General features: G+C 34.9%; 6 protein-coding genes and 1 long non-coding RNA gene across 13 annotated transcripts; 3 read left to right on the top strand and 4 right to left on the bottom strand.

Moving 5' to 3' along the window:
* Positions 1–5,327: 5,327 nt before the first annotated feature.
* On the bottom strand, positions 5,328–9,203 carry LOC148195526 (uncharacterized). The gene is made up of 7 exons (XM_088095231.1): positions 8,966–9,203; positions 8,540–8,872; positions 8,358–8,437; positions 8,041–8,252; positions 6,447–7,242; positions 5,693–6,053; positions 5,328–5,575 (listed from the first exon to the last, which is right to left on the bottom strand). Exons 1-7 carry the CDS (start codon positions 9,201–9,203, stop codon positions 5,328–5,330), a joined length of 2,268 nt encoding a protein of 755 aa, XP_087951357.1.
* A 72-nt stretch (positions 9,204–9,275) lies between these two features.
* On the bottom strand, positions 9,276–9,734 carry LOC148195527 (uncharacterized). The gene has a single exon (XM_088095232.1). The coding sequence runs from the start codon at positions 9,732–9,734 to the stop codon at positions 9,276–9,278; it is 459 nt and encodes a 152-aa protein (XP_087951358.1).
* Positions 9,735–32,822: 23,088 nt separating this feature from the next.
* LOC124824614 (uncharacterized) lies at positions 32,823–33,366 on the bottom strand. The gene is made up of 3 exons (XR_015780582.1): positions 33,331–33,366; positions 33,087–33,236; positions 32,823–32,910 (listed from the first exon to the last, which is right to left on the bottom strand). It is a non-coding gene; the product is annotated as an uncharacterized LOC124824614 (long non-coding RNA).
* A 4,185-nt stretch (positions 33,367–37,551) lies between these two features.
* On the top strand, positions 37,552–38,311 carry LOC124824605 (ethylene-responsive transcription factor ERF003-like). The gene is made up of 2 exons (XM_047297051.2): positions 37,552–37,634; positions 37,810–38,311. Exons 1-2 carry the CDS (start codon positions 37,552–37,554, stop codon positions 38,309–38,311), a joined length of 585 nt encoding a protein of 194 aa, XP_047153007.1.
* Positions 38,312–50,492: 12,181 nt separating this feature from the next.
* On the bottom strand, positions 50,493–56,122 carry LOC124824645 (uncharacterized). Of its 2 annotated transcripts, XM_088094448.1 has the most exons (7): positions 55,787–56,122; positions 55,136–55,215; positions 54,072–54,175; positions 52,814–54,009; positions 51,556–52,708; positions 51,275–51,474; positions 50,493–51,047 (listed from the first exon to the last, which is right to left on the bottom strand). In XM_088094448.1, the coding sequence occupies exons 3-6, from the start codon at positions 54,150–54,152 to the stop codon at positions 51,307–51,309; spliced, it is 2,598 nt and encodes an 865-aa protein (XP_087950574.1). In that variant the 5' UTR covers positions 54,153–54,175; positions 55,136–55,215; positions 55,787–56,122; the 3' UTR covers positions 50,493–51,047; positions 51,275–51,306. The 2 variants fall into 2 exon arrangements, with proteins under 2 accessions (XP_087950574.1, XP_047153061.1); XM_047297105.2 differs by lacking the exon at positions 55,136–55,215.
* An 8,905-nt stretch (positions 56,123–65,027) lies between these two features.
* Positions 65,028–68,293, top strand: LOC124824611 (basic helix loop helix DNA-binding superfamily protein). Of its 3 annotated transcripts, none has more exons than XM_088094538.1 (2): positions 65,028–65,169; positions 66,513–68,293. In XM_088094538.1, the coding sequence occupies exon 2, from the start codon at positions 66,565–66,567 to the stop codon at positions 67,963–67,965; it is 1,401 nt and encodes a 466-aa protein (XP_087950664.1). In that variant the 5' UTR covers positions 65,028–65,169; positions 66,513–66,564; the 3' UTR covers positions 67,966–68,293. The 3 variants fall into 3 exon arrangements, with proteins under 3 accessions (XP_087950664.1, XP_087950665.1, XP_087950663.1); XM_088094539.1 differs by having other exon boundaries at positions 65,031–65,169; positions 66,619–68,293; XM_088094537.1 differs by lacking the exon at positions 65,028–65,169 and having other exon boundaries at positions 65,449–68,293.
* Positions 65,029–70,316, top strand: LOC124824644 (sporulation-specific protein). Of its 4 annotated transcripts, none has more exons than XM_088094540.1 (3): positions 65,029–65,169; positions 69,332–69,514; positions 69,925–70,316. In XM_088094540.1, the coding sequence occupies exons 2-3, from the start codon at positions 69,386–69,388 to the stop codon at positions 70,024–70,026; spliced, it is 231 nt and encodes a 76-aa protein (XP_087950666.1). In that variant the 5' UTR covers positions 65,029–65,169; positions 69,332–69,385; the 3' UTR covers positions 70,027–70,316. The 4 variants fall into 4 exon arrangements, with proteins under 4 accessions (XP_087950666.1, XP_047153059.1, XP_087950667.1 ...); XM_047297103.2 differs by having other exon boundaries at positions 69,376–69,514; XM_088094541.1 differs by lacking the exon at positions 65,029–65,169 and adding an exon at positions 68,481–68,621.
* Positions 70,317–72,089: the final 1,773 nt, after the last annotated feature.

Consider the following 72,089-nt stretch of genomic DNA (forward strand, 5'->3'; position numbering starts at 1 on the left):
ATAAAACAAGGTAAGACCAAGTATCGTTTTCCCAAAGGACTCACGGCCTAGTTTAGCTATATGATTTGTTGATTATTTAAGACTTAAGAACAAATTGATTGTAGGTTTAAATGCAAGAGACAATAATTAAATATGTATGCATGAATTTGATCAATGGAGAAAAACAGAATACAAACACTTCAATGAATTAGATGGATGAGTATGTTGTTGGGGTTATCAATTTCATCTTATCCACTCTCATATACTTTTAGGAATTCATCATTCTTATCATCAATGCTAATGTCACTCTCTAAATCACCTTGCAAGAAGGCCTATCCTTAATTACGAGTTCATACAATTCCTAGCATTCCTAGTAATTAGTTCTTAAAGTGCAGGAGCTTAAAGGCAACCAATATGCTATTGGGAGAAATTCCCCGGATCTAGACTTCCCCGTACGTTCCCGTATCGACAAAATCAATAATCATGGCAATGAATGAGTTAAACAAAGCAAGCAATAAGCAAAGAGGAAAAACCCTAGCTAAAGATGAAAGAAAGCATATATCTTAATATAAGACTTTAAAACACAAATTCCATATATGAGAGTTTCACAAGACTACATTGATTCCCCAACAACAATACAAGGTTTAGTTCACCACATTCATGATGAAACTAGATGAACAATAATGAATGAAAGAAAGATAGAACCCTAGAAAGAGGAGGAGGTAGCCTGAGCATCCAAGATCTTCCTTCAAGGGGTGGAAAAAAGAGTGTTTGCTTCGTCTTAGCCAAAGATACAAACCCTAGGACGTCCTAAAGCTTATATACTATTCTAAAATTACAGAAAATTAGGCCCAAGCCCAAAATAGTGCCGCTTAGCGGTAAACTACAGCTCAATAGTAAGTGCGTGAGTTGTTTTTCTCCCCTCAGCGGCCTTTTCACCCCTCAGCAGAGCCAACATGACTGCCTGAGTGCCGCTCAGCGGTAAACTGCCGCTCAGCGGCAGTTGCGGCTTCTCCTTTTTGCACTTTTTGATGTCTTTTCTGATTCCATCTCTATCCTTCTTCACTTCTTTCACCAAATTCACCTTAAAACCTGCATAAAAACACTGAAATCAAGCATAAACATGTCCAGCTCTCTTATTTCTAAAAATATAACCAAAAGCATGATTTCAAGTTAGTTTCTAAGTGTTAAAGGTTGCTTTTAGTATCAATTTTAAGCATGAAAATAACAGTTTTTCAACTGTTATCATTCGCTTTGACAGACGATCTCTGAACAAGATGCTGCATACACTTACCTTTCAGCAGTGCCCTCTAGGCACTTTTATGTCCAGTCATCCTGATCATGTTCTTATTGTTGCCACCTTGTTCTTACCTGGCTATGGATATCAATTGGGCATCAGTGGGACACCAGTACGAATCTTAAGGAAACATTTGAATTCTTTGGCAACAATATGGAGCACCTTCTCTTTCACTAACATCAGCCCCAATTCTCACACTTCAAATATCAACCTGGAATGCTCGTACATAGTATATGGTATAATCACAAGCATTGATATTGATGTTGGAGCATATATTTCTCAGGAGATGGCTCTTATTGCTGATGTTGATTCTTGCAAGCTTGGGTTTCCAGCTTTGGTGATAGCTTTGTGTAAAAGTAGTGGAGTAGTTGGGGTGTTTGATATCACCCTTAAATTACAGCCCGCCCTCAACAAAAAGTTCTTTGACCGAAATTACACTAACAGGGCGGAGTTTTCAACTATGCATGCCCCTCCTCCAGTTCCCCGTCCACGTAGAAATACTATAGCAGCCAAACCTCCTTCAGCCCTCTCAGTTACTTCAACAGACATGTTCACCGACTACATGCGTTAGAGTCTTGCTTGACAGGACGATATCCGTGACTGGTGTAACAGTATGAGGCAACGCCAAGTGTCCTTACAGGACAACATGTATAACCTTTCACTTGGCCTACCTAACTTCCTCGACGATTCACTGATAACTGGAGCCTAGTTTGCGGCCCATATTCCATGGCCTGAGGGTAGGCCATAGTCTAGGTGGGGGAGTGCTTACCTAGTAGAGCAGGAGCCAGAGCAGGAGGAGGACATGATGGCAAGTGATGGTGATGAGGAGGAAGAAGAGTTTGATCCTAGATGGACACAGCCTAGTCACCAGCACCAGGAGAGCTAGTGGAGATTGAGACCAAATGTTATACTACCTTACACCATAGAAGAGAACATGTATTATGCTTTAATTGAGGTTAAGGTTAAATTCAAGTTTGGGGGAAAAAAAATCATAAAAAAAAACGGATTGATAAAAAGGGTGCTTGAACTGAAAAAGAAGGTTGAACTGTGAAAGAAAATGGTATGGAATAAGTGATATATATTGGTATTTGACTACTGCTTTGGGAATTGAAGCATGTACTGATGTTCTCTATTTAACTGGTGACTTTGAATCCAAGAAAAACCATGATTTTTTTTCTAGCCAAGCCAAGCCATAACCTAAAAAGACCTTTTTACTTAACCAATGGTGTATGAAGTGTGTGAATTAAATGAAATGTAAAAGTTGATGAAGTTCTATGACAACTCTATTGTCATGTGAGGACAAACACTTGAGTGGTGAGTAATGCTAAATGTTGATCTGGTTGTTCATATTCTATGCATAAGTGATTTTGTGAGTGATGCACCATGTCATACTTGTTTGAAATCTTTGAGAATGCATGTGATTTTTTCAGATGTGCAAAGTCATTTTATCAAAATGTCAAATGTCTATTGTGATATTTATTTTCTTTTGTGATTTCATGAGGGCATGAAATAGTTGAAGTTTGGGGGAGTTGATAAGTTTGAAAAAGAGTTGTTTTTACACTTATAAATGAGCTCAATCTTGTAATTATTCATTTTGTTCCTCATTGAAAAGTTGTAATAGGAAGTAGAAAGTTGTGTAAACATTGTACAAGAAAGATTGCATTATTTGGACTCTTGTTAGTTAATTCTCGCTAAGCGCAAGCCATAATTCGCAATGCTAGAAGGAAGAAATTCGCATAGCGCACTATCACTATGCGCTCTGCGAATGTCATCAGTTGAAGAGCAGCAGTTAAGAAATTCGCTCAGCGCATACACACACGTGCGCTCAGCGAATTAATTAAATGATGTTGGCTTAAAAGACGTGACAGAAAGACAGAAACTATCTTCTAACATAAAAAGACCACGAAAAATACTGGAGAACTTTAGGATACGATCAGTAGACACTTCAAGGTATCAAGACTTCGCTTTCTGCAAGGAATTGCTGTAAAGATATGTTCTAGATGTCTAGAAGAGGCTAGTTTTTCTGTTCATTGGAATTGGTTGTATGACTATACATTAATGTAATTTTCGTGTGCAATATATGTTTGTGTTGTTGTGCTTTTCTTGACTTACTTATGATTATACAGAACTATAATTTTATTTAAACGTTCTTTTGTAATGGAAAGTATTTTTGGAACATAAACGTAAGAAAAGCAACTAAAAGTAATGACACTAGGAATAGCTTATGTTCTTTTGGTCATTCTTAACATCTAGAGTTAATGCAAAGTTATCTGCTAAATTAATTAAGGAATTAATAATTTAATAGATAATTTTAGAACTTGCTTTAAGGAATTAAATCAAGGTACGTTGATGTGAATGTTTGAATATAAAACGTATGTTGTTCAGGATGTTACTGTAATGGTAGTCTAAAACTAATTCCAATGATCTTTTATCCAATTTTATATTCTTAAATTTTCATGTTGTTAATTTTATGTCATTTTCTAAAGTTGAAATCAAATGTTATCATCAGTAAATTGATTTTGATAAACAAGCTTGATTAAATAACGTGACTCAAATTCCCTTAGGAGAACGACACTCAAATTCCCTTATTTCACTGTATTACTTGAACGATTTGGTATACTTGACAAAAAGTTATTAAATCACATCACCACCTCTCCCACCATTGCCACCTACGACAAATAGACATCAAAGTATCATTGTCATCAACTGCATTGCACACCATCCACATTTCTTAAATTGTGGTTTGCAACTACTATTACAGCTACACTATTGCAGTTTTGTAGAAGTTCTCTACTACCTAATTGCAACCACAACTGCACCGCAATTTCTAAAATCACAATGCAACTAAATTTGTGAATCAAAACCGTGGCTATACATCATAGTAAAGAGACATACACACCATCGGGTCTTCCCTTGCGCAAGCTGAAGCAACCACTACCTCCATCACCTACTTTTGCAAATATCTTACACTTGTCTATCATTCGTCTCTCCTACAAAACCACCCATAACCCTAAAGTAGTGGTAAAAACCTTAAAATAAATGACAGCATGTCCTTTTCATGTGCAAAAAAGAGTTGACAACCAACCTACAAAGGAGCAAGCTTAGACTTCTGGGAAGTATCAAAGTCAAAGCTTATACTTCTTCTGGGTGTAATAGACCATCTAGATATAGACCTTTGAGTCAAAGCTTCCATTTTTTAATGCTTTTTACTTGAAAGGAAAACATCATGTGCACACACTAGAAACTTGTAAGAGTGGGTCCTCTATGTGTTGAAGTTTGGCACCTTCAAAAACTATGCAAAACAAAAGAAAGTTAGCGCACATGGGATTTCTGGTTGCGGAATTTTCTCAAACATATTTCAGGCATGATAGAGTGTTACACAATCTTGTGCACTTACTAACAATTTTATTTTAGAAATGTAAAATTTGAGGGTGAGAGGGGTCACCTGTTGTAAAATGTTGACAAAGATCACGAAAAAAAAATTCTTAGGCATGTAGATGTCCTTAAGAACTTAAACGAAAGAGGGAGACTCGAAAGGTATTCTGTGAAAAGGGAGAGCTCAAGAGTCATTCCGTGAGAGTAAGAGCTCGAGATGCTGATCTGAGAGAGAAGAAGAGCTCGAGATTGTATTCTATGCGAGAGGGAGAGCTCAAGATTGTATTGTCACTTAGAGAAAGCACAACACTCTATTTATGAGAAGATATGTGACCTGTCAAAATAAATGACTCAACTAATGATCTGACGACAAAGCGTGAACCATCATTAACATAATAATAAAATTCTAACACAATCTTTTAATTACAATATCAAAACCACAAATATAACTTGGACCAGCAAAGCATTAATGTACCTAATATGCACTACAGCTGTTATGAGAAAAGAAAGGATAGGAATTGTATTTCTTATTCCATAAGAAGAGAGTACAATTTTACATATATATAATTGTTTGAAACAATATATAAACGGAATATAAATATAAAAATAGAATATAAATATATGAAGATAAATGCACAGATATGAACGGAAAATAAATTAAATCCAATATCCCCCCTCAAGCTGCAGCATATATATCCTTAATGCTCAGCTTGGACAACAAAGATTGAAATTGTGCTGGATGCAAAGCTTTAGTATGAATGTCTACAAGTTGTGCTGAAGTAGGAATGGACAGGAGCTTAATTACACCAGCTTGAACTTTATCTCTTATGAGATGACAATCAATTTCAATATGCTTTGTTCTTTCATGCATGGCTGGATTTTGTGCAATTTGTATAGCAGATTGATTGTCACAAAACAGAGAAACTGGTTGTGGTAGAGGTTGTTTCAAATCATGGAGCAAATACAGAAGCCATTGAATTTCACATGTTGTGGAAGCTAAAGCTCTATATTCTGCTTCGGTTGATGATCTAGATATAGTACCTTGCTTCTTGGATTTCCAGCTAATTAATGATGCACCATAGAACACATTAAAACCAGTCACAGACCTTCTAGTGTCAGGGCAAGCAGCCCAATCAGAATCACTAAAAGCCTTGAGAGCATGTTCTGTGTTGGAGGGAAAGAATAATCCTTGTCCTGGATTGTTCTTGATATATCTCAGGATTCTTATTGCTGCTGCATAGTGATCTTCCAAAGGATTGGAAAGAAATTGACTGAGAGTACTAACAGCGAAACATAAATCTGGTCTTGTGTTGGTTAGATATAGTAACCTGCCAAGAAGTCTTCTATAGGCCTGCACATCTGAATAGGGTTTCCCTTCTGTCTTGGAAAATTTTGTGCCTGGCTGTATAGGAGTAGAAACAGGTTGACACCCCAACAATCCTGCATCTTCTAGTAACTCTAGAGCATACTTCCTTTGTGACAAATTAATGCCCTGTTGAGATCTTGCAATTTCTAAGCCCAGAAAATACTTGAGTTGGCCTAAGTCTTTAATCTTGAACTTTGCATTCAATAGAGCCTTCACAGTTTGGATTTCCTGGATGTCATCACCTGCCAAAACTATATCATCTACATAAACAAGTAAGATGGTAATATGAGCAGAATCACTTTTGACAAAAAGTGAATAATCTGATTTTGATTGTGTGTAGCCCAAAGAAAGTAAAGTAGTTGTCAACTTGTAATTCCATTGTCTAGAGGCTTGCTTGAGTCCATATAAAGACTTCAACAACTTGCAAACTTGTCCTGGTTTTTCAGATTTATAACCAAGAGGAAGAGACATGTATACTTCTTCATCTAGATCCCCATGTAAAAAGGCATTAGTTACATCTAGTTGATGTAAATGCCAATGTTTGGAAGCTGCTAAAGCTAGAACCAATCTTACTGTTGTGAGTTTGACAACAGGTGAAAAAGTCTCAAAGTAATCTAAACCTTGTTGTTGTGTGTAGCCTTTGGCTACAAGCCTTGCCTTGTATCGTTCAATACTCCCATCAGCATGCCTCTTTATTTTGTATACCCATTTACATCCAATAGGTTGCTTTCCATTAGGTAGATCAGTCAAAACCCAAGTTTTGGTATTTTCTAAAGCTGCAATTTCTTGATCCATGGCATTTCTCCAACAATCATGTTTGATGGCTTGGTTATAGGTTTTAGGTTCACTAACTTGGGAAAGATTAAGGACATATGATTTATGAAGAGATGATAATGCATCATATGATAGATATGAAGAGATAGGATATAAGGTACCTGTGGATGACTGAGTGGCGGAAGAAGTAGATGACATGTTGCAATGATAGTCCTGCAGATAAGATGGTGTATGTTTTGGCCTAATTGATTTCCTTTGTGGAGTAGCAGTGACAGGTTCAACAGAAACAGGCTGAGAAGAGAAAATAACAGGGTCGAAAACAATAGAAGGAGGAGATGTAAGTGGTAAAGAGGGTTGATCAGTAACTTCTGAGAAAAGAGGTGATGGAGGTGAAATAATTTTGGTGACAAAATCCAAGGAATTTTGTGTATTAAGAGGTGAGTGCTTGTCACTAGTAAGAAAAGGAAATATATTTTCATAAAATACTACATTCCTTGATAGAAAAATTTCCCTAGAATTGAAATCTAACAAAAGGTAGCCTTTCACTCCTGTTTTAAAACCCAGTAAAACACATTTTCTTGCACGAGGTTGAAATTTTGTTCTATGAGTTTGAAGAGTTGAAGCATAGCAAAGTGAGCCAAAAACTCGTAAGTAAGTAATGTCAGGTTTAACATTGTGTAACAGCTGAGATGGAGAAAAATATGTCAAAACTTTGGAAGGTAAAATATTAATGAGTTGCACAGCATAACAAACAGCAAAAGACCAGAAAATTATGGGCAAATGGGATTGAAACATTAAAGATCTAGCAACATTGAGAATGTGTTGATGTTTTCTCTCAACGACTCCATTTTGTTGAGGTGTTTCAACACATGATAATTGATGTTGTATCCCTTTTTGTCTATAAAAATCTGTCATTGCAAACTCATTACCATTATCTGATCTAACAGCTTTTACATCAATGCCAAATTGTGTTTTTATATAAGAAACAAAGCCAATAAGTTGTGATCTTGTATCTGATTTACTTGTCATTAATTTAATCCATGTGTATCTAGACATATCATCCACTATAGTTAAGAAATATTTGAAACCATCAACAGAAGAAGTACTATAGGGCCCCCAAATATCAACATGAATTAAATCAAAAGGAGCTTTTGAAACAGTAGTACTTAATTGAAAAGGTAATTTTCTTTGCTTAGAATAATGACAAGCATCACAATGCGTGTATTTTGTATTGGGTAAAGTGGCATACATGTTGCGTAATTTGGTATAACAAGAAAAAGAAGGATGCCCTAGTCTATAGTGCCAAATATCTATAGAGTTATGTCTTATTGTAGAACAAGCAATAAAATTCTCAAAAGTAATAGCAGCTGGTGAACCAAGGGGTGTGGGTGCAGGAACTATCATGACATACAAGCCATCTCTTTCTTCAGCTTTGCCAATCATCTGCAGGGTTGACTTGTCCTGTATTTCACAGGAAAATTCAGAAATGTTAAGTTTACAAGATAGAGATTTAGTTAACTTTGTGACCGAAATAAGATTGACAGAAAAATTAGGAATAAACAAGACATTATGTAAAGTAAGGTGTGGGCTAAGTGAAACAGTGCCAGAAAAATGAGCAAATGAAGAGTTCTTGTTGGGTAGTGATACTGTAATTGGTGAGATTCTATGATAAGAAATAAAATGAGACAAAGAATTAGATATATGATCAGTAGCACCTGTGTCTAGAATCCATTTGGAATAGATATTACCTTGAGCCTGGGAAGAAGTGGAAGCATTATGAGAGCTCACTAGATTAGTAGAATGTGGGATTGTGGGATTAGATTGAGGAAGAAGTGCCAATAAACCATGAATTTGCTCTTGAGAAAGTCCCAAAATTGCGGAATGTGACTGTGCCGGAGAATTATTATAAGAAGGAACTACTGTAGAAGAATCTGTTGTAACATTGTGGACTCTTTTGGATTTGAGATCAGGTGGTAATCCATGTATTAGAAAGCAAGTATCAATGGTGTGGTTTGTCCTGCCACAGTGAGTGCATTGTCGAGGTGCACCAAACCTTCCCCCTGAGGAACGAGCCTGAGAACCTTGATAACGAGCCTGAGAACCTTGATAACGAGCCTAAGAACCTTGATATGAAGATCTTCCCCGGCCATAATCATTGGCAGGAGAGGGTTTACCTCTGCCATTGAAGGTAGAAAAAGAAGGTTTAGATTGAGAAACTTGTGACGCCATGACTGGAGGTTGAGAAAGAATTCCTGATTGTAATTGTCGCTCATGTTGAATTATCATCGAAAAAATTTTGGGTAAAGAAGGCAAGGGATCCATGAGAAGGATCTGAGAGCGAACAACAGAGTAATTATCATTCAAGCCTCTAAGAAAACAAAGAACACAATCATTTTCATGATATTCCTTCATTGTCTTAGAAACAACACAACAAGAAGCAGAGGATTGGCATTCAGGAATAGGGCGAAAATTGCAAAGTTCATCCTAGAGAATCTTCATTTTAGTGTAATATGCAGTAACACTTAGATCAGACTGATGCATTGAATAAAGATCTTGATGCAATTGTGAAATTCGAACAGAATCACCTTGGGAGAAACGATCTTTGAGATCCTTCCATACCGTAGCAGCAGAGTCAATCCAAATAATACTTGTAGCAATCTCATGAGAAACAGAATGATTGATCCAAGATAAAACTAGATTATTGCAACGCTTCCATGCTTGAACCATTGGATCTGTACCAGCTGGACAAGGAATGGAACCATCAACAAAGCCAAATTTATTCTTCATTTGTAGTGCCATAGACATCGAGCGAGCCCATCCATGATAATTGTGACCTTCAAGAATCGGGGAAACAAGCACCAATGAAGGATTCTCATTAGGATGAATGTAATAGTCATGTGTTGTATCTTGCAACGATGCGAGAGTAACAGAGGGAGTAGCCATAAAAGGAGAAGAAAAAGGCAGAAAAGCCAAGAACGAAAGGTAGAAAATGAAGATCTGGACAAGAAAAGAATTGGTTGCGGAAGAACGTGATAAAAAATTAATTTTCTTCTGATACCATGTTATGAGAAAAGAAAGGATAGGAATTGTATTTCTTATTCCATAAGAAGAGAGTACAATTTTACATATATATAATTGTTTGAAACAATATATAAACGGAATATAAATATAAAAATAGAATATAAATATATGAAGATAAATGCACAAATATGAATGGAAAATAAATTAAATCCAATAACAGCCCTTCAATTACCATGAGAGACAGCTCTTCAATCAATCATCGCACTAACCAACTTCTAAACTCAAAGCAACCCACATCGTAATATATATTAAACACTGCACGTCGAATACACCACACACTTTCACGTTTTAACACAGAAAATACATTTCTATTTTAACCATAAGGCACCACTGCACCAGGACATGTGTTTACCATAAATTAACACCACACTCTAATTATTTCCATGTATCATCTTCCAGCAAAAGTCTTTTACTTAACCAGTGAAAACAGCCAAATATAATTCTAGCGCTAATACATGTATTTCTCGTTCAAAATACTTAAGCATGTAGAACCAAATTATCTACATTACAAGAATTAACACCCTGCACAAATTGTTCCAAGAAAGCACCGTTGCACCTGTACTATGCCTCGAATTTTCACAAACTAACCATGATATATAAACTCATCACACCAGACTTTATGTCAGTAAAATAATAACATGATCATGCAATGACAGTCAAACAACGGTATAAATAAACAACTAAAGCACACCACATTAGCACACATAGAACCTGACGCATTATTTCCCATACCACTGAACCATTAAACTAACTCAATCAAAACAGCCAACTGATACTTAAGTCAGGGATAATATCATTCTGAAACCAATTAGTCTTCAGAAAAAACTGCACAGTGCACACAAGCCAAGCCCATCATTTTAGACGTGTGCAATTCCTTCGCTAATTAGACAATTAAAACAGCCTTTAATCACATAACATCACATATGACACTAGATAATATTTACCACACCAAATTAATTCACTACAGCAGTACAATTTCACACCAGGGCAGTCATTCGACCAAATAAGGGTTCATAATACTCATCAATCAGTGAATAAGGTAATTCCTCCAGAAAAAAAAATTAGCAGAGAAAGACACTTATCACAACATTTGAGCACGTGCATACACTAAAAAATTTCACGCAACAAGCATAGAAAAAAATAACAAGGTCAGTTCCCCTTACTGCCACTTCTGCACCAACTACACAAGCCTTAATGACTTCAGCACCCAATGAACCTTGCACCAACTATCCAGCATAATTCCAAGCACTATCACAATCAAAACAACCAAGGAACCACTTCCTTCCAGCCTTGAACCGTTTGACCAATCCTTGCACCAGCTTTTTAATTCACACAACCATGGACTTACATTTCACGATTAGCGTACTATTCACATCAAACAACCACCAAAACAATGCCTAAACAGACCATACACCTTGCACATGCATCAAGCACCGTAAACAGTTTTAAAACACCATATATACCAACCAAAAATTTTCAAAACACATCATGCACTCAGCTATCAAATTACCACTTTGGATTACCATTATTCAGCACATAAAATAAGTGCATTCAATCAATTTTATTGAGCATACCAACTGTTTCTAACTAATCACAAATTCCAAACGCAAGTTCTCTTCTTTAAACAATTTCTAGCAAGCATTCACATCATGAAACACAAGGATATCAGAGATACACATCAGAAACTACACTAACTCACTCCTAAAGCCCCAAAAGATTTTTGAAAATATGATTCTGATACCAAAATGTAACACTCCATTTCGGGATGCCATAAATAAGTATAAAGCATTCAAACTGAGTCTTTGATACTAGCACGAAAAACGGAAATAAAGAAAACTACTTATTATTCAATTGCGCAAATTAAAATTAATACGTCCAGTAATCTCAAAATAAAACTTTCAAATTGAATTACATGTTCTTTAAAACTTATTCAAAATTGAAATTAAAGAAAAACACTAAGTTCTTCCCAGTCCACTCGTCGCTCTACACCGTATCAAGAACATCTGCAATATCACTTGTTCCCGTACAACACACAAATTACATGATCAGTATACATATATCAACAAACAGGGGTGAGCTAACTAGAAAAACATTGACAATAAAGAAATTCAGACAAGTAACACTAAGCATCACACCAGTACCAACAAGTTACCCAAGCATGATCATCACAACTACAAATCCAATCATTTGTTTATCTCTCATATCCTACTGAACAAACCTGTTTACCAGAACAGGGTAGTTCGAGTCGTCGTGTCATCACAACACCGGACCTATTTCCTGTGCTGCTAAAGAACTTATGAGTAACAACTTCGGTGAATCACACTGAGCACTATATTCAAACACAAGCTGGAACCTAAGGGCAAAACATCTTTGCCTCCCCACTGCCTCACATAGGCACAGATAACCTATTTTTACTCCCTCGCACAGGCAAAAAAGTCATCCTGAATTTACTATGCACAAGAAGAAGACCTCATAAGTCATAACAGCCTATCTTTCAATATACACAAGCAGACAAAAAATGACGCCCCTAATAACCTCTCAGCCCACACAAGCTTACCAAAACCAGATGGAATAATACAGTTGCCTTATCTTGACTCGGACAGGTCCACATTACCAAACCAGCACATATAAATTAACCAAACAGGTTGATTTTCAAAAAATAAAAGACAACACTATCAAACAATAAACAAGGTACACTATGACAGCCAACCACGTCAAAACCACTTATAAATCTCACAATAGATGGGGAAAATCATTAAATTATTATCAACCAAATTCAAGCACTAACGTCATGAACCAGCTACAGCAATTCTGCTGCCCCAAGCACAAAAAATAGCACATACAACCTCATAACAATTTGAAATCAATTAATTAAGTGTAGCCAAATACAGTCATTGGAAAAATAACAGCTAGCTACAACATTTCTACTACCTAAAGCACACAACTAGCGTTAAAACTCTCATGTCAGATTGGAGTTATGCAAGAAAATATAAAATAGCCAACAAGTTAACACAACAACCTGCAAATCAGCATCAAAAGCATCTACAATAAATCAAAGTTATTTCAACAATGTTTGACAACCAAACAAGCTAAAACAACCTTATAATGCATGCAGAAAAGTGAGCATTCAGTTTGGTAATAATAGTCAACAACCACATGCTCAGAAGAAAACTAGACCTTTCAAGGTACTGCTAAAGGTGGACATAAACTTGGTATTAGACCGTATAGCTAGCCCATGGAATTCCCCTTATCCTGGACCATTTAACGGTGAATCTAAACAATTTAAAATCCATAGAATCCCCTGGAATAGACTGTATTCACTTTAGAGGATGAATTTGGAGGAGAGGGAATGAATGGATTTGAGAATAAATTAATTATTTTTTTTAAAGGATTTGAAAGTGAATAAAGAGTGAATTTAGAGTAAAGTTTATAAAAATTAGTGTAGAAATTGACCGATGTGACACATAAAAAAATATGATTTAATTGATATAAATTGAAGATTAACAAAAATACCCTTAGTAATAAAAATATGTAAAATGATAATTATTAATATCATATATAATTGTAAACATTATTACAAGGAGAGAAAAAATAAAAATTAATTTTAATATGAAAATAAATTGTATTATTATTTTATTATTATTATTTTATTATTATCATGTTTATTATTATTATTAGTATGTTTATTATTATTATTATTATTATTATTACTATTTATTATTATTATTACTATTATTTTAATAATATTATTATTATTATGTTTGCATTATTTGTCTTCAACTCTTTTTATCTTGAATTTTCATATTCACATAAATGAAAACTAGCAACACTACAAATGCAATTAAACAAGGACAACATGGACATTTCATATAAATTTTCTGAAGGCCTTGTTCACTTGAGAGAGTTTAGAGGAGATGATTTGGAGGAGAGTGATTGAATGGATTTGAGGGTAAATTTTTTGTTGTTTATTTGAGTGAATTTTGAGGTAAGTGAGAGTGGATTTGGGAGTAAAGCTTGTGGGAATTAGTGTAGGATTTAATTAATATGACACATAAATAAAAATTGTTTATTTGGTATAAATTAAAGATTACCAAAATACCCCTAGTTATAAAAGTAATATAAAATGATAATTTTAATGTTATATATAATTGTAAAAATGTTTATAAGTAGAAAAAAATAAAAATTAATTTTTAAAATGTAAAAAATGGTAATTTAGTAAATTGAAATAATAATAATAATATTATTATTAAATTATTTTTATTATTAATATTACTATAATTATTATTATTATTATTATTATTATTTGGGTTAAATATGTTTTTAGTCCCTTAAGTATCAGACGATTTTGTTTTTAGTCCCTACTCAGAACTTTGATGGTTTTTAGTCCTTATTGTTTTGAAACTCTGACTATTAGTCCTTAAAATTGGACGGTGTTAAGTTTTAATGGATGTGGCAAACGGCGATGCCACGTGATCACTGATCTGCTCTGTTCACTCTCTACCACGTTGGATGTTTAAGTGTTGAACTGAGATTAAGTCAAGAGCACTTCGTTATCTTTTATAAATGAGATTTGAAGAAGTTGGGTTCTTCTTCGTGGCTGGAGCTGGGGGCAAAGAACTTGGGTTCAGCATGTTGAACTAAGTGGACTCGATGGAGTGACTGATGCCGGGGTTCTTCCACTGCTAGAGAGTTCTGAGGCTGGTTTGGTTAAAGTGAACCTCAGTGGCTGCAGAAATGTCACAGACAAAGTAGTTTCATCCTTGGCCAACCTTCATGGTTGGACTCTTGAGAACCTAAACCTTGATGGTTGTAGAAACATCAGTGATGCTAGCTTGATGGCAATTGCTGAAAACTGTGCATTGCTATGCGATCTTGATGTCTCCAAGTGCTCAATCACAGATGCTGGGATAGCGGCCCTGGCACATGCCCAACAGATTAATCTGCAAATTCTCTCTTTGTCAGGTTGCGCTTTGGTCTCAGACAGGAGCTTGCCCGCCTTGAGAAAATTGGGCCGGACCCTTTTGGGATTGAACATCCAGCACTGCAATGCAACTAACACTTGGATTCTTCTTCATCATCTTTTACCAACGACTTTTGAATGCATCTTCTACCACCAGATTTCCATCCTCCGCAATTCGAAAAACTCCACTGGAATCGGCAACAAGATCTTCTCTGTTGGCAACCCACACCATTGTTTGTTGTTTCAAGCCGTGATACCAAATCTCCAGATATTTCCTTCCACTTTTTTCGCCAGGAGAAAAGAAGCCCAGCTCAAATGTGGCGTTTGATGAAACGAGGTTTCCTTGCGGTGGTCGTTCCGTGAAATTTTCTCCAATTGAAAAAATTTACTTTGCCCCAATTAAGAACCCTAATTAACTTTGCCCCAATTAAGAACTCTAATTGCCCAATTAAGAACTCTAATTGCCCAATTAAGAACCCTAATTGTTAATTTGATTTCAATCAAGAACGTGGCAGAAAGAGAAGAGGACAGCTGGTATTTCACGTGGCAACGCCGTTTGCCACCTCTACTAAAACTTAACACCATTCAATTTGAAGGACTAAAACTCAGAGTTTCAAAACTATAAGAATTAAAAACCATCAAAGTTTTGAGTAGGGACTAAAACCAAAAACGTGTGATACTTAAGGGACGAAAAACATATTTAACCCTTATTATTTTAGTATTAACATTAATATTATAATTATTAATTATTATAATAATAATAATAGTTATTATTATTATTATTATTGAATTTTTTTATTATTCTTATTATTATTTTTATTATTATTATAATTGTTTATTATTATTATTTTTATTTTTATTGTTATTTTCATTTTTATTTTTGTTTTTATTATTATTTGTTATTATTATTTATTATATTATTATTACTATTATTATTAGTTATTATTATTATTATTACTTATTATTATTATTATTGTTATATTATTTTATTATTATTATTATTATTACTATTATATTATATTATTATTTATATTATTATTTATTATATTATTATATTATTATTATTATATTATTAATTTATTATTATTATTATTATTATTATTATTATTATTATTAGGATTGTGATGATCGTGTTACTACTACTACATGTGGTGACCTTGTTTGTCTTCGTGATTGTGACACTATTAATCTTGTATCTGATGAGAGCATGTGGATAACTGATAGTGGTGTTATACTGCATGTTACATCCAGGAAGGAGTTCTTTACATCGTATACACCTAGTGATTTTGGAGTATTGAAGATGGGTAATGATGGGGTGTCTAAGGTTATTGGTATTGGTGATGTTCACTTGCAAACCAACATGGGGATGTAGTTGTTGCTTAGAGGAGTTAAACATGCTCCAGATGTTCGCTTTAACTTGATTTCTGTGTAGGTACTTGATGATGATGGATTTGATAACCACTTTGGTTCTGGAAAGTGGAAGCTCACCAAAGGTAACTTGATTGTGGCTAAAGGGGAGAAAAACTCTAAGCTTTACTGGACAAAAGCTTTGGTTGCTAAAGATAGTGTGAATGTCATGTATATGGAGTCATCTTTGTGGCCTAGAAGGTTTGGGCATATTAGTGAAAAGGGACTTAACTGCTTAACTAAAAAGGATGTTCTCTCAGGATTGAAGAGTGTAGAGTTGGAGAAATGTTCTCACTGCATGGCTGGTAAACAAACCAGAGTATCCTTCAAGAAGCATCCTCCTTCCAGGAAGTCAGAGTTGCTTGAATTTGTGCATTTTGATGTTTGTGGCCCATTGAAGGTAAAGTCTTTTAGTGGTGCACTTTACTTTGTTACTTTTATTGATGATTGTTCCAATAAGCTTTGGGTTTATGCACTACGGAGAAAGGACCAAGTATTGGACAAGTTTAAAGAATTTCATGCTTTGGTTGAGAGGTAGCCAGGCAAGAAGCTGATGACAATGGTGGTGAATATTGTGGACCATTTGATGCTTATTGTAGACAGTATGGTATTGCACATGAGAAGACTCCTCCCAAAACTCCTCAGTTAAATGGTTTAGTAGAGAGGATGAACAAGACATTGATTGAAAAAGTTAGGTGTATGCTTTCTGAAGCAAAATTGCCTAAGCATTTCTAGGGTGAGACATTGCTTACAGTAGTGCATGTTATTAATCTAAGTCCTACAATTGCTTTAAACTCTAAGGTGCCAAACAAGATTTGGTTTGGCAAGAATGTTACTTATGATCATTTGCGTGTCTTCAGTTGTAAAGCATTTGTTCATGTTTCAAAGGATGAAAGATCCAAGTTGGATGTGAAGACAAGGCAATGTATCTTCATTGGCTTTGGTTAGGATGAATTTGGTTACAAGTTGTATGACCTCATTGAAAAGAAAGTTGTTAGAAGTCATGATGTGCAATTCATGGAAGATCAAACCATTGAAGATATTTATAAGGTGGAGAAGTCTACACCTAAGGAAGATGGTAATGTGGCTGATTTTGATCCAATTCGGTTGTCTATTAATGATTTGGATATTGATGTTCTTGATGATGAACAACATGGTGATACTGATAATCAGCAGATTGGAGATGACTTGGATGTTCATATTGATAATGTTGATGAAGAGGAACATGATGTGTCACAAGATGAGAGTCTTGGTGATGTACCTGAGCTACCTGAAGCTCAACCTAGAAGATTTGACAGGCTAAAACAACCTTCTAAGAAGTACTCTATCAATGAGTATGTGATGTTAACTGATGAGGGAGAACCTGAATGTTATGAGGAGTCCATTGAAAGTGAAGAAAAGCAAAAGTGGTTGGATGCAATGTAGGATGAGATGAAATCACTACTACAAAATTAGCTATAGATAGCGCTTAATAGATAGCGCTTTTTTAAATAAGCGCTATCTATTAATGTGTGGAACAATAGATAGCGCTTATTTAAAAAAGCGCTATCTATAACTATGACAATAGATAGCGTTTTTTTAAATAAGCGCTATCTATAACTATTTAATATTTATTTTTTAATTTATGTAATAGATAGCATTTTTCTTAAAAAGCGCTATATATTATGTTAGAATAAATAACATTTTTAAAAATATACTATTAAAACTGATTTGAAAAGAGGTTTTCAATCCCTCTTCGTCGGAGTGTTTTTACGTTTTCGAGCTTCTTTTTATTTCAGCATCTTTTTACTCTTATATTTTTCAAAATTTCCTCCTTTTTCCTATTTACTCTCGTATTTTCCAAAATTTTCTCCCCCTCCTAAATTTTCAGTTTCACTTAAGGTACAAATTCATCCCCAAATTTCAATTTCGATTTGCCTCTAAATTTTACTTCGTGCTTGCTCTCAAATTTCACTTTGCATTGATCCCAAACCTGCATTACATTTATCAAACCTAATAGTTCTTAGTGGAGCAAGTCATTATTGCGTTGTCTTCTCCATCATTGCTCATCGGCCGGCCAAAGTTCAGCAATTGCGGTCACCTATAAGGGTTTAGGAAACCAGCCTCCTTCAAGAAATTAGCACGGTCGTGGCTAGGTTTAATGCTTCGCCAGAAGTTCTGGAGAGAGAAGTGATGGTGTTGTTGAAGGCATCACCAACAAACCACACATCGAGTCAACGCTCTCCTTTGCAACATCTTCATTCTGCTCGCGTCAGCGGTCTCCTTTGCCACATCTTCATTGTGCTTGTGTCAGTGCTTACACCTCATTTTCAGTTTCGCGTTGCTTCTCTCATTCTCGCGAAGCATCGCTATCAAACCATACCTCGAGTTCTCTCTCCTGCAACAGCCACAATTCTTCACATATCCACCTTTTCTCCTCACATTTCTACTTTATTTCAGCTATTTCAGCCTTAGAAACACCATCTTCACCGATGAGTTCTTCGATCTATGGCCTCCGCTAGGGTTTCCCTCATCTTTCATCTTTTTCTTTGATTTTAACCGTTTAAATCCTGTTTTGCTCCGATTAAACACTTTCCACCGTTTAATCGGTTAACCAAGTGTTTTAAGGTTCTTTCACCGTTCGATTTAGGGTTTCCTTGCTTCATTCACAGTTTTGGTTCATTTGCTCTTGGATTCGTATCATTCCGCTGCGTTTCACTCTTTGAGGGAGCTTCGAAGGAGTCCATAGCGTGTTCGTTTGGGGTTCTTCTCGGAGCTTATTCCATCACCTCCCTTCGCAAGCGTGAGGTGATATATTTATCTATTCTCTCCTAATTTGGGATTTCAATGTTAACCATCAGAATTCATTTTCACTTCTTTTTATCCCAACTTCTCTAATTTGTACCTTTTTATTATTCTTTGTTGATTCCAATGACATATTATAACTTCATTTCCTCGCACCACCGATGTAGGTTGAGGCCAAAAAAGCTCACTGGAAAGAATCACATTTGGACATCCATTGATGGTTACGAGGTGGGTGGAGGATAACCAGAACTGGAGAAGGATGAAAAAAGGAATTTTGTTTTTGGTGAACATTGATGTCAATATTCTTCTATATAAAATTACTTTTTTGGTTTCACGGTAGATAATAATATCCTTCAGAATTTCGTTTTTAACTTAGTGTGTGATCCATATAGTTGATTTCACTTACTAAGATAAGGTTACTGTTGATGTTATTATTGTGTTAGTTGTTGATTATTGCAGCCACAGATGATTGTAATTGATTTCATTAATACTGCAGATAAAAGGGTTGGCTTTCTCAACAATACACCCGAACTGCATCTATATTCAAGGGGTTGATTATGAGGTAAATTTTCTCATTTTCTAAGAAATGTATTACTACTTTTGTCAACCAAAATATAAAGAAAATGAAAGGTGTAATATGAGTTTTGTTTTCTCCCATACATTACAAAACATAGATTATGGTGTGTGGGTACTAACTCATGAAGTATATTTTAAATGTGATTCGAAGTTAAAGTCCAATTATTGTTTCTTTAATTCATTTGTATATATTGTACTATAGTGACAGTGGCTCTAGATCTCATTATAAAGTGAAGGTTATCTTCAAGGGTTGATAAAATCTACTTTTCATTTGTTTGAAATAAAGCATATATTTGCTCTCTTATTCCTTTCCTCTAACAAAATCCAGATCTCAACGTAACTTGTTTTTATTTCATCAATCTTGACCTTTTATCTACATGAAGATAATTATATTATAGGTTTTATAAAATTATTGTGCTTTAAACTAAATTCCTTTAAAATATATAATCAAGTTATCTGTTAGAGAAACTTTTGGTAACATGCCAATATTTTATATGCATCTCTATGGTATAAATAGTCTAATTAAGATAAATGACTTTGTCCATGGGTGTATTGGCAATGTTATACTCAATGGTATGTTAAGACCGTGTTCATTGATTCAAAGCTTCTTTCTTCATTATCCAATAAGAAATTTTTATAATCTCATTAAGCAATTTGTTGGCTTTTCAGGTTTTCATGATTTAAAGTTTTAAGCCATGGAAAATCAAGCTCCTTTAATTATACCAATGCTGGTATGCATACATTCTTTAATAGTCTTCACAAATGAACTTTGTTTCTTTGAACTATTGTTGTTCGATAATGTAAATCCTATATTATTCTATTTAATGAATATTTATTCAAGATAAGTTTATGTTATTCTTATTGTTATAAAAGATAACTTGGACTCTCAAATTCTTAACTTCCAGGCACCTAGTTGTTTTCTTTGCATCTTGTGTAGAAGCTGATTCCAAGGATTAAATAGGTTGAGCTTTCCTTCTCATACATTGGAGGCTATAATATACTTGTGAAAAAATGTTTGTGGTATACTTTCTTATTCTTTTGTATGGAATTTACTATGTCCAATAGCCCAATAGATCATGATCATTTAGTCCAGAAACTAATCATATGTTATCAGATAAAGAAACAATTTTAGATATGTTGTCTTTTAATTTATCGTTTCAACTTTGATAAGTTGATCCTTACTAATGACGTCAAGATAATGAAGTTTGAACTTTAATAACTTTGAAATATATGTTTCAATCATTATAGATTCAACTATATACCCCGACATGTAGTTGAAAAAGTGTTTCCGAGGCAAGTTATCTCCTCCAATGTTTTAGAGTACATATAGGCGTGAGTATAAAATTTCCCCCCTTAAATGATTACTGATTTCTATTCTTCTTATGTAGACTGCTTTGCTCACATAGGCCTCAATACTCCAAGGAAAAGTGTGTTAAAATCAATGCTTTTTTGCTTTTATGATTATGTGCTTTTATGCTTCTATAATTATGTATTCATCTTGTTCTTTAGTGTATTCATGGTAAATTCATTTCATAATACCTTTATGCTAGTGGAGATTACATCATTGTGAACCACATACATTCATTTTGTTCATGTTTCAGTTAACACTTTGGTTATTCCAAGATATGGAGCAAGTGGAGACTAATCCTTCTTGTACTGACTTAGCATATGAGAAGGCTATTTCAGATGGTGTGGATGTTCTTGATTGTCCTGTTCAAATGTCCAAGGATGGAATACGTTTTTGCTTAAGCTATATTGATCTTATTGGGCTGTAAAGTATTTATTATTATCTGTGCAATTTTTTGTTGTTGCTTTCATCTCTAAATTGTACTAATGTATCGTGTTGTGCATGGCAGAGGCAGAACTCCTTACAGCTCCACCAAGGTTAGTATATAACAACTTGATAATTGATAAATATTGTAGCTTTTGTACTCAATATATTATCTTGCAGTGCATCACTAATCGTGGGCCTAATTTTTTCTTACTATTGGATGACTTCTATGTTACTAATGCTGCCAATCTTGATCAATCAAGCATTAATTTCACATTAGAAGTTCACCACAGCTTCACTTCGTCAATTTTACTTTTACTTTTTTAGTATCTATTTTTGATAGAATGAGTTAGTTTAGATACCATATTTTATTTCTTCTAGATAATAGGTAGATTGGTTTATGTACAGTTTTATATTGATTAAATCAATTTGTTTAGTCTAGCTTGATTGTAGTTTTGTTTCTTTAATTGAATTTTGCTAGTTCAATCAATTTTCTTTTAGTTAGAATATGGTACTATAGTTAAATTATACATTTTTAGTCTTAATAACTAGTTAGCTTTAGTTCTAGTCTTAGTTGGTTGTTCAAAACTTTAGGAATTACTTTGGTTAGTTTTTAATCGTTGATTCTAGGATTTGTTAGTTGTTTTCCTGTTTTGACTAAGTTTTAGCTTGTTTTCTAGGTACGTATAGTGATATTTTGCATTTTTAGTTTTCTAGAATAGATAATTGTTATAACAGTGCTCTTTTATCATTTATAACTTGCTTACTGTTTTAAAGTTGAAGGAACTTGTTTAATGTTTTGGTGCTTTGAAGGTAGCATTGGATCTTGTCTTATTTTGCTTTTTTTTGGTTTTCATAGGTAAATTTTTATTTCTTTATTATTTTTAGTAGTTAGCATAGTTTTCAATAGTCTTGTAGCATTTAAAACATGTTTAGAGAGTTACATTACAAATTCTGGTTTGACAAATATTTCTTTAGTCGATTTAAACTTGCCTGAATATATTTTGCTTATGTTTTTACGCATTTCTTTCATATTTTGCTTCATTGTCATAATAATTTTTTTTAGTAAAAATTTAATTGACTAATTTTATATTATTATTTTTTTGCAGTATTTTTTTAGTTACAGATATCAACAATATCGTGACAGTCAAATCATTGAAGTTAGGGAAGATTAATGTTTACGTAATTAGTACATATTTATAGGTTATACTTATAGGTTATACTTATAGGTTATGTTATGGTATGTAATGTTTAAAGGTACGGATAGAATATATGTTTATATTTGAAATATTATTGTACAAATAGTTATTTTTTATATTAATAAACATTCTTTGAGACATTTGTCTTTCTCATATTTTTTATAATATTTTATATATTTTTTATAATAGAACCAATAAATATCACAGGTTAAAACATAATAAAACTAATATTTTATATTTTCTTTTGATTTGTTTTTGAGATATTTTATTAAATTTTCTTTTTTTAAAATTAATTTTTTTTAAAAAAAATTAGACCAATAGATAGCGTTTTTTTAAATAAGCGTTATCTATTGTTGTCTGACAATAAATAACGCTTATTTAAACAAGCGCAGTCTATTTTCAGACAGTAACCGATAGCGCTTTCTTAAAAAAGTAGTATCTATTGTCAGACACTAATAGATAGCTTTTTTTTAGAAGCGCTATCTATTAATAGATAGCGCTGCCATAAATAGCGCTTAAAAAGCGCTATCTATGATAAAAAAAAAGCACTATCTATGCACTTTTTGGTAGTAGTGGCCTAAACCCTAAACCCGAAATCTCAAACCCGAAAACATAAACCCGGAACCATAAACCCGAAACCAGAAACCCGAAACCAGAAACCCGAAACCTGAACCCCGAAACCCCAAAAACCTGAAACCCTAAAAACCCGAAACCCTAAAAACCCAAAACCCTAAAAACCAAAAACCCTAAACCAAAAACCCCAAACCCCAAACCCAAAACCCCAAACCCAAAACCCCAAACCCAAAACCCCAAATCCCAAATCCCAAACCCCAAACCCCAAACACCAAACCCAGAACCCAAAACCCAAAACCCAGAACCCTGAACCCCGAACCCCGAACCCCGAACCCCGAACCCCGGCACCTCCGGAGCCCCAAGACCCCCGAATCCCGGACCCCAGATCCCGTATCCCGAACCCCCGACCCCGGACCCCGAAACCCGAAACCAGGAACCCGGAACCCGAATACCGGAACACGGAATACGGAAGCCCAAACCAAGACCCCCGAACCCCGAACACCAAACCCCAAACACCAAACCGAAACCCTATAAACCCTAAACCCAAAACCAAAACTCCAAACCCCAAACCCCAAACCCCAAACCAAACACAACCCCAAACCCCAAACTCCAAACCCCAAACCCCAAACCCCAAACCCCAAACCCACAACCCATAACCCATAACCCATAACCCTGAACCCAGAACCCCGACCCCGGAGCCCCGGGACCCCCGGACCCCGAACCCCGGACCCGGGACCCCGGAACCCCAAACCCCGAACCCCGAACCCCACCCCCGAACCCGAAACCCTCAACCCTCAACCCTAAACCTAAACCCAAACCCAAAACCCAAAACCCTAAACCCAAAACCCAAAACCCCAAACCCCATACTCAAAACCCCAAACCCAAAACCCCAAACCCCAAACCCCAAATCCCAAACCCCAAACCCCAAACACCTAAACACTAAACCGTAAACCCGAAACCGGGAAACCGAAACCCGAAACCCGGAACCCGGAACTCGGAACCCGGAATCCAGAACCCCGAACCCGGAACCCCGAACCCGAAACCGAAACCGAAACAGTCAACCCTAAAAACCCTAAACCATAAACCCAAACCCAAAACATTAAACCCCAAACCCCAAACCCCAAAGCCCAAACCCCATACCCCAAAGCCCAAATCCCAAAAGCCCAAACCCTTAAACCCGAAACCCTAAACCCAAAACCCAAAACCCAAAACCCGAAACCCCAAATTCGAAACCCTAAACCCGAACCCCAAACCCCAAACCGAAACCCTCAACCCTAAACCCTAAAAACCTTAAAACCCTAACCCCTAAACCCAAAACCCTAAACCCAAACCCCAAACCCTAAACTCTAAACCCAAAACCCGAAACCCCAAACCTTAAACCCGAAACCCCAAAAACCCGAAACCCTAAATACTCGAAACCCTAAGCTCTAAACCCCCAAAAACCCTAAAAACCAAAAACCCTAAACCAAAAACCCCAAACCCAATCTCCAACACCAAACCCCAAACCCAAAACCCCAAACCCCAAACCCAAAACCCCTAACTCAAAACCCCAAACCCCAATCCCCAATCCCCAAACCCCAAAGCCCAAACCCCAAACCCCAAACCCCAAACCTCAAACCCCAAACCCCAAACCCCAAACCCAGAACCCAGAACCCCGAACCCCGAACCCCGAACCCATAACCCCGAACCCCGAACCCCGGCAGTCCTGGACCCCCGGACCCTGGACCCCAGACCCCGGACCCTGGACCCCGGACCCCAGACCTCGGAACTCGGAACCTGGAACCCGGAACCCGAAACTCGGAACTTGGAACCCGGAACCCGGACCCCGGAAGCCGGAATCCGGAACCCCAACCTCAAACCCCGAACCCGAACCCCGAAACCAAAACCGAAACCCTAAACCCTAAACTCAAAACCCCAAACCCCAAACCCCAAACGCCAAACCCCAAACCAAAAACCCCAAACCCCAAACACCAAACTCCAAACCCTAAACCCTGAACACCAAACCCAGAACCCAAAACCCTGAACCCAGAACCCCGAACCCCGAACCCAGAACCCCTAACACCGAACCCTGAACGCCGAACCCCCGGACCCTCGGGACCCCCCGGATCCCGTACCATAAACCCCGGACCCCCAACCCCAGACCTCGAAACCCTAAATCCGAAACCCGGAACCATAAACCCCAAAACCCAAACCCCTTACCCCTAAACCCTAAACCCGGAACCCGGAACTGGGAACCCGGAACCCGAAACCCAGAACCCTAAACCCCAAACCCCATACCCCATACCCCAAACCCCAAACCGCAAACCGCAAACCCCAAACCCCAAATGATGGACGAGCGCCCAAGGAGAGGTCGATTGAAGCTGTGCGAGCACGATTCGAACTCCTCGAGCCTTCCTCGACGAGATAAGACGCAGCGGATATGTAAACGAAGCTCTAGATTGAGAGCTGACTCGAAGGAAACTTAGAGAAACGAAATCAATTGCAGAAAACCCTAAAATCATGAACGAACCCTAGAAAAGAGGGAAAACTCAAAATGAACCAATTAATCGGTTCGAACTCAAGATTGAACGGTGGAAAAGGGTTTGATCGGAGCAAAGAAGGGTTTAGCCGGTGGAAATCGAAAACAAATGGTGAGAATGGCAGGAAAAGACAAAATGATGAAGAAACCCTAGGTTTAGATGTGGTCAGGAGATGCGGAGAGTGAAAATGCAAATCTGAGAAGAAAATGTAAGTGTAGAAGCTTACTGTGATGAAAGCAGAAGGCTCGCGAGGATGAGCTCTCGAGAGAGAAATGGACGCGTTCTGCGAGAGAGAATTGGTGAGAAATGAAGATGTGGTGATGTTGTATGCGAGACAAAAGAGGACGCGTGGTTGCTGAAGGTGTAGGCAGTTTGGAAGCTGATGTGAGGTGGCAGCGAAGAATGGTAACGTGAGAGAGAAGCACGGTGAAAATTGGAAAATGAAAGTGAGAGAGGTGCTTGGAAGGTGGCCAGAGGGAGTCTTTGGACTCTCTAGCCTATGACTTTCAAGAGAGAATAATTTCTGATTTCAGAAAATTCAATTCTCATTAATCTCAAAAGTCCCATTACAATAGAGAAGCTAGGTATTTATAGTCACCCATGCTCCTTATAAGCTAACCTATGAAAGGTAAAAATACAAAGAAGGACTACGTCGGGAAGGATTACACCAAAACCACAAACCCCAAACCCCAAACCGCAAACCCCAAAGCCCAAACCCAAAGCCCCAAACCCCAAGACCCAAACAATAAACCCCAAACCCCAAACCCCAAAACCCAAAACCCTAAACCCCAAACCCCAAAACCCAAACCCCAAACCCAAAACCCCAAACCCCAAACCCAAAATCCAAAACCCCAAACCCCAAACCCCAAACCCCAAACACAAAACCCCAAACTCCAAAACCAGAACCGCGAACCCCGAACCGCGAACCCCGACTCTCGGACCCCCGACCCCCAGACCCCCGGAACCCTGACCACGGACCCCGAAAATCGAACCCTGGAACCCCGAACCCGGAACCCGGAATCCGGAACCCCGAACCAGAACCCCAAACCCCAAACACGAAACCGAAACCATCAACCCTAAACCCTAAAAACCCTAAACCCTCAACCCAAACCCCACACCCTAAACCCCAAACCCCAAACCCAAAATCCAAAACCCCAAACCCCAAACCCTAAATCCCAAACTCCAAAACCATAACCCCGAACCCCGAACCCCGAACCCCGACTCTCGGACCCCCGACCCCTAGACCCCCGGAACTCTGACCACGGACCCCCGACCCCGAAAACCAGACCCTGGAACCCCGAACCCAGAACCCGGAATCCGGAACCCCTAAACCCTAAACCCTAAACCCTAAACCCTAAACCCTAAACCCCAAACACCAAACCGAAACCATCAACCCTAAACCCTAAAAACCCTAAACCCTCAACCCAAACCCCATACCCCAAACCCCATACCCCAAATCCCAAACCCCAAACCCAAAACCCCAAACCCCAAACCCCAAAACCCTAAACCCTAAACCCCAAAACCCTCAACCCATAACCTGAAACCTCAAACCCGAAACCCCAAACCCGAAACCCGAAACCAGAAACCCGAAACCCCAAAAACCCGAAACCCTAAAAACCCGAAACCCTAAAAACCAAAAACCCTAAACCAAAATCTCCAAACCCAAACCCCAAACCCAAAACCCCAAACCCCAAAACCCAAAACCCCAATCCCCAAACCCCAAACTCCAAACCCTAAACCCAAAACCCGGAACCCGGAACCCGGAACCATGAACCCCGAAACCCGGCACCCCGGGACCCTCGGACCCTCGGACCCCGGACCTCTGACCCCGGACCCTGGACCCCCGACCCCAGAACCCAGAACCCGGAACCCGAAACCCGAAACCCAGAACCCGAAATCCTGAATCCGGAACCCCGAACTCCAACCCCGAAACCCTCAACCCTCAACCTTAAACCCCAAAAACCCTAAAACCCTAAACCCTAAACCCAAACCCATACCCAAACCCAAAACCCCAAACCCCAAACGCCAAACCCCAAACCAAAAAACCCAAACCCCAAACCCCAAACACCAAACACCAAACCCCAAACTCCAAACCCCAAACCCCAAACCACAAACCCAAAAAACCAAACCCCAAACCCCAAACCCCAAACCCCAAACCCCAAGCCCCATACCGCAAGCCCCAAACCGCAAGCCCCAAACCCCCTAAAATCCTAAACCCCCTAAAATCCCTGAACCCCCTAAAAACCCTGAACCCCCTAAAAACCCTGAACCCCCTAAAAACCCTGAACCCCCTAAAAATCCTAAACCCCCTAAAAACTCGAAACCCTAAACCCGATACCCTAAACCTGAAACCTGAAACCCTAAACCCGAAATCCTAAACCCGAAACCCTAAACCCGAATCCATAAACCCGAATCCCTAAACCCTAACCCCTAACCCCTAAACCCTAATCCCTAAACCTAAACCCTAAACACTAACCCCTACACCATAAATCCTAAACCCTACTCACTAAACCCTAAACCTTAAACCATACACCTTGATCCCTAGACCCTGAACCCTAACACCTAAACCTTAAACCCTAAACCCTAAGTCCTACACCATAAACCCTAACCCATAAATCCTAAGCCCCAAAGCCTAAAGCCTAAATCCTTAAACCCTAAATCCTACACCCTAAACCCTACACCCTAAACCCTACACCCTAAACCCTACATCCTACACCTTGCACCTTAAACCCTTAACCATCAACCTTAAACCCTCAAACTTAAACAATGCCCTTAAACCAAACACCACTAAACCCAAACCAAAAAACCTAAATCCTAAACCAAAAATCTTAAACCATACACCCTAAAGCCTACACACTACACCCTACACCTTAAACCCTAACCACTACATCCTACACCCTAAACCCAAAATGCTACACCCTAAACCCTACACCCTAAACCCTACATCCTAAATCCTACACCCTACACTTTAAACCCTTAACCATCAACCTTAAACAATGCCCTTAAACCAAATACCATTAAACCCAAACCAAAAAACCTAAACCCTAAACCAAAAGTCTTAAACCATATACCCTAAAGCCTACACACTACACCTTAAACCCTAACCACTACATCCTAAACCCAAAATCCTACACCCTAATCCCTACACCCTAAACCTTAAAGCCTACACCCACAACCTTAAACCCTTAACTCTGAACAAAAAACCCTTAACCCTAAACCTCAAACCTTAAATTTTACATCCTTAACCCTATACCCTAAACCCTAGACCCTAAACCTACACCCAACTCGAAGTTGAAGATCGAGTAATTCATTATGATTGAATTGTTTATGTTAGAGAATTAGAAATCTTATTATTATTACTGTTGATATATTTAGGGCTTAATACCTCTTTTGGTTCCTATTTTGGTCAAGTGCGTTCGTTTCGATCCATGTTTATTTTTTTTGTTCAAGGTGGTCCTAAAGAATGTAAAATCTGTTCAATTTGGTCCTTTTTGGAAACGTCGTTTAAATCGTTAACGACAAACAGTCCAGGTGTGCACAACAGTGTTGAGATGGCATTTAACTGCCCACGTGGATTCCCTACAAGCAAAGTGAGGTGGATTTTATGTTTTTATGAAAGTGTATTTTTAATATTTAATGAAACTCATCACTTTCCTTCTCTCCTCTATACTAACCAAACCCCAATCCTTTGGTCTCTTCCGCTTCAGCTTCTCTAACTCGAGCCCACCACCTCAAACATCGCCAAAAATGCTCCCTCAGTCGCCACAACCCAAGTCTACCCCAAAAGCTATGGTGGTTCTCAAACCAATTCATCTGTGCATAAATCACTTAGCTGCGTGTTATTCACCCTTTTATTCCTTAACTGGAATGGTTATTCTGTGTATACCCTTGGTGAATTTTGTGTTGCTCTGTTTTTTATTTTTGCTATGTGTGTGTAGGACTTTTGGAAGTGTAAAACTGACATGTATTAATGTTTTGGTTAAATGTATTGGTGAATCCAGGTATATCTAGCTTTTAAGTAACCCGAAGAGCTTCAGGTTGTTCTGAAATAAAATTGACCCGACAACAGATAGAGAATGCAAACTATGTGGCTGATGCTTTCCAATTCCGACAACAGATCACTTATGAGGCTCTCTTCATATTTATAAATTAAGAGCAGCCTAATATTTTATAGTCCTCATATTGATTAAGTGTAGAAGTCTATATATGATGAAGATTTATGCCTCATGTTCCCCTATTTTGTTGTTTTGTTCGTGCTTTAAATTATTCTTCTCACTAATAACACGAGACTTTACCCCAATTTGATTTGTTCTATAATAAAACATTGGTTTTAGTCAATGTGAATGAAAGTTTGCTTGTCCCAATTAAGTTTATAAGGAAAGTGTTTAGCAAACCAAGGTTGTCATATTAATTACCAGAATGCCTCCTTATCTATATCTAGCTCATAAGCCTAAACCCTAAACCATACATCTTTAAGCCCTAAATCTTAAACCATAAACTTTAAACCCTAGACCCTAAACCCTACATCCTAAAACCTAAATCTCAAACCTTAAACCACAAACCCTACACCATAAACTATATACCGTAAACCTTACATCCTAAACCATATACATGCTAAACCCTACACCCTACACCCTGAACCCTTAACCTTCAATCTTAAACTGTTAATCCTGAACCATAACCCTAAACCCTAAACTTTAAATGCTACATCCTACATCGTACATCATAAACCCTAAACTTTAAACGTTACACCTATACTGTACACCATAAACCCCAAACCCTAAAACCTCAACCTTCAACTTTAAACACTAAATCCTAAACCATAAACACTAAACCCTAAACCGTACACCCTAAACTTTACACCTTACACCCTAAACCCTGAACCCTGAACCTTAAACCCTTAACTTCGAACCCTAAATACTAAACCTTAAACCCTACACCCTTAAGCATAAACCCTAAACGCTACACCATAAACCTAAGCCCTACACCCTACACCTTACAAAATACATTGTAAACCCTAACCCATAAATCATAAACCTCAAACTCTATATCCTAAACCACAAACCCTACACCATAAACTATATACTGTAAACCTTAAATCCTAAACCATACATGTTAAACCCTACACCCCATACCCTTAACCTTCAATCTTAAACTATTAACCCTCAACCATAATCCTAAACCCTAAACTTTAAACGCTACATCTTACATCGTACATCATAAACCATAAACTTTCAACGCTACATCCTACATCGTACACCATAAATCCCAAACCATAAAACCTAAATCCTCAACTTTAAATCCTAAATCCTAAACCATACACCTTAAACCATAAACACTAAACCCTAAACCTTACACCGTAAACCTTACACCCTACACCCTGAACTCGGAACCTTAAACCCTTAACCTTGAACCATAAATCTTGAACCCTAAACACTAAACCTTAAACCCTACACCCTTAACCATAAACCCTAACCGCTACACCATAAACCTAAGTCCTACACCCTACACCTTACAAAATACACTGTAAATCCTAACCCATAAACCATAAACCCTACACCCTAAACACTAAACCCTACACCCTAAACGCTAAATCCTACATCCTAAATGCTAAATCCTACACCCTAAACCCTATACCTTAAACCTTACACCATAAACCCCAAACCATATACCATAAACCCTACACCATAAACCCTACACCATAAACCCAACACCCTCAACTCTAAACCTTTCCCTTAAACCATACACTCTCAAACCCTAAACCCTTCCCTTAAACCATACACTCTCAAACCCTAAACCTTAAACTCTAAACCTTACACCTTACACCCTACTCTCTAAACCCTACACCCTAAACCGTAAGCTCTAAACCCTAAACACTAAACCCTACACCCTAAACTATAAACCTTAAACCCTACACTTGCAATCCTTAACTCTCAACCTTAGACCCTTAACCCTGAACCCTAAGCTCTAAGCCTTAAACCATAAACCCTAAATCATACATCATAAACCCTAACCCATAAACCCTAAACTCTACACTCTAAATGTTCAACCCTACACCCTAAACCTTACCCCTTAAACCTTACATCCTAAACCTTAAACTCTAAACCACACACCATAAACCCCACACTCTAAATCTTAAACCCTAAACCCTGCACCGTAAATACCAACCCCAAAATCCCAAACCCCAAAACTCAAACCCAAAATCCTAAACCCTAAACCCTCGACCTTGCATCTTAAACCCTGTTCCGTAAACCCTTAACACTCAACCTTGAACCCTTCAACTTAAAATCTAAACCCTGAACCTTAAACCCTAAACCCTACACCATAAACCTTACACCCCTGAATGTTAAACCTTAAACCCTAAATCATATACCCTAGAGCTTACACCCTACACCCCAAACCGTACACCATACACCCCAAATCAAAAATCATAAACCCTAAACTATACACCTTAAATCTTAAACCCTACTCCTTAAACATTAAACCAGACACCTTAAACCCTAAACCTCACCCTTTAAACCGTACATCATGAACCCTACACTCTAAACCCTGCACCCTAAACCTTACACTCTAAACCCTACAACTTAAACCCTACACCGTAAAACTTACACGTTAAACCCTACACCATAAACCACAAACCCTAAACCCTACACCTTAAACTCTTGACCCAAAACCTTACACCCTAAACGATATCCTACACCCTAAAACATTTACGCTAAAGCCCACTACAAAAAAGAAGGGCATTACCGAAGGCCAGAAGCCCTCGGAAACAGCCCAAAATCGTCGGTAAAAGGTAATTACCGAAGGCTTATCGACGGCCACAGAGCCCTCGGTAAATTCCTTGTCGCTAACATTTACCGAGGGCTTTTGCCCTTCGGTAATTACCGAGGGCCAAAAGCCTTCGGTAATTACCGAGGGCCAAAAGCCTTCGGTAATTACCGAAGGGCGAAAAAAAAAACAGAGCGTTGTTGCTGCAGAATGCGATGCATATATAATATAGTTAATCAAAATGGTATGCAGTATGAAGTCCTATCCCTACATGGACCATTTTGAAAACAGTTCAAGATATTTGTAGTTCTACATATATACATGAACCGATGAAGCAGCCAAAACAATAAACAACAGTAAATAAACAAGGAAGTATGATGCAAACCTGATCCTTCACCCATTCCTCATCATATTCTTGATTTTGACGTTTGAATTCAGCAATGGAATTCTCAACCTCTTTGACGAGATCCTCGGTAGCAAACTACAAAACACACAAATGCACAAATCATTTTTATAAGCAAAAGTGACCTTTATACTTAGACAGATCACTGAGAATTGGTCCACTTGTTCCATATTTTGACAAGGAGAAAGAATTTGTTGTCAGCATGACCTGAACAAATATGTATATAATGGACACATCTTAAGCAAACATGCTACCTGCAGATTTTCACGCCTATATATATCACCCACTGCCAGATTCTGTTTTATCAAATTTGTTATATTTTCCTTCTGATGCTCAAGATATTGGTTCACAGCCTTTGGACTTGAGAGAGATGCCAGTTGTTGCTCACTTAGTTTCATTTTTGCCTGAGAAAGATCAGAGTTTGTTTGTCTTCCCATTAAACTGTGAATAAAAATGTAAAAAGATTGGCCTGAAAATGACGCATCATGCAATCAATACCTGTATTTCTAATAGGTTGGCTCCATAAATTAAATACAGTCCTAACCTTTAAATAATTTCAGTCTTAAAGGTGGTGTTTAATCCTACATCAACTAGAAAGGCAATTTCAATAGAGCTAATAAAGCTTGAATTTCACTTTACAAGTTTATGAGATTGAATTGGACTTTAAATCCAAATTCTAAAATGGATGTCTACCAAAAATAATGAAGATGATGATGATTACTCGGTATATCCATGTTAGATGCAAGTGTGCTTCATTATGCACACATAGAAAACACGTGCAAGGTACATGGTAATAACCTAGGAGATAAGACAAAATCAATCTAATGTAATATTACCTTAGAAATCTGATCTAAGATAGCATTATCAGTTGCTTGTTCTCGAGCTGTTTGCTCCACCTCTAGGCATCTCTGTAACAATAAGTCTTTGACCTGACAATTCATGCTAGAGAATTTTACTCTGATTTCAACTCAACAAAATTCCTCACTTCAGTTAACAATCATAGAACGGGTAAAAAGGTCACCTGCTCCACTGTGCTGCATCCAGGGAGAAGCTTATCAGCAATAGAATCATCCAGTTCTGGCAAATCTCTGTAAAAAAAGTTCTTTGCATTCAACCTGTTATGAATGAAAGAGAGTTTTAATAAGCATGATCAGTATATGCAGCAAAAGAGGTTTTTAAGCAATCTACAACAAGCACACAAGCAGAAGCAATATATAACCATATAGAAACAAAACAAGAAATTAAAATTGAAATGATACCAATAAGGAGTTGGACACTAATGGGAAAAACTGTAGTCTTTAAGGAAGAAAAGGTTCAGGCCAGATCCAGTAAGCCTACCATGTGGAAAGGGATTAACCATTCATTTCCAGGACCTGAGAGATTAGGCACATCTCCATCCCAACAGCACGAATAAATTAAATAAGAAAAAAAAAAGTAAAAAATTATGGCAGATTCCCAGAACAAACTTAAAGTTAAAAATGCAATCTTCACAGCATCGTCAATCAATCTACACTCATTCTTTCGTTTTTAGGAGAGAATAATTCAGCACTGCAATTTTGGATCAACCTTACATTGACATCATCTACCAAACCAGAACACAACTTCCTTATCCCCTAAGAAACTAGATTATATGTGTTAAATTCTATCTCATATATATTACAAGAAAATATACTTAGTTTTGAATCACAGAGAAAATGAAGTTACCCATTTCTATTTATCAATGAAAACAAAAAAGATTAAGGGAAAAAAACACATTTTGTTGAACTAAACCTAAGTTTCATTTTCCCTGCTTGGTTCAGATGTTCTGATTTGATGCAGAGCACACGTCTTTCATTTGGAATGGAAGTGAATTAGGGGTTTTCATTATACATTTGCACACAGTTCATTCACACAGTTCATTCACAAGTTCAGAGCACACCTCTTACCTCGTCACAGACCCCTACATTGGCCTCGCCTTGCGATAGTGGAAGCCCTGGTCACGCCGCCACAGCACCGTCGTCACGCCACTACAGCACCGTCGTCACACTGTCACAGCACTGTCACCACACCGCCACAGCACTGCTACAGAACCCCCAAATCGCCACAAACGACCAACCACCACAACCCACAAGGCAGCGTCACCGAACCTAGCACCCAACCCCCAAACCACCGTCAATGAACCAACCAAGCAACGGAGACTAGAGCAACCGTTAATTCACGGCACGAGCACAATGGGGAAGGAAAGGAGAGGGGAGCTGGAGACGAGGAAAGGGGAGGGAAATTGGGGAAATTCTGAGTATATGGGAACGAATACCAAATTCGAGAACTTAAATTATCGTGGACATTACCGAAGGCCAAAGACCCTAGGTATGTTATGTCTGACCCTCGATAAATAACTTAATGAGAGTCGTCGGGAAAGCCTTCGGTAAATGATCCTTACCGAAGGACTGAAAGGCCGTCGATAATATGCCTTCGGTAATCAGCACATTTCCTGTAGTGGCCTACACCTTAAACCTTACACCCTAGACCCTATTCCATAAACCTTAAACCCTAAACCTTACACCCTAAACCCTACATCTTAAATCCTACACCTTAAACCCTTCACCTAAAACCCTAACCCCAGCACACTAAACCCTACAAGCTAAATCCTACACCGTGCATCTTAAACCCTACTCCCTAAACCCTTAACCGTCAACCTTGAACCTTTCACCTTAAAACCTAAACCCTGAACCTTAAACCTTAAACCCTACACCCTAAACCCTACACCCCTGAACGTTGAACCCTAAATGCTGAAGCCTAAATCCTATACCCTAAACCTTTGCCATAAAGCCTACACCCTAAACCTTACATTCCCGATTTAGATCAAATTTATGTGTATATATATACCTATCTCCAATATATAATGAGATACACAATAAAATCATCTTTCTTTCTTACAAAAATATTTAACACAATTGGTTAAACAAACTATATTCATTCATTTTTAAAGTTTCACGACCAAATTATATCAAAATTTAAACAAATTCAAATTTTACATTCTAATTTAGATAACATTTTTATGTATACATAATGGATATAAAATAAAATCATCTTTTCTTCTTAAAAAAAATTAACATAATTAATTAAATAAATTATATTCATTCATTTTTTAAGTTTATTATATCAAATTATATCAAAACTTTGAACAAATTCAAATTTTACATTTAGGAAAGTTAATATATGTTTATATATAAGCGATTACTTATTTTCATGTCTTTGTCGGTATTTTTTTTTCCTTTATTAACCTAATTTATTTTTTCAAAGTTTTCTTTAGTAACTAGAGTAAATGATAGTAGAAAAAAAATGAAAGTTATACTCATAAAGAAAATAATAAATTTTATTTTTATCCATCACAACCGCGATGGCTGACTTGTTTAGTTCTTAGTGTAATTAGTGTGTTTCATTCTCTCACTTTTAACTGACTACATGTGCGTTTCCTTGTTATACATCTTAGAGCTTTTTATTGGGTCTTTTAGTTAGAAGAATTTTGTGTTTTATGTAAAAGAGTTAGAACATTTAATAATTTTATTTTTTTGTTGATAAAAAAAGAGAAAATAAAATAATGTAATAAAGTTTTGCATTAAGGAATCTGTTATATATGCAATGGTTTCAACTAAGCTAGATAAAAGCATTTATTTACCATGTCAACGAACAGTAAGAGATGACTTTATCATACATTTGGCTCCTAAATTTTATCAATGCTTACAGTGTCTTTTCATTTTCTGTAGAGACCCATCAATATCTGAGAGGCGTATACATGCAGAATAATATCTTAGAAATTTTATTGTCTTGTAAGGCCAATTCTTTTATTATTTGTTTTTGGAAAATTCCGTTGACTATGCCTACAACATAAAATAAATAAATATTTTTCCATGAATTAACAAAATTATTGGTATTTATAGTTATATTAAAACAGACAGTGTAAATCCATCTAAAACTTTATATATATATATATATATATATATATATATATATATATATATATGTATATATATATATGTATATATATATATATATATATATATATATGTATGTATATATATATATATGTATGTATATATATATATGTATGTATATATATATGTATGTATATATATATATGTATATATATATATATATATATATGTATATATATGTATACGTGTATATATATATATACGTATATGTGTGTGTGTTTTCGTCACGTGAAATCATTATAAAGTTGGCTGGGCTGTCATGCACCGGAAAACATACTCTATACGGAAGCTCATTGTTAGAAAATAAAAAATATATATATTATTTCTTCTAAAACTGAAATATGATTAAGAAGAAACTTCACTGAAAGTTATTAACTATTAACAAATGGATATTGTTAAATTTACATTACAAAACCAAAATAAATAAAAATGATTTTTTTTTTCAAAAAGAATAGATATTATGATATTTTGTTTATAAAAAAATAATAGCAGTCCTTCTCCAAGAACTTTACCTGCATCAAAGGGGTGAAACATTATGTGTGGGTCATTTATACTGATAGAGGACAAAAAGACTAAAGAATTTTGTATAAATCTTGAAAAGCAGTGTATAAATATATCTAATAGAGCTCCTTCACCTTCACTTTACTTCACTGCAGTCACCTTCCTGTATGTTTGCTTCCCATTCTGAAAGAAACTTCACGAGCTTGTTTAGGTATTACAATTTCACGTTCTCTTTTTCTCAATCATGGCCAGACCCCAACAACGCTATCGTGGAGTCCGCCAAAGGCACTGGGGCTCTTGGGTCTCTGAAATTCGCCACCCTTTATTGTAATTCACTCGTGATAACATCACACCATATCATAACTTCACTTTTATTCTTTATTAAAGATCTTTTCAACTCCTTTACGTGTGTTATAGCAATTTACTACTGCATTAAGTACTTAGTAATTGATATAACTCTTGCACACGGTTTATGTTAATTTTATTTTTTTTTGGACAACAGGAAAACTAGAATTTGGCTTGGAACCTTTGAAACGGCTGAAGATGCAGCGAGAGCATATGATGAAGCAGCTAGACTCATGTGTGGACCAAAAGCACGCACCAATTTCCCATACAACCCCAATGAACCACACTCATCCTCATCCAAGCTTCTCTCTGCCACTTTAACGGCTAAGTTACACAAGTGTCACATGGCCTCACTTTCACTTCAAATGGCCAAGCAAAAATCACCACAAAACAAAGAGCCTCAACCCTCAGAAGGGTCCAATCCATTTGCCTCTGCCAATGTCATTGTTGGATCAAGCGCTGAAACTGGTTTTAGATGGACGGAGAATAGACACGAGGAGTTAAGGTGGCTCGAAGGGAATTGGGTTAGCATGGCAGGCCAAGTTGAAGTTTCCCATCAGCAATTTCAACCTGTTCTTGAAGATGATCACATAGAGCAGATGATTCAAGAGTTGCTTGATTATGGATCAATTGAGCTTTGTTCTGTTTGCTCAACCTAGACTCTAAAGTATTGCGTTTAAAAAACATTCTGCGATGACAGTGTCTTCGGCCGTAATAGTGAAAATGTGACCGTATCAATCGTATTTACTCGTAATTTTCAACAATATCAAAGAATGTAATGAGACCGCAACTGATTTTTAAAACCCTTGAAGGCATTCTTCCTTGGCTAATGCAATCATCTCTTTTGGGGTGCTATTCAACAATAAAAAACATTCTTCATAAATTTGGACAAAAACATAAAAAGGTCAAGGAATTCTTTGAATATAGTAATTCTAGATAATAAATAATGAAATAAGTAAAATTTATATTTCGTTTTTAAAAGCATAAGAAAGGGAATCGCGTCTATGACGCTTAGATTTTGATGAAACTCAAACATAAAATAAAACAGTACGGTAACATTTTCACAATTTTCACAAATACACAGGTATCGATTAAAAAAAATAAAGTTATATGTAACTTTTAGCCTTAGTTAAAAAAAACCGACCTAAAGGATACTAGATAAGCACAGATTTTTGAAAAGAATGTCTAAATAGGACCTATGGCTTTGATTATTTACAATTGTTGTCATATGTTCTTGTGAAATTAACAACCATATACTGAAACTAACATTTTAAATTGACAACACTCTCAATAAAGGTGGCTTTGGTTCTTTTATTAGTGCAATAAAAAGAAACGACAACGGTTATTTTCGCTCATATAACATTACATGTTTTAGAGAGAGTATCAATTTTCATAACTTTTTAATTATGATAAAAAAGGGAGAGAAAAATAATGGTTAAAATAATGGTTAAAGCTTCAAACTTATTTTTTGTTCTAAGTCCACTAATGTGTTTATCTTCCCTAAGTTGTGTATGAATACAGATTATTACAAAAGGCTTTAAACAAAGGAGTTTTTTACCATCATCAAAAAATGGGAGATTGTTAGCAAAATGATGAAGTAATGAAGTTTTAATGATGTCTAAATCAAGTCCCAAGTATTCAGATGCAAAAAGATCAAATGAAGACTTGTATTTCGTTGGAAAGCTTTTGTAATAAGTGTAAAATTATGTATAGGACTTAGGCTAGGAGTAGTTTTTGGTTTTATGTACCATATGTATGTAAATTTCTCTTAGAACTCAAAAACACTCTAGAATAATTGATTATCATGATTGATAATCGATTATCGATAATCGATTAGCACCAAAGATAATCGATTATCGATAATCGATTAGCACCAAAGATAATCGATTATCACAGTATGTTTTAAAAGTTCAAAATGGCATCTGGAATAATCAATTATCACTCCAAGTTGTTGGAGTTTCTAGCCGGTTTTAGTCGTTGAACTATTTGTTATGCTTGTCGTTTAGTGGATAATCGATTACCAAGGTTGATAATCAATTATTCTAGAAACGTGAAAATAAATTTTTGGAGGTGTTCATGAGTGGAGTCTATAAATAGATGTTTTAGGTTCTCATTCAAAATACACGAAAAACATCACACAATTAGAAGTGATCTGAAGGAAGTGTGAAAAGCTGGAGATCTTGTGAAACTCTCTATTAAGGCTTTGGAACTTGGTGTTGGCAAAGCAATAACTTTCTCTAGGAGTGTGATCGAGTGTTGTTGTTGTTGCTGAATGAAGTTTGTCATTCTTTGTGAAGAATCAAAAGAAGTGTTCATCCTACGTGAAGAGTCAAAGGAAGCATTCATCCCTTGTGGTGTTTAGGAGAATGAGTCTTGGCTTTTGTGGCTTCAAGAGAGGTATTTTCTAAACCTTTAAACTTATATTTGTATGATTGTAAATTTGAAAGGTTTTTTTATAGTGAATCATTGATCTCTTGTGTTGAGATTAGCAATTGGACGTAAGATTGTTTTGATTCAATCTAGAACAAAATCAACTGTGCAAATTTCTCTCTTCCCTTATTCTATTTACTTTATTTAGTTATTTGCCAAGTAAGTTTAATTAAAACAAAAATTTTAAAAGATAGTTTTCGAGAGAAACCAATTCACCCTTCTTAATTATTGTATACAAACATTTTGTTGTCGCCGTTATGACAATCAGCCTATAAATCTAGAAATAACCAAAAATTAATAAAAAAGTAATTTATGTTGCATAAAATTACAAATATAAAATTATACATATGACTTTTTTTGTTTTGAATTAATAAAAAATGTCATCTATATATATGTATAAAATATTTAATACATGATAAAAAAAAATAATATTAGAACAATTAAGTAATTAGTTTAGTTTTATGCGCCCCTATAAAAATTTAAAAGTTTATATATATATATATATATATATATATATATATATATATATATATATATATATATATATATATATATATATATATATTACTTTTTTATTGGTAGCTTTTATCAACTAAAAATAGACTAAAAAAATTACCAAGATCTTAAACAAACAAGAGTTTTAGCAACTAAAATTAACAAGATTTTAAATATTTGGCACTTTTTTTATTTCCTTCTATAGTAAATAGTTCATATATTTGAAATTTTAAATATATTTATATTAATGTATTCAAATGGTAGAGAACATTCTAGAATTAAATTATTATTATTATTATTATTTTATAACATTGAGCACATGAGATTGAACGATGTCACGCGTTTTGTTCACTGTACAGCCATTTCGTTAAATGATATAAGTAAAGAAAGTAAATAAAAATATTGAAAACAATATACATTACGCAGTGACAAAGACCACAACAGTCTTAGGGATAACTCTAGAGACATTTTTTTATCATAATAAAGTATCCAAATTTCTTTTTATCATTAATAACTTTCAATGATTTTTTTTAATTATATTTCAATTTCAGAAAATAAAGATAATATAACTTTTTCGGAGATATATATTAATATCTTAAATGTTTTTTAATTTATTCTTCATTTAAAGACAAGTAATCCCGCGTTAAAATAGTCATAAGTTGAAAATATTAAAATTAAAGAGTCGTAATCACAGACTTCCACTTAATTAATTTCTACCAAACACATGCATCACAACACAACTCATAATTATTATCTTAATAACTTTCCATAAAAAAAGAAAAAATAAATAAAACATTATTTACTTCATCATATTAGTTGAGTAATTGAGACCGGGAGACATGTGTAAAAAAATTAATAAAGGAATTACTATGTTTAGAATTTATGACCTATATAATTAATATAATTAAAAAATTAATTTTAAGTCTAACTCAATCTTACAAAATTAGTTTATTAGATAAGTTTTGCATCTACTTATATATTATAAATTGATTTTTACGAGACTTCTAATATTAGTTTGTTAGATAAGTTTTGCATCTATTTATATATTATAAATTGACTTATTCGGGACTTTTAATACTCTCTCACATTGAAACATATACATCTTTGGGACTAGACATTAATAGGTGATCCTATAGCGGTGCGATAGTGGATGGAACAATAAACCTAAAAAATAATAAATTTCGTTATGATAGGCTCTAATTCATAACTCTAATATCATGTTAAGAGGTTAACTTTAAGTCTAACTCAACCTCACAAAACTGACTTATAAGATGGGGTTAACATCTTTTTATATATTGTAAATTGAACTTATCTCTAGTCGATATGAAACTTCTAAAACTTATCAAATCTACATCAATTTTTTTTTCAAAAATATCTTTTAATTTTGTATTCATTATACTTATAGGAGTACATTTAGAGATATAAATTAATTTTTAAGTAAATTTAAATTATTAAGTTCAAATAAAACAGAAAAGACTAATATAGAATCATATGTTCAAATGATACAATAGAACCTCAAATTTGTACGAACATGTTGACATTTATGTCTCTCAAGTAAGCTTGTATACAAATGAAGACGCAATCTTATGCATGATGTTCCATACCTCTCTTTCAAATTATTGGCCCTCAGTTGGTTCACTCGGCTACTTCCCCACTCTACAAACCTTGGTGACAAAGTTTGGCATGCAATTTGCCATTAGTCAACTACATCACTTGATGTCCATCGCTCTCGTCAATATTTGGCAAGAGAAACCTAAATCCTTTAAGGTCCTTTATGAAGCAATTTAGAAATGTGGTATTGAACATCGGAGGATTGAGATAGATATTCGCAATAGTCTATTCAAGAAACCAACTGCTAATTTTGATGAATTGAGATAGAGATTCGCAAAAATCATGCAGTTGGAGGAACTCAAGGAGTTATGAAATCAAGTAAGGAGTAAATGTCAAGCAGGGAAGAAGACAAATGGTCTACTTCAGAACTAGTCGGCCTTCACATCCAAAAGACCATGTGATCACCCAAGAGGCTCGATGTTTTCTTCTTACACATCCCTCAATGTTGACCACATTCAGATTTTGGAAGAGGCTCTTAGTGTTAACCTCCTTCCACCCATGAGGCATGTATCAACACTAGCCAACATGAAACACTATCAATATCATCACAACTTCGGCTTGCCAAGCTCTTAACGACAAGATTGAAGAGTTGATTGAGGGAGGATATTTGTGTTTGTGAAGAAAGATGCCATCTATGATAATCATAATTGACACTGTGAATCACAACAAAATGAAATAAAAAGATCTTACCAAAGAAAAATCGGTAGGAAAGACTATAGTCCAAAATGTAGTTGTGACGCACCTTTACGAGGAGTAATAAACATTAACGTCGGTAGCTTCGCAGTGGACATAATGCCCAACAATGCCAAGAAGAGACACTTGAGATCTATTAATCACTCTTACGCAATAAGTCGAGCACCACATATGTCAGACATATCTTTCATGGGTGATGACTTTCATGTGTCTAACTATAGTCAATATGATTTGATGGTGGAGATATCCACCACCTTGGTCAAGAAAACCTTGGTAAAGCAAGAGAGCTCGGTTGACATCCTATACTGAAAACCTTTTGACGCAATTCATCTACCTATATGTTTAACAGATTGTGGAATTCTTTAAAGAATGGGTAGAAACATAAGGAAACATTGACTTTTACACGAAACGCGAAGGAGTGTGACACACGGTGGTCAAGGTCTGATACTTGAAAATTAACACAAGCATATGATACAACATTCTCCTCATATGACCAATTTTTAATAAGTTGGGGTTGATAGTGTCCACCCACCATCTCATCATGAAGTTCCCCAAAAACAGGACGTCGCCATGGTCCGAGGACACTAGAAAGCAGCTTAGCAAATGCAACAGTTTGAAGCTAGCCCTCTCCTCCTAGGCTTGTGTGCAGACAACTTAAACCAATGGTGAATATGACAAACCTTTACCCATAAATCAATAACAAATTATCGAATGGAGTCTAGGGAGGAAACAAAGTCGTTAAAACTGCAGAACGAGGGCCAACAAACACATGTAGGGGTAACTTGGTGGTCGAAGAAGCAACAAAAATGTCTAAGTTGTTAATAAGCAACAACAACCTCTTCCCTTAGACCGTCTAGGACATATCGAACAATGTGCTATATTGTCTGACTCATCTCAAAATAGAAAAGAAGGTTGGGTGAATAAAGAGGGAAAGTGTAACACCCCTTTTAGGATGCCACGGGTAAAGTATAGAACGTTCATTTAAAAAAATATTAAGCTTTAATACCATCATGGGAAATAGAATTAATAAAAGCTTTATTAATTTAACGTGTGACTTATCCAACTAGGAAAATACATAATAATCCATATTTAAATCCTTCAATATAATCTACAACACTGCAAACAAATAAGGGTGAGCTAATAGAAACATCATCAAGTAAAAATAAACAAACTAAGTACATCAATTAGTACAATAATGATTCCAACATATCACACAAAACAAGGTCACCTCAAACATAAGCCACATCCAAGAAATTCCAAACCATATGTCATTCTCTCATACCTTAACGTACAAAACCTGTTCACCAAAACAGGATTGTTCGAGTCATCTGCCATAATAGAATTGGACCTATCTCCCTTTCTCCTCAAGGACTTATGAGTAAATATTTTGATATTGCTCATATTGAGCATTATACTCAGCATGAACCAAAAACCTACTCGCATGACATCCTTCCTTTTCTATCGCCTTGCAAGATGAAAGAGTAGCACTCGAACCTCATCTCTTCTACTGCCTCTCGTAGACAATTTTCAGTTCATACGTTCTCAAAAGTAACCCATGCATGAGCCACTGATAAATGAAGATGATGACATGGCAAAATTGTACTGGGATTTGAGAGTATTTGGCCTTTAATGCCATGTGCCAGTATATATCACATTAAATGACGTGTTGGAGGTCATTGGGAGAGACAGGATGTTGAATATTTCAATCCTTCAACTATAGTGCATGTAAGATAGTCAATTTTGTCTTCCATATTATTTATATTTAGATTGTTGGTTTCTAACAACTTAACTTTCTTGTTATAGGTACATGGACACAATCATTGTGGACCAAGGTCGGTCTTCCATGTACAAATTTGTTGAACCTCAGACTATTCAATCTTCTGGTAACACACTTGAGAGCAAACAAAATTATTTGCAGACATGGATGGCTAAGTCAAATAGAGACATATAACTTGCGCCATACATTGATGGGTATGTGTTACAAAATGTAAAATTCGATTAAAGTTTACTTAATTAGTCTACTAACTATTTGTGATTCATGATAGGTCCCATTGGCAATTGATGGTCATCATTCCAAGACAATGCAAAATTCTATTGTTTTGTTCCCTGCACAAAAGGATAAAAAATGACTTGAAGAACATGCTACAAGGGTAAATGTTTCTCTTTTTATGTTTCAAATGTTTGAAATCCATGTTGAACTTAAATTTTTATGATGAATATAGTTATATTAATATTATCCTATGTTTTTAATGTAAATAGAGTTATGGGTAAACCTAGAGGTTAGCAAGTTCAAATCCTATATCAAAAGATTGTAATTCATTTGTAGTTCTTATTCATTTTTTATGTTATTGTATGATCTACATGTGTGACGATTTAGTTTGTCATTTTAGTGTAACAAGTAACTAGATTCATAGGAATGTGGCTATTATGTCATGTATTGGTTGAAAATCATCATTCAAGATGGCATTACAGATTATTAGATTGAGGTATTGAAACTTACCTTTCATACATTACAAATGAAATTCAGCTTTAAACATATGCAAACATAATGAATTTGTTTTGATTTTACAACACTTCAAGAATACATCTCCTATATCAAAGGACACAATTAAGAAGATACGCCAAGAGTGGGCAGCTTATCTTCTGCAGAGATGGACTTAGGACTCATGCTCATGCCTTTAGGAAGACTTTTATTGTTGTTGAATATTAATTAGTTTAAGTTTAAGTTTTGATAGTTTAAGTTTTGGATTACTTTTTAGATTGTTTAGTACCATGTTCACTTGAAACGTATAGAATATATAATATTTTGATGTGTTGGGATCATTTTCTGTTTTTTTAGGTGTGGTTTTATTGTAAAACTAAATTTATTTTTTAAAAAAATAAACATAATTTGGACGTCGATTAGTGCACATCCGACGTCTAAATGACGTTTCTCAGTGCTCATTCGACATTTATTTCGTTCTAGAGACAAACCTCTGGATTTTCTCGTTGAGCTAGAAAAAAACACGCTCAACGCGATAAACTTCGGATGTTCACTAACCGACGTCTATTGCAACATCTGGCCATGTGTACTCTGATGTCTATTTCTGTCCAATCTGACCTCCGACGTCAAATTGACGTCTCCCAATATGACGCTGGGGAGGGGTCGAATGTTAAAAGCCCAAAATAACAGATGTTAAAAGTCTTTTTTGCATTGGTGATGTAACCTCCAAAACTTCTCAGGCCTCCTTTGTTGTCGCTACATTCAATATTTTTTAAAACCCTGATTTGTCCACTGCATTGTACAAAAAATACAACGTCGACCCATCTCTCATGCATGTTTTCTTCAATGTAGTGGAATGTGTTGTTGTTAGGTGTTCACCCTTCTCGGGTTCCTCATACATGTCTTCCACCATATCCCAAACATCTTATGATCTCAACAACACTTTCATCTATACGCACTAATTATCATAATTGGCTTTTTCATCAATGGTGGCATGGTCATTTAATTTACTACTTTTGTCATCGTTCTGACTCTCTTTTTTCCAAATCTTATTGTTTCACTCACAATGTTTGACTCTCGCTCTCTATTTCTTTTTTTCCTCACTCAGTACTTAAAGCATAAATGCTATGATACCATTTTATAGAGAAAAAAAATGTGATACACACAAAAGAAATAGAAGCATTGTAATTGACTGTGGTGATTTCCATTGAACCTTGACAGCTTTTAAATAAAAGCAAATAGAATATTGGACTAAATAGAAAGAATAAAACCTAAAAACATAATATCAACGTACTCAAAATAAAAATTACATAATCTATCTAATATTGCACCTAAATGATAAAAATTATCCATCTCTATCTAATATCTATCAAACTAGTATTACTATACAGAAACTAATAATAAGACTCAAATAGTTATTAATAAACTTTTAAAATTTAGGTTGTATTATACTCAAAACCTGCACTTTGTTTATTATATAATCATTTAGTTAAAACTAATGTTAATAATATATACTCGGTACATTATTTATCCGCCATTATTTTTATGAATTAATATATATTTATATCTAAAATATGCAAGTACCTCTATTTCGTGCCGGCTTTTTTTTTTGTCTTATATCGTTAACCTAGTTTATTTTTCCAAACTTTTTTTAGTAATTAGAGTAAATGATAGTAGAAAAAAACGAAAGCTGTACGCATAAAGGAAATAATATAATAAAGTTTTGCATTTAGTAATCTGTGATTGGTTTCAAATAAGTTTCATAAAAGCATTTATTTACCACGTCAACGAACAGTATTTTTCATACATTTGGCTCCTAAATTAATTTATCAATCTTTACAATGTCTTTTCATTCTATGTAGAGACCCCATCAATGTGAGAGGCGTATACATGCAGAATAATATCTGAGAAATTTTATTTGTATTGTAGGGCCAAATATTTTATTACTTCTTTTTGGGAAATTCCATTGACTATGCCTGCAAAATAAAATAAATAAAGATTTCTCCATGAATAAACAAAAATATTGGTATTCATCGTTAGATTAAAACAGACGTTTATATATATATATATATATATATATATGTATGTGTGTGTGTGGATCATTGTGGTTATATGCTATACTTTTTGGAGTGGGTCGAATATATAATTTTAGTTAAATTTATTTAATTAATGAGATCAATTTGATTATTTTCTTGAATTTACTTAAAATATGATGATAGTATAAGTGTTTTATACTTTTTATTTAATAATAAATTACATATTTAGAGTTATTTTTAATTGTTGAAAATCTAAATATTTTTACATCAAACATATTATTAGACATATTTTTAATTTTTAATTTTCATTTAAATTTTTTTTTATTGAATATTTTCATTATTATTAAATTATTATAGTCGTCGTGATCAAACAACATTACATATTTGTTTAGTGACAAATGGTGTTATCACATGTGTTCATGTATTGATTGAGTATTTTCCACATCAATACTTTACACAATAAACACATGTGACAACATTGTTTGTCACATCAACAAATCTTTAATATCATTTGGTCACGATGATTACATTCATTCATTGATAAATTTTAAAGATGAAAATGATTCAAAGTTTAGGATAAACACAAAATCTAATTGCACATTAAAGTTAAGACTAAAAATATATTTTGGATATCAAAATTATTTTAAGTTTAGGATAGGAACAAAATCCAATTTTACACAAAAGTTAAGATTATAAACATATTTAGATGAGTTTAACTGGACTAGCAAAAGTATTATGCTTGTTCTTGCACAGTCCAACGTACCATGCAAAGTCTCCCTTCACTTCGCAAACTCATATCACTTGGTACTCATCCTCCAGGTCTCCTTCATCTTCTACCAAATGTGGGTTGTCAATAGAAGAGTTCTCTTATGCTTAAGTTAGTTCTCTAGTATGAGATTCTAGTTAAATTTGGATTAATGCAAAATTGAAGTCAAAATATGATTAAAATAATGTTTCTATGGGTGTTTTGCTAACCATGGGCCCTCACCTGAATTGACCTCAATTATGGGCCTATTGGCCCATAAGCCTAATGCCCAACTTAACTATGAAGAACTACACCCATTTTTGGCTAAGTTACCTATCACGAGAATTTCTTCGGCAAACAAAAGTGGGTACCAGCAAGGAGTACCCTACCCTAGTGAGAAGTGTGCTTATCAAAAGATGGATGTAGCCTTTCATTTTGGAAACATAATATTCTATATTTTGTACCCACAAGTCAACATTGAACTTACTCCTTGGGGGTATAGTCTAAGAAGATATCTAGTGCATTTATTTAAATAGTATTCGATGGTTATTATGAATCAATATTTGCTACTATTCACTTAGCTTTTTGTACTACATTTGATTAGAGAATTGTGTTTATGTGTCAAGTCAACATTGTGACAATGTCAAAGTCACATGTCAAGTTAGTGTCATGTATATTAATGTCACGTGTCAAGTTAGTATCAGTGTTATGTATTAATGTCACTATCATATCTTCAATCTTGTCCTAATTTTTGTTAATTTTGTTTAGTTTAATCTCATTTTTTTGTTAATTTTGTTTAGTTTAATCTCATTTTTTTGTTAATTTTGTTCAATTCAATCTCAATTGTGTTTCTCTCTAAATTGAGACCAAATTTAACTTTTATTAAAATTCCCATTTTTATTAAATATTTCTTTCATTATTTTTAAATCAACACTAACTATATTATTTGAGTATAATTATTAGATTTATATATTGATTTTTCTACATGTAAAAAAATAGGGTTATGGTATAAAAATAAAAAGAATTTTTCTTCTAATTTTAAAAATAAATTAGACTTTTTCTTCTAGTTTTAAAAATGAATTATAATTTTCCTTCTAATTTTAAAAATAAATTAGAATCTTCCTTCTAAGGCTAAAAATAAATTAGAATTTCCTTTCTAATTTTGAAAATAATGAAGAATTTTCTTTATAATTTTAAAAATAATAAAGAATTTTCTTTATAATTTTAAAAATAATGAAGAACTTTTCTTCTAATTTTAAAATAATTAAGAATTTTTCATCCAATTTCAAAAATAACGAAGGATTTTGCTTCTAAAATTTAACATATTGAAAATGAATTGATCAAAATTAACAAAAATGAAAATTAAGTTAAATACACAAAATCAACACATAGTACTAATAAAGGGCATTGATACTCCCACGTGATATTGATTCTAATTTCATAAGTGATCCTGACATAGTCACATAACATAGTATTGACTTGACACATAAACAACTCTTTTAAAATTAAGAAAAAAATTAAAAAATATTTAAGAAAGTTTTTAAAAGTGAAAAAAAAAACACAATAACACGTAACACACTTTTGTCATCTTTCATTAACCATTTAGACAATGTTACAAAAAAAATCAAATTGAACAATTTTCCAAAATAGAAACCAAAACAAAAAAAATGAAACCCATGAACAAAATCTACAAAAATAAAGACCAAAATAGTATTTAAACTTTTTTATAATTTTATTATAGTAGGTAGTTTTTTATTGTAGTTATTTAATTTTAAAAAATGGTTCCAAACTTATAAGAGTAAAATAGTAAAAGTAGTTATATTAATTGACAATGAATGTGTGCATTTAAATAGCAATTATAAACAATTATAAATATGGAATCCCTTTGTAATAGTTATAGAAGATGAAATGAGACCTAGACCGATTACATTCAACCGTACCTCTGGGCTTTCCTTCTCATAGTAAGACTGAAAAATACTAACATACCATTCCTAACAGCAATAAGCTGCCGCCGGTGCACCAACTCCATCATAGAGGAAGAAGCACTCTTTCCAGGAAAAGAAAACATTTCAAAAAGCTCGATTATTTCAGAAAGCTTGTTTTAAAAAACTCGTTGGAAAAGTATATTCTAAAAGAATGTTACATATATTCCAGTGAACTCATTTAAGAAATTTTGTTCTGAAAAACTTATTAAAAAATATATTTCATGTTAAAAAAACATAGCTTGCTCTTTCTTGTTCAATTTAGTTTGATATTAGAACACAGAAAGCCAAACTATCTATTAATTTCAGTTATATTGCACATAGAGAAGACCTTGCATCAATGCGTTTTATACTGAATGCTAACAATTCGAACAACCACTTGGTGCCTGTCTAGGTTATAACACCACCATACTTTAATATGAATTAAAACTTAAAAGTGACCTCAACAAGGCTATTTCTGTCTGCAAATCATTTCTCTAACTCTACGAGCAGAGTAAGGAATAATGTTTTGTGCAAGTGTTGCCAGCTGAAGTACGATGCAATTGGCTAAAATACAGTGCTAGATACAATCTCAAGCACTGTCATTGTAGAATCATTATAGAAAAAGTGCTAACTTTAATAGTGTATTCCATTTCCCTTTGTACAAACAAAATAAAAGGCTTCAAAAGGTGTTCCCAAGTCATAAAAAATCGCCTACTTTTCTTCTATACTGTACTTCTGCAGGAGTTTTTACTTGTGCAGATTGGACACGAAAATACTAGGATATCCTCAGAAATTTAAGGGCCTTCTTCTATACCCAAAAACTCTTCCTTAATTTGCCCAGACTCGTTTAATATTGGTCCAAAAAAGATATGTACCAAACCCTTATATTTCTTAAGACATCCTACCAACCCCCTCTTGTAATAATGAGTAGTCTGTGATCTGCACACCAGGAACAAAAATGTTTCCATGTGATGTCACTCTTACGCATGAAACAATTAAATGGTATAGTCAGTAGAGATAACAAATTAATCAATGAGTTCTGGTCGGGGAAAAAAAATTAAAAGACATTTCTTGTAGCAGGGATTACATTAAGTAAATAATGAAAGTTACAGAGGCCTAGCATGAACCAAATTTCATAACACGAGAAGAAGGAAACGAAACCTAACCTGGAGGTTACCAGTGGCGAATTTGACGTTAATTAGTCCCCAATAACGTTTACATAATCATTTCTTTTTTGTGGAAACAATGACCTAAAATGTTCCATTCGATTAACATATGAAGTTTCCCAAGAACGAGATTCAGCACTGCAGTATCTCGACCACTGCAACGCAGTGGGAGGTAATGGCGACTCAGCCTTCAAAGCAACCTGTATATGTTAGTCAAATAAAACGTCAGCAACTTAAATTAAATTCAATTTTAATATCAAACGAAATTAATCACATCATACCTGTACAAAGTGACAATCATGGACCAACCCAATGGCAATAAGTCGGTGCCTTGACTCAGATAGTGGTGGTCGTCCTCTAAGAGGGAAAAATGTCATGGACTCCTTCAAGGATAAAGCAACTAGAACCACGTTGTATCTTGAGGCAATTACATAACCCATATCTGGTATAGTCATCCACTTTTTAATAGATGTCTCCTTGTCAACATACAAAGATTGCCTCAGTTCAGCCACCCGATCATTGCTACCAAAGAGTTTGGCATAAATATCTTGCCACTGCTGAAGCTCTCTGATCAAATCCTGACGAACTAAAGCCCATGATTCCTCACCCATACCAAGTTGAGCAGCAACAGCGCGGTAACCACAATTTGAATCTGCTTTCACATCAATAATTTCTTCAATAAACGGATGGATCTGAATCGGAAATTGGTCCATCAGTGACAGAACTCTTCTTCGTTTAGAATCATGGACTAGTTGATGAGATGAAGGGCAAGATGAGGAGCCACTATGGGTAGGACGCATTGTGTCAACATGCTCCCATTGTGAAATATCAGAATGAATTGATCTGTCTCTTTTTGGAGCACCCTTTATTCTTACCACTGTAGGAGTTGGACACTTTGAAGTTGTATCAGGAAATGCTAGTTCATGTAATTTAGCCTTTAGAACTAATTTCCCAGCACAATCAAGTTCCTGAAATCTCTTGAGCAAGGCATCCAATTCAGGTTGCAACGATAACTCATACTCCTCATCATTCATTCCTCCATCAATAAAGTTTAACTTCTTCCAGTGAACGTGAATTGCCTCCAAGGGAATAGGATGACACATTGTACTGTACTTAGCAAGTTCACATGCACAAGGAAGACCATGTGTAGTTCTGACTATGCAATAACATTTAGAACTATCAGTACCAACAGCCTTAACTCGGTCATACTCGTCAGTTATATGACTCAATGCACTCCTTGATACAAGTCCTTGCAGTTTGATGAATAATGGAGTATTATGCATATGATCCACTACATTTATGCTTTTCTCAAAGGACAACTTAATCTCTGTGTGTTGCAAAGTAATCATGTCATTCATAGCATCCCAATAACTACACATATCTTCCTTGCTATCTTGAAGCAAATTCTTTAACTTACAATTTGTTGACTCAACCCTGTCAAGTAAAACATTATAATTATAACATAATTATAAATTAATAATTAGTATACTTTTAATGTATTTTTCATGATGAATTACTAAAATATAATTTTAGGCATACCTATTGGTTGTTGTGTTACCCAAATGCATCACCTGATTTGTCCATGAAGTGACAAACTTTTCCTTGTGTGGAATCAGCCACATATTTTTCACATATTCACCAAAATTAGGAAAACCAGAGCAAACTTTTTCAAATAATGCCAGTCGCTGCATATACTCACTCTCATTAGAAGAATTCACAACAACATCCCATGCATCCATCACCAAATCTTGTTTCTCCTTTGGATGGACTATTGACATGCATTTGGACTTCACATTCTTGTTGATATGAGACCGACATAACAAATTAGAAGAGCTTGGAAAAACAACTTGCACTGCATTCATCAAAGAAATGTCTCTGTTAGTCACAATCACTTGAGGTATGTCTTCGTCTTTAACAATCAATCCTCTTAACTTTTGTAGTGCCCAAGTGAAGTTGTCAGCTAGCTCAGACTCCACAAAAGCAAAAGCCACAGAGAATGTTAACTCAGTTGAAGTAACACCAACAATCTCAAGCAGTGGCAATGGATACCTAGTGGTTGTGTAAATACTATCAATTATCAAGACAGTGTTGAAAGCACCCAGAAGTTTAATGGCATCTGGATGTGTCCAGAATATATCTCTGATAACATTGGAATCATCCACCTTTCTATGCCAGTACACATACCGCTCACGTTCCAATAATTTCAGAAGGTATTGCATTTCTAAACCTTTTTGAGAGGATCGATAAGCATGTCGAGCATTGTAAATCTGCTTGATGGTAGTTACATTATCCATATTATAATCTTTCAATGTCAAAAGTATATCTTTTGGCTTCATCATGTTCTTTGTCATATCATCAACCAAAGACTTCTCTTCAGCACTCAACCGGCCTGCATATGGATGACCCACCAATGTTTCCTCCAATTCGTGATTGTGACAACCACACATTACCTTAACAGTCCATCCTTCAGCCTTTTTCAAAGCTTTTCCCCTTAACCTGAAGGGACACTCACATTTTCTAGTACTATTTACCTTTTGGGATAATGCATTCTTGTATAGTCCTCTATACTTTCCACTTCTATCACAACCCAAAATTACAAATGTCTTCCTTTGATTACGTCTTGTAGTTCTTGTAGGTTTTGTAGATGTCTCTGATCTCAAAATAATAAGGACAAATCCATTCTCCTTTGCAACATCTCGAGCCCAATTTAACATTGCATCTCGAGAAGGAAAAATCTGCAGATAGAAATAATTAAACAAGGCAATAACTTAACAAAAATAATTTATCGTTCAGTTACCTCTGTGGTGTTAAATGCATCACTACAATCAACAGACTTATTTGTTGCCCCAACAATTTGCTTATTCACCTCCTTAGACATCTTATCAACACTGTCTTCTACCTCTGGCCACAAATCAAAATAAAATTAAAATGATAAAGCTGAAACATCTTAAAAAGTTATGAAAATAGCCTATTATATGTCCATAAGTTGTTCTCAACTTATTTAATAAGCTTTCTCGGATAATTAATAAAAACAGCTTATATCTTACGTGAACATAGTTCAAACTGATTTCTTCAATTACAAAAAAATAAAGAATAAAAAATTAAATCCAAGTGCTTATTATGACTAGCTGATATATAATAAGTGCTTAATTTAAGTTATTTGTCCAAGTTCGCCTTTAGTAACAGACATAACTATTCAGCTTTATATAGTACAACCTATGATCAGAAAACAATAATCATACTAACAAAGCTACAAAAAGGAAAAAAAAGTAAATGATAGATCACAACTATTAAATTTCTATTACAGATCGTATATATTTGCAATTAAGAGTGTTTTTTACAACTATATTTCCATCCTGTAAGACTTAAATATAGCAAAAGACATCAGGCATACTAGATTGAGTTGAAATAAGTTCTTTCTCTCTCTCTTCCTCTTCCTTTTCTTTGTTTTCAAAAGCTATCAAGAAAAAAAGAGATTACGATGTCCAGGTCAGTCAGTGTGTGGTCTATTCTGTTAATACGTACATGTATGACTTCACAGTTTATACTTAATTTTTCCCTCAATCTGTTTTTCAATTAAGTAGCACAAAATGGTTATGGCAGGGTGAGGCCGAAATAGCATGTAGCTCATTGATAACGGTGTCATGTACTGCTGGCCAGATATCACCACCGGTTAACAGTAATTAACTGAAGCTAGTTTATATTAATTACATATACTGGATCAGAGGGACAGCTAAAAAATATTGAGATCTTATTTAGGGGCTGTCTTCACAAATATAAAAGAGAGGTGCAGTAGTCTTTGGTTCCAAAAGGACTTCTTAAAGGACAAAACAGAAAAGCCTTCGTCAGTGAACAACCCACCTGGAGTTGCTGCCCTGCTTTTGTTACGTCACCTTGAGTGATTCAGCTTTCCCCTCCGCTACATTTCACCCTCTATACTCCTACAGCAATTATCATTTTTTGTTCCAGTTGGTTAGATTGCAGCTTCATATATTCTATTGTGATACCAACCCCAGGTTGTGTGGCATCTCAATTATGAAATCCCTCTCTTTTCCTCCTCTATTTCAGCAAACCCTCGTTTTAGGTGTAGTTTGCTTCCATCATTATTTTAATGTTAAGTTCAACTAAACATGTTTTGGATCATTCACTCTTTCCCTGTTGTTTATCTCTCCAGTACTTACCACCAGCGCATCACCTCTAACCTCTCAACAAAAGTTCATAAACAAAGCCCAAAAACAAGATCACAAGTGTCCTGTTATAGAGATCCCAACACCAAATTATGTTATTGACATGCATATATATATACCCTAAAACTCACGTAATCACATATTTATAGGAAGAACCTAAACCAATAAACGCCCAATAAAGGTGCAATTACAACTACCACAAGACAACCAAATCATATTACTGTAAATCTCAGAACCCTAACCAATACCAATTCCAAACGCAAAAAATGCATCAAAATAAACAAATGTCTTACAAATTTATAATGTGCGATTTTAAAAATCTCACCTTTAGGACAATCACAAAACCTTCTTTGACCTTCACAGGACAAGCATTAGCGCCTCCACGTGTTCGACCTCCTCACCAGCGGGTTTAAGCTTCTCAAATTTCTAGTTGAAGATTCGTGCTTCACATACCGCAACTCGGATTTGGGGGTTTTCCAAAGCTTTGAGACAGCAATCACAAATTCCACTCAGTTTACTCAATGGGAAAGAAAGACGGAGAAGGAGAGGAACAGATTTTAGGGCTTCAGTATGAGAAAGTGGGGAAGTGTGTTGTGGCAAAATCGGTTTTAGGGTTTCGCTTTGTGTGAGAAAGAGAGACGAAAGGTCGATTCGATTCGAGGATAACAGATTGGTTGAATTATTGTTATTATTTTATGATAATAAAAAATAATAAAATATAATAATAAAAATAAAAATAAATAGATTTAATAATTTACTATAGATACTTTATATTTATTTAATTTTTAAATAAAAGAATGGTTAACCTAAAATAGTTTAAATTCTTATTTCATTGGATGTAGTTTAGTTTTTTTTAAACAAATGAAATAGTTTTAAAAAAAATAGGGTGACTAAATAAAATGAAAATAAAATGTTTTAGGGTGTAGGGTTGATGTCAACACTAACCCTTCATCTTTTTGTATTTTACATTTTTTTAGTTGAGTATACATTTAGCTCGTAAGGAGCATGAGTCTTATAAATACTTATCTCCACTATTGTATTCAACACTTTTGAACATAATGAAAATTTGAATTCTGTCGAGAAACTCCAGATAAAATTATTTCTTGAAAGTCAGGCTAGAGAGTCCAAGTGATTTGCCTAGCCACCTACCAAGCACATTCCTCCATTCTTTCATTTTCCACTTTATCCACGATGCTTCTCTCATCCTCCGTGCTAACTCCTCTACTGCTACATCTCGCACACGCGTCAACGCTCACTCTGCCACATCCTTCATCATTTTCCCTCACAGATCTGCGTCATTCGCCACGTCTTTAATTCGCTCTCTCTCTCGCGCATTCGATAGAGCGCCTTCATTTCACTCTCGCGTCCTCCTTGAGAGACTTCATTTCGCTCTCAAGAGCTCTCATCGTCTCCAATCCAACCATTCTTCGTCACAGATCCACTCCTACGTCATTCGTAAGTTTCATTTTCTTCACAGATTCATCATTCCCTGTCACTCTCCTTCCACTTTCACCGATTACTTTCACCAGCCTAGGGTTTCTTCATCATCCAGTAACTTTTCACCGATTGTTCTTCCATATCTACCGATTAAAAACCATTCTTGAACTTATTAGAATCTTTTCCACCGATCAATCTTCATTTCTCACTGATTAATCAGTCCGATTTTTTGAGTTTTCCCCCTTTTCTAGGGTTCCTCCGTGTCCAGATTAGGGTTTTATGTGTTTCTATGGTTTTCTACCGAACAAACCCTAGTTTCTTGAGTCTTCTCTGAATTCTTCGTTCGATCTCGTGTACTTCTTCTTTCCGCTACGTCATTCTCTCATCGAGGAAGCCTTAAGGATTCGAATCGCGCTTGTGCAGCTTTAATCGGTCTCATCTCCTCAGGCGCTTCCATCATAACTACTCATGTTTATCATTCAAAGGATACTTGTAGAAGACACTTTAATGTTAAATCAACTTAATGCTTGAGAATTTAAATATTAATGATTCAATAAATGTAGAGATCACTTACCTCCTTACCTTGAACCTATATTTATAAATTTTAGTGTGGGTTTTTGATTAACAACGACCTAATTATAATTCAACTGTTGCAATCACACTTTACCTTTAAGTTGGTCATCATTAAGGTTAATTGTCTTTACCATTTACTGATCGATTTGATTCACCGATCGTCCAATCCTAATGGTGGCTTGCTCGTGGATCTAAATGATGGTTGACTGTTTGATTTGTTGTTGACCAAACAGTCATACGGTACACAGGTTCCCAAGCTCAAGCCTGAAATGACTAGCAAAGCGTTTTGTATTTAAACACATAGCATTTGTCGTTTGTGTCATTCAGGGGTGGTTAAGATCTTTAGTTGTCCCCTTGAATGGTAATAGACCGTCCAACTAACCAGTTGAACACATTTCGAGTTATTTGAAAATATAACCGTTAGGGGAGGGGAACATGGCACTTCGAATCTCACATCCATTAGAATCTGAAGCGTCAAATGTTGTGAGTCGTTAGATCTAACTTAATTCAATGGTTGAGGGTGACTGGCCTTCTTACTTAAGAGCTCGACCGAATGGACAAACTACTTCAAAGCTCGACAGCATGGCCAATTTACATAAGAGCTTAGCTAAATGGCCTATATAGCTCAACTGAACGGCCTACTTAAGAGCTTGGTCAAATGGTCAAACTACTTAAGAGCTCGATCGAATGGCCAAACTACTTAAGAGTCGGCTGATTGGCTAAACTACTTCGGAACTCGGCCAAATGGTTAATCTACTTAAAAGCTCGGCTGAATAGTCAATCTACTTCAAAGCTCAGCCAAATGGGAAAATTGCTTAAGACGTTATAAAATTGATAAAACAAAACAGATTATCTCAACATATAAATATTATCGATACAAATATCTAAAAAAATAACTATACTAATAAAGTATATTTGAATCAACTAAAGAAAACCATTAGCCGACCATGAAGAATATTTTACAACATCATTGTCCTCCACTAGAGATACTTCAGCGCTTATCCCTCATTTGCTCACATCAATAAGGTGATCATCGTAAAAGAAAAGCACAAAGACACGAGAAAACATCAAAAGAAAACAACAAAGTAAACCAATGTACAAAAAGGGTAAGACAATTAAATTATTTCATATATAAGCAAAACATTTATGAAATACAATATCTCATATAAACACACATAAACAATAGACAACTAGATCCAATTATCTAGATACATGCTTTGACACAGGGCTTCATTGTAGATGTGCACTTGTACTAGTGTTTATACTCTACAAAGTCATAAACATAGGGAGTTATCACCCTACTACTCATGAGGTTAATCTTTTCATGCCTAAGAACAAAAGTGCAAGCTAAAGACCTCTTGCAATTCTCTTCCCTACCCCTTTCATCTCCGTATGAGTCAGATGACTAGTAGTAAATAAGGAAACATCCTTTTTGAACTCGCATATGTCAAAGCATACACTAAAGATCACCATCACATAAAACTTCTCCTTGAAATTCTCTTAACAACCATACCACACATAAACATATAAAAGATCCTCATATACATACATTCAATTACTATACTCACAAGAAAAATCAATGATTATACAAATCAATACCAAACAACCAAAAAGAAGAAATCAAAATAATTATATAAATTGACGCTTAGAGTGGCGCTCAATTGAAACCTCTCGCACAAAGGTGGCGCTCAGCGACAGTTCTCACACCCAATGTGAAACCTCTCACAAAATGTCATGCTCAGTGATCAACATCATGAAGCTAAAATTGCTCCAGACATGTAGTGCAAGATGACACTCAATGGTGCCTTGCCATCGCTCAACATCAAAGCAATTGCAAAAATGGTCCCTTTGAGGTGAAAAGGTGATCAAGAGAAAAAATTCTTTCAGACTTGCACAATCAAGCTTTCACTTAGCGCCACACTAGTACTACTTAGTGTCATATCAGATTTTAAGCAACTAAATTTTGTTATTTGGGGAACCAAAGACCTGTTTAGAGGATCAAATTGATATTCCTAACTTAATGTTTGGTTCAAAATTAGTTTTCAATGAAAAAGTGAAGGATTCACAATATAAATTAATAGTTATAATTATTTTTAATTAAGTTATTGGTGATAATTGATACTAGATTTATTTAAGTCAATAAGAATTAAAAAAGCAAAATGTTATTAATCATATAAAAATGAGTAAAAAGAATTTAGTGAATAATTTTTATGTTAATAGACGATAACATCCCAATTTTTTTTATAGTTTTAACAATATTATAAGAGTTATCACACATTCAACAAACTAGAATAATTAACTTAAAATAGTGCATATACAAGATTGTTACAATTATCCAAACATAATCATAATAGTAAAATATATATATAAGACAGAGAAGTAAAACAAGTTCTATTACACTTAAAAACTTAAGTGCAATATGAAGTTTGTCAAAAGAGCATATATATATATATATATATATATATATATATATATATATATATATATATATATATATATATATATATAAAGTCAACTACAAAAATCCTAATTTAAGCCTAAACTCTGTCTCCCTCACCTAATACCTATCCAAGGAAAATTCTTCATTTGCTCATATCATTAAAATGATCATAACAACCAAGAGAACAAACAAAAGCACAAACACAAATAAAAGAATAAGCTAATTTTACCAAAGAATGTACATACAATTATCAACAAATAACAAATAATAATTAAACACTAGTAATTACAAATATACAAATAATTATTCTAGACTTGACCATCTGGATACGTATTGACATCAAACTATAAGGGTCCAACACTCATATGTGGTGAAACAACTCACCCACACCAACTACTACACACTGAGGTTAATTCGTCAAACATCTATGGCCAAGAAATAACCACTAGACTAAGGACATTCTACTACTCTTCACAACATAATCATTCTTTCTCGACTTGAGATTGAAAGGTATTAAGAGTGTTAGGATAACCCCCAATATAGAGCTCTTATATCAATACATACATTACACATAACCAACTTAAGAACTTCTCTTTGAAATTATTTTCATACCATACACCATCCACACTCACAATCTATCACATACCACTTATAATCATATCCATATTTAACATCGATTAAACATAAACACATTTTCAATATAAGAACCACAATGTTGTCGTAACAAGGAACACATAGCAAGCAAGATCACTCGTCGAACGAATTACTAAGAAAAATGATTCAAACAGTAGGGAGAATTGGCGCTCAACGCCACCCAATGCGACTCAACACCCAATAAACAAAGTGCCCACTAACTTTTCAATGCTTAACAACCCAAAGTACCCCTCAATACCAGAACACATAAAGCTCACTAACTTTGCAGCGCTCAATGCTCAAACTGACTGCTCAACACCTTGAAGCCTAGTGGCTCTTTGACTTTGCAGGGATCAACGCCACTTTGAGCCCCTTAACAACACACTAAAAACTTGCAACTCTGATTCTTGATCTGCATGTATTCCAGTCTTATCCAATTGACCAAATGGGTATCCTTATCTTTGTGGTTGTTTGAAAACATGTTTAAACCTTGGATTGGATATCAATTTGCTCAATTGGTGAATGTCTCAGTCCATTAGATTAAACCAACACTCGCCTTAGACCAACTATAAACTTAGCATACTTAAATATCAAATTTCAACAAAACAAGAAGTTAACCAATTCTTAAATGACACGAACTTAAACTCTTAACTCCAAATTTACTCAAGGAACTATTCCCACAGGATTTCACTATCAAACCTCCAAAACTAGACACATTTTTAATCAATATCCTAACCTTTTACCCATTTAAATATCCAACAACAAAAACACCATTTATGCCTTAATCTCATTAAGTCAAATCATCAAAACAAGTGAAATATAATAACCAACTTCATCAAATTTTTCTCGTACAAAACCATAAGATTCCAAACACAAAAACTCAAATAATCATACCATAACACAACAACATTTTAGCAACAATTATAGTTAACTAACCAACAATTCTTAACCTCATAGTTCATCCAAAATAAAAAACATTTAACAAGCAGTCATAACAATAATTCATCACATCAAACTATCAATTTCACACAATTTCAAACATATAACACAAATTATGAACATCATAATAACCTAAAATGTGGTAGTTAGTTTCCCTTACTTGTTAGGAACTTAAAGAACCTTAAAGAACTCGAACAACTCCCACATATCAGATAACTCTACCTGTTCCAAAAAATCAAAATCATGATTTGGGTATGTCGTTAAAACCATTGATCGATAGAGAACCTAATGGAAGACATGGATGATACATGCGACAAAGCTAAGCTTACATACATAAGAAAACAAAGGAAACAAAGGAAAATAGTAGAAATTAATTTACTATTTTACAAGAATTAATCAGTTAGGAATGAAGACCTTGCCACAATGATCACTTAGGGACTTCCTGATCTTCAAACAGATGACCTAGAAGTTAGAACACTAAGAGATAAGGTAGAAGATCCTCAAAGAATGAGCTTTTAGAGAGATAATATGTATTTTAAGTAACAAGACTCATTACTAGAAATTCTATTTATACTTTTAGTTTTTTAATATTAAAATAGCATAATCCCATCATTTAAAACACATTATCAACTCTATTACTTTATTTTTTAGGCTCTCACTATATTTATAAGTTTATTGAATATATGAATGAAGACTATATGCAACAAACTTAATCACTAGATTTTGTTATCTAAAATATTTTAAAAATAATTGTTTATCATATGTATATAAATGAATCATTTAATAGCAATAAAATCCTTAAAGATATAATGAGTAATGAATATCTTAATATCTACTTTTTAAAGTATATGTAACAAGAATATTTCCAAAGAATAATTACACCATCAACATTTATTGAGGATGAGGTCCATAAATGTATGAGAACATATACAAAGAATTGAGAAAATTTTAGATATTTAGATGATAACAGTAATTCATCACATCAAACTACTAATTTCACACCATTTAAAACATATAAACCAAATTATAAACATCATAATAACCTAAAATGTGGTAGTTAGCTTCCCTTATCTTTTAGAAACTTAAACAACCATAAAAAACTCAAACAACTCTCACAAATCAGATAACTCTACCTGTTCCAACAAATGAAAATCATGATTAGGGTATGTCGTTATAAGCATTGATCGGTAGAAAACTAATGGAAGACATGAATGATACACGTGACAGAGCTAAGCTCACATACATAAGAAAACAAAGAAAACAAAGGAAAATAATAGAAATTAACTTACTCTTTTACAAGAATTAATCAAATAGGAATGAAGACTTTGCTACAGTGATCACTTAGATACTCCCTAATTTTCAAACAGATGATCTAGAAGTTAGAACACTAAAAAAAAAAAAGCAAAAGATCATTAGAGAATGAATTTTTTAAAAAATAACATGTATTTTAAGTAATAAGACTTATTAATAGAAATTCTATTTATACTTTTAATTTTTTAATATTAAAATATCATAATTCCATGATTTAAACGTATTATCAACTCTATTACTTTATTTTTTAAACTCTCACATATCCTTCGCATATATTTCACATATAATTCACTTATAAGTTTATTGAATATATGAATGAAAACTATATGCAACAAACTTTAATCACTAAATTCTGTCATCTAAAATATTTTAAAAATAATTGTTTATCATATATTTACATAACTGAACTATTTAATATCAATTCTATAATCGGTAATAAATATCTTAATATCTACTTTAAAGTATATGTAACCGAATATTTAGAAAGAATAATTACATCAACATCAACATTTATTAAGGATGAGGTCTTATGAGAACATATACAAAGAATTGAGAAAATTTTAGATATTTAGATGATATTATTTAATGGAGAGTGACATCAGAAGCTTCATATATTGATCTATGTCTCAAGCCTATATAGCTATTTTGGAAAAGAAACGAGAAGAAAAAAAACATATAAGGAGCGAAGAAAGAACTGAGACTTTGTCTTATCCATTTGCATGTGGAATATATTGGAACTTTAAAATCTAAGTGAACACGTTAAAGCCAAATCTTACTCATCACACAACTTTATTTTACAAAAGACCATATCTGTGGCATATTTATGTAACTAGATTACACTATTATATTGTCAACTTGACAAAACACATTATCTTTTTTCTTTCACAAATGAGTAAAAACTATTATATTTGTTGGATGAAACCTTACCACTCAATTAAAAATTATAACTATTAATAAAAACTCAATTATTTTTATTTAAGACGGTATCAGCAGGGACCGGGCGCCGTACGGATCGGACACCCACGTCATTGGACCACTAAACGGACCGGACGCCCAAGTCAACGTATAGAACCCAGGAAACTACCCTTCTACCTACTGTTGGGAAGGGTTGGGCATGGTAGGCCGGACGCCTGTATGTCCATAATCATGCAACCTTACCGCTTGACACTTGGGGAAAAAAAACAACTCCCCCGAAGTCGGCCGGTCAGACCGGGGACCCGTTAAGGGCGGCCGGTCATGAGGATAAAAACCTTTGGGGACGGCCGCCCGCGTTACTAATCAACTTAGCTTAAGGTAAGTAGGGGTTTAAAAGCTATTGGGCTGACTTGGGCCGTGATTAACTTTTCACTAATCCCAAGCCCATAGCGAAAACTATAAATACAGATCCAGGGTGAGTGGTAGATAGGTTGCATTTACTGCACATTTATTATTGTCTAAGAAAAACGCCATAGCTCTCAACTGACTTTGGCATCGGAGAATCTTTCGCAGGTCTCCCACCCGTGGACTGAAGAGAAAATTGAGGAGCGAGCACGGAAGATCTGGCGTACGAAGCACGAGCAGGGAAAGACGTGGAGACGTTGAACGAACACAACCCTTCACATCCGAAACAAAGACCATAGTAACCTAAGCATCATGATTTGATTGGTACCACATGCAATAAAATAAATTTATATCTTAATAATAAAAAAATTAATAATATTAATATTATAATAATATAAATTTATAACTTAATCATAAAAGATTTAGTTATATTAAGATTATAAATCTATATTATTATATCATGTTTTGTAGTTTTATTCTTTAATAAACAATATTTTCTTTAAATTAAAATAATTATTTGAATTTTTTAAATTTGTTCATTTTTTTTATTTTAACATTTTTAAAATTTAAATATTTTTTAAACTAAAATAAATATTTATAAAAAATTAAATATATATAAATATCTACAATGATTATTAGATTTATTTATATCTACTTTTATTATAATAATTTTATTATTTTTTATTATTATAAAAATAAAACAATAGCAATAATTCAAGCAATCTGTTATCCTCGAATCCGCCCTTTCTCTCTCTTTCTCATAAAAAAACGAAACCCTAAAATCATTTTTGCCCTAATACACTTTACCCCTTTCTCATACTGAAGCCCTAAAATTTGTTCCCCTCCTTCTCCGTCTTTCGTTCCCATTTCTCGAGTAAACTGAGTAGAATTTGTGATTACTATCTCAAACCTTAGGAAAACTCCCAAATCCGAGTTGCACGAATCTTCAACTAGAAATTTGAGAAGCTTAAACCCGCTGTTGAGGAGGTCGAGCACGTGGTGGCGCTAATGCTTCTCCTGTGAAGGTCAAAGACGGTGTTGTGACTGTCCTAAAGGTGAGATTTTTAAAATCGTACATTATAAAATTGTAAGACATTTGTTTATTTTGAAATAAAACAAAATTGTGTTTGGAATCAGTATTAGTTTGGGTTCTGAGATTTACAGTAATACGTTTTGGTTTTCCAGTGGTATTTGTAATTGCACCTTTATTGTGCGTTTATTGGTTTAGGTTCTTCCTGTGTGTGTGTGTATATATATATATATATATATATATATATATATATATATATATATATATATATATATATATATATGTATGTATGTGTGATTACGTGAGTTTAGAGGGTATAAAAAGAGGGTTATGGATGCTGATGTGATGGATTATTTAGAAATAAAACAGTGAAGAATTGTAGAATACATTGAAATATTTTGGAGAAGGGTTTTGGGTGAAGATAAAGAGTGAAAGAGACCTACAGATAGGGGCAGCATCTTATTTAAAATTTATGAGGATTAAAATTAACAATTTTAAAAAAAATTAAAAACTAAATGAAGTTAAATATAGAACTATAGAAAGGTATATTATTTGAAAAGAAATAGGAAAGCAAGTTACCCGTAACATTAATTTAATTGAATATATGATATTTTTCTCTTTTTATAATATGAATAGGTACCAACTTTTACATTCACTTTTTATGTCATTAGGTTATTTATTTTGTAATTGAGATTGAGAGAAGTCACTTAGTTGTTAAAAATTTCTGTTTTGACCTTTTGTTCATACTTGATTCAAACTTTAATTCAAATCTGATCTGGGACTTTCTAATTCTACAACACTATTCTCAAGTTTAACTAGAATTTGATGTTGAACTTTATATAATTTTCCAACACTCATCTCAACTTCTCAAGTCCAATTTAGTATCTGTGGTTCAGTTGCAATTGGTAGTATCTCAGCCTCAATGAATTAATTAGTAGCAGTTGTTTTGTTTTGTAGCTATTGTCACTATTTGTTCTTATGTTGTTGGACTTGTTTTCGACTTCCCCAAAAACCATTTATAGTGTTCATTTTTCTTTAGCATGCTTGAACATATGCTTATTTTAGTCTCAAAGATCCCCAGTCGCGGCTTTGGCGTTCCTGTAGAACAGTCAAAGGCACACTCTTCAACACTGCCATGTACACACTTGCTCTAAATAAGACTATTCTGGGATACATTAAGAAATGTTTAAGCCAAAAAGCACTGGAATCTGTCTATGCCTCCATGATCAAGACTAATACAATCCAAGATTGTTTTTTGATGAATCAATTCATAAGTTCATGTTCCGCTCTTTCTTATGTTGATTTTGCAAGTTCAGCTTTTGCCCACATGGAAAATCCTAATGCTTTCGTATATAATGCATTGATTAGAGGTTGTGGTCGCTGCTGTTACCCAGATCATGCTTTGGGGTTTTATATACGCATGTTGAGGAACAATGTCATGCCTAATAGTTATTCCTTTTCTTCTTTGGTCAAGGCTTGCACTTTGTTGATGGATTCAGTTTTTGGAAAAGCTGTTCACGGCCATATTTGGAAATATGGGTTTGATTCTCATATGTTTGTGCAGACTACTTTGGTTGAGTTTTACTCAACTTTGGGTGATGTGAGTAGCTCAAGAAGGGTGTTCGATGATATGCTTGAAAGAGATGTTTTTGCTTGGACTACAATGATTTTGGCCCATGTTCAGGATGGGGACATGGCTTCTGCAGGTAATTTGTTTGATGAGATGCCTGAAAAGAACATAGCTTCGTGGAATGCCATGATTGATGGGCATGCAAAATTAGGCAATACTAAGTCTGCTGAATTTTTGTTCAACCAAATGCTTGCAAGGAATGTTATTTCGTGGACAACCATGATGAATTGCTATTCTCGAGGCAAAAGATATATGGATGTGGTAAGACTTTTTCATGATATGATCGACAAAGGAATTATTCCTGATGAAGTGACCATGAGCACTGTCATTTCAGCCTGTGCTCATCTAGGAGCCCTTGACATAGGAAAGGAGGTGTACCTTTATTTGATGCTGCATGAATTTGATCTAGATGTGTACATTGGGTCCTCGCTGATTGATATGTATGCAAAATGTGGGAGCATAGATAGGTCCCTTTTGGTGTTCTATAAATTGAAGAACAAAAACCTGTTTTGTTGGAATTCTATCATTGATGGACTTGCAACACACGGCTATGCGAAAGAAGCACTAAGAATGTTTGATGGAATGGAGAGGGAGAGAATCCAACCAAATGCAGTTACATTCATTAGTATCCTAAGTGCTTGCACACATGTAGGATTTGTAGAAGAGGGTCGTTGCAGGTTTATGAGCATGATCCAGGACTACTGTATCACTCCTCAAGTTGAGCACTATGGATGCATGGTTGACCTATTGAGCAAGGCTGGTTTGCTAAAGGATGCTTTAGAGATGGTCAGAAACATGACAATTGAACCTAATTCTTTTGTTTGGGGTGCCTTGTTGAATGGTTGTAAGCTACACAAAAACTTGGATATAGCTCATATTGCCGTTCAGAGTCTGATGGTTTTAGAGCCAGGCAACAGTGGACATTACAGTCTCCTTTTGAGCATGTATGCTGAAGTAAATAGGTGGAGTGAGGTAGCAAAGATTCGGACAGCCATGAAAGATCTGGGTGTAGAGAAGAGATCTCCTGGAGCTAGCTGGGTTGAAATCAATAAGAGAGTTCATGTATTTGCAGCTTCTGATACATACCACCCTTCTTATAGTCAGGTTCACTTGTTGCTACTTCAACTGGATGACCAACTAAGGCTAACAGGCTATGTCCTTGAATTGGGGTCATTTTATAGTGATGCATGAAGGATTGAGATTATAATGCAATTTACAAACTTTGGGGTTTTGAACCACTGGCTAAAACTTAGTTTTCTAGGTAGGCAAGCAACAGAAAATTATTGGCTAAAACTTAGTTTGCTGAGTATTCACTAGAGAAAAAAAAGTCAATTTATGCTCTTCTGAAGCACAGAAAATGATACATTTTTTTCAGTGGTGATAGCAGAATATTAAAAGGTGCAGAGTCAACAGAACAGGCTTTTTGGAAGCCATAAAGGGTCGCCATTATCATAATATTGGCTCATCTCGTCTCTGTTTCATACTTTAATGAATTCCCAGAGACATAATAATTTAGTGGCGGTTGAAAAGAAGAAAAAATTGGGGGTCCTCCTCATAACTCAATCGAGATGCTTTTTTCGCAAGTGATCCATTTTGTGCCCCTCAAGGCTAAGGAACCCTATAATCCCCAAACTTTGAAATCAAATATCACTCCTATGAGTCCTACTTTCACATTCACAAAACCTAACATCAATTTGCAGATATCTATCATCAATCTAGAGTGCTTGTTCACAATTTGATCTCCAAGTGGTAAGCATAATCTTCTATCCCGTCCACTTCAATGAGTTGCGCTACCTGAAGCCTTTCTTCATTGGTGTCAAATTCGCCATTTGTTCCATCCAGACCAGGTTTACCTTTTTTTCTCCTGTCTTGTCGATTTCGGTTCATGACAAGCCTGTGTAACTGTTTTTTCCGCCCTTTGTTTACTTCATGAAATCCTTGCACCAATTTTTTCTCTACTTTCTTAATCCTGTTTAAACTCGATTATTCATTTGTTATTTGCGTTTACAATTGATACAAGTTATTAAAGTGGGTCAATTGATATTACTTGGTAGTTCACACAATTGCTTCGATTAAAGTTATTCATTTTCCTTTTGGCATATCTATCTAGGATTAACACTGTAAAATTGATTCTGTGCTTGAGATTATAATTATCACTGTATTTTAACTTAATGCACTTTCAGCTGGCTACACACTTACACTAAAACAGTATATGCCTGACTTCCCTTTGGTGGGATGATCCATTAGTTTTATAAATTAGACATTGGTTGGGTCAATTTTAATTTGTCTAAAAGCATGGAGGGTCAATATCTACACGCTAACCAATTAAGTGATGACATCGATTATAAAAGGCATTGATGCAAGGTCTTTTCTTATACGCTGTAATAAACATGAGAATAATAATTTATATTTTACGATGTTGAGACTAGTTGGAAACGAGAGAGAAATGGCAAATGAAAAGGTTCAAAAGTGTGTGATGTAAACATTAAAGTTAGATTTCATCTTTGTGTTTGGTTATTGTAATTGATTCATATAAATTTTCCTCTTTGAAACACAGTGCTTGATTCTGTTGCTGGTGGTATTGGTATTTGTTGGTGATAGGAAAGCTACCATGTCATCTCTGGGAACTTCCAAAGGGATTCTAGAAATTGCCAAGTTTGGTGTGTATGTGACTGTACCAATCATTCTCATGTACACTTTTGCCAACAATTCCAGCAACCTCCGCAAGTTCATGGGAAATGTATTCTCCTTAATCAACTTCTCATATCTCATAATCATTCTGGGGTTTATATACTTCAACCTATGCTCACCAATTTCTTTTTATTGATATTAAATATTGCTATAATCACAAAAATGGAATATTAGGAATAGAGTTCATTTGTCATAATGGTGGATAAGCTAGCCTGTAAAGGTATATCTATCAATTTTGTACATTCAAGCATCCTGAAATCAAATTATGTAATTTCAGATACGACTATTCAATAAGGTTAAATGTACAATAAGCAATTTAAATCACTTTGAGATTGAATAAATGTCTCCCTGATCAATTGTCTTATCCTAATGGCTAGCATGAATGCAATTTTGAAATTGTTTTTAACTACAATCTAGTCTCTGTATTCCAAATCATATTTTATTGTTATCATGTTACAGAGGTCATACATTGAATATCCACCAGAGGCAGAAAGGCCACCATCACCTGATGAACTTAGGCAAATGGCACGGGAGATTGCCCGTAGGAGGAACAATACTTGATGTTCCATGTAGTTCGTGCGGGGACTGCCTAAAACTTCTGTTTTATCTTCAAATCTGAAGAAAAATAAATGATATTGGAGATTCTGTTGTATCTGTTATTAATATTTTTCATATTTTCTAGTTGAGTGGTGTGTTATTTTTATTGGAAAATGACTTTGGGATTCATTGGCTGATCTTGTGCATCTTGGATTTGTCATGCTTCGAAGATCTAACAATGAAACCAATTTACGAAGGTTTGCATGTGTTCTTTTTCTGTTGCTTCGTAATGGAGACGTCTTTTAATTTTCTTCGATGAAACTTGCAGAGAAAATAGTGTAATGTAAGCGAGTTAACATTAAATGATTTCTTCATAAAATGATATAAATTGTTGACATTTCACATTTACTCATGAACTTTAGATGCCTTGAATTGAAAAGACAAGAGAAAAATGTATGTTCAGTTAACTGATTGAAATGCTTATATGCACCTAACTTTCTTGGAGCTTCTCTAAGCATTTTGTCAACTAACTTTTCTAACCCGAGTAGCTTTTGAAGAGATAAGAATTCTTGAACAAACGAATTTTTCCTATAATTTTTCATGCAAACATTGACTAGCTTAGTCGTTTTCTACCATCATCATACATGTACCTTCACAACTCTAGTGTTTTAGTACTTTCTTGTTCCCACCCCTTATTGGAAAATGATTATAGTATTGTATGATTGTCTGGTTAGCCACAAATTGAGTAATCACCATACCCTTGGGTTTATTGTGAAACATTCAGTTGATTGATTAAACCACAAACAAGATTAATAATATGGATAATCATGTTAATCTTAATCCTGGTCATTATCGGATTAGACTCTAATTAGATTGACACTAATTAGAAGTTCATTTTAAAATGGTTTAAACCCTTCCTTGGTCCTCATTTTTGTATGAAAATCTCAGTTTGGTCATAATTTTTTTATCTGTCTCAATTGGGTCATATTTTTTGTAAAAATGAACACATTTTACCCTAACCGTTAAATTGTAACAAACGGTGTTAGTTGGTGCTGACGTGTTACATAATTAATACGCTGATGTCAAAATATTTTATTACGTAGAATTTTTATTTAATTTGAGAGATTATGACATGGAAACTTTGGTCGTTCTCTTCTTCTTCGTTTTGATCTTTTATTTGGGACAAGGAAAGTGCTCGCGATGGCGCAACCAAATGGCATTTACGGTGGCTCGTGGCGGCGTGAGAAATAATTTACTAGGGCTTAGATTTTGTATCTCCTTTCTTGAGCGTCAGAGATTTTTCCCCTTTCTGGAAGACCAGAGACTGCATCTTGTGAGTGAAAAACCTGTTTACATCGGTGAAAGCAATGACTGGTATCTACGCCTTATCAGAAGTAAGCTCCTCCTCCAAAATGAATCAGGTGAGCATCCGAGAAAGCCCCATCTCCCAATTAAGGGAGACAGCCCCAAAATGGGGATTTCAACGTAGGATTATTGTTAAGGTAGCCATGGATACACTATCTTTTTAATTGATCTGGGATAAGGTTTCTTTTAGGAATTAACTTTATTAATTAAATTTGAAATCCTAATTGAATAATTAGGATGAAAACCCCCCTCTGCCTTCTCTAATGGAGTTCTGCACACTTCCAATTAGGGTTCTTTCTCTCGCTGACTGTCAATTTGAATTGGTTTCGAACCATGAGTTCACTGCCTTGCGGATTTTGATTGGTTGTGAGTTTCCAATTCTCGTTTTTGGTGTGCTAAACTGTGAGCATTGTTTTTGAATTGGGGGATTTACGTGTTTCGGTTGGGTTGGGTGTGCGGATGCATTATGCTACGTGTTTTGCAGATGGATTGTGGGGAATTTCGAAATGGTTGAGAGTTTCAGTTGTTCTATTGTAAATGGTGGAGTTTTTTTTTTCTGTTTGGGTGATTTTTCTTATGTGTATGCTTTCTTTATTAACTGCTGCAGGGGTTTCGGGATGTGTATCTGCAACTGAATCGAGAAGAATGTCATTTTTTTGGTCTGTGATTGTGTTGTAGATGGTGGGTGGCGCCGATGGAGCAACAATGGGGAAGGAAGCAGA

This window comes from Vigna umbellata, chromosome 7, assembly GCF_029865625.1.
Source record: "Vigna umbellata cultivar VRB3 chromosome 7, Vumbellata_1.0, whole genome shotgun sequence".
Taxonomy (NCBI): domain Eukaryota; kingdom Viridiplantae; phylum Streptophyta; class Magnoliopsida; order Fabales; family Fabaceae; genus Vigna; species Vigna umbellata.

Coding starts and splice junctions, on each gene's coding strand:
- LOC124824605 (XM_047297051.2), top strand. CDS start 37,552: ATGGCCAGACCCCAACAACGCTATCGTGGAGTCCGCCAAAGGCACTGG. Junction 37,635..37,809: donor GAAATTCGCCACCCTTTATT/GTAATTCACTCG, acceptor TTTGGACAACAG/GAAAACTAGAATTTGGCTTG.
- LOC124824645 (XM_047297105.2), bottom strand. CDS start 54,152: ATGTCTAAGGAGGTGAATAAGCAAATTGTTGGGGCAACAAATAAGTCT. Junction 52,709..52,813: donor GGTAACACAACAACCAATAG/GTATGCCTAAAA, acceptor TTTACTTGACAG/GGTTGAGTCAACAAATTGTA. Junction 51,475..51,555: donor ATGATTGTCACTTTGTACAG/GTATGATGTGAT, acceptor TAACATATACAG/GTTGCTTTGAAGGCTGAGTC.
- LOC124824611 (XM_088094537.1), top strand. CDS start 66,280: ATGTACACACTTGCTCTAAATAAGACTATTCTGGGATACATTAAGAAA.
- LOC124824644 (XM_088094540.1), top strand. CDS start 69,386: ATGTCATCTCTGGGAACTTCCAAAGGGATTCTAGAAATTGCCAAGTTT. Junction 69,515..69,924: donor TCCGCAAGTTCATGGGAAAT/GTATTCTCCTTA, acceptor ATCATGTTACAG/AGGTCATACATTGAATATCC.
- LOC148195527 (XM_088095232.1), bottom strand. CDS start 9,734: ATGGCTACTCCCTCTGTTACTCTCGCATCGTTGCAAGATACAACACAT.
- LOC148195526 (XM_088095231.1), bottom strand. CDS start 9,203: ATGAAGGAATATCATGAAAATGATTGTGTTCTTTGTTTTCTTAGAGGC. Junction 8,253..8,357: donor CACACCTTACTTTACATAAT/GTCTTGTTTATT, acceptor TGTGAAATACAG/GACAAGTCAACCCTGCAGAT. Junction 7,243..8,040: donor TATACCAAATTACGCAACAT/GTATGCCACTTT, acceptor TTTTCTTACTAG/TGACAAGCACTCACCTCTTA.